Source organism: Arachis hypogaea, chromosome 18 (assembly GCF_003086295.3).
Source record: "Arachis hypogaea cultivar Tifrunner chromosome 18, arahy.Tifrunner.gnm2.J5K5, whole genome shotgun sequence".
Lineage (NCBI taxonomy): Eukaryota > Viridiplantae > Streptophyta > Magnoliopsida > Fabales > Fabaceae > Arachis > Arachis hypogaea.
In genome coordinates this window covers 110,638,669-110,710,757 of record NC_092053.1, presented here as the reverse complement: position 1 = coordinate 110,710,757, position 72,089 = coordinate 110,638,669, and the positions used below count along the sequence as shown (strand labels likewise).

The following is a 72,089-nucleotide window of genomic DNA, read 5'->3' as shown; positions in this document are numbered from 1 at the left end:
ATAAAACACTTAATCCTATCTCATCATTTAACTTCGCCACTATAACTAATAAATTCGTTTTAAATGAAACCTACTAATTTTCATTTATTTGTACCCACTATGGCACGTTTCCCACTATTAATTGTTTCTGTCTCTTCCACTTCGCCTTCTCAAGGAAGTTTCTAATTTCAAATTTTGAAAAATAAAATACGAAATGGCAGCGTACCTCCTTTATTCTCACTTAATAAAATTTTCACCGTTACTCAACGTCAACCTTCTGTCTCCTTAACTTTCACCTTTCTTTTCAAAAACTTTTTACAACCCCTTTCTGAATTCTCTTGTGCAAATTCTCCCTTCCATAACCAAATCAATCATTAAGAATTTCTTTGCATTCCTATCAATGGCTTCTTCTTCTATTCCAAAAACTCTATCTGCCAAAGACAAAGGTAAACACATCACAAATAAAACCTTTGTGCAGTCTGATTTGAAGATATTAAATCAATTTAATGATATTATCATTGAAGATCCCAGAATTTGCCTACTGACAAAAGGATTCTCATCCCTTTCACTGCCGAAGATGAGACTTGCTGTTTTATTGGTCCCTTACAGACTCTGGAGCACACCAAAAAGAATGCCCATTTCTTTCCAAGTGCTGAAAGAGAGGATTTGCTTATCATGCAGGACCTCTTCATTGCTCCCTTCATCGATCACAAAAAACCTTGCAGAAAGAACCCTAAAATTACCTCTCGAAACGCCGATTTCCTTGCCTGGTATCAACACCTCGAACCAGCAAAAGGTAACATTTGGAGAGCACAGGGCATCCATGACCTTCTCCGTCTCTCTCACTTCACACCCACCACTCATCATTGGATGATTGGGGCTGCACTGTATTTCTGAAATAAGACCACCAACAATTTTCACATCCCTTGCAGAATGGTAGGGCCCACACTGTTTGATGTTGTCGCTATTACTGGACTCTCGACAAACTATCCCGAGACAACATTCGACACAAAGGCAACTAAATCTTATAAGGTAGTTCAAAAGAACTTTTACGGTGATTTCATTAATTACCACAGGGGTCATGGAAATGATCCTGTGACTAATGAGGAAAGTGTAACTTTCTTATACTACTAGCTGAATGCTATTTTTTTTGCTGAAGGAGCATCCAAATGGAAAAATTATTTCTCCCATTGGCCGTCTTACTCCATGAAGGTCACAAATTTAACTTGGCCAAGTTAATCTTGGAAAATTTATATGATGAATTGTGGCACTTGGTTGACTGCCTTCGAAATAAATCTTTGATCAGTGTGGGTAGTCCCCTCTAGCTTTTACAAATCTGGTTAAATACTGTTTTTCGAAAAAATTATGAAACAAGACGGGGGGAAACACATCGAAAAAATAACACATTGAAAGTTTTCAATTAGTCTCCTTCCAACTGAACATCAAGGATGCCACTTCGACTGAAGACCTTTTCTGGACTGTGTTCTCAATACGCTATTCATGCAAAAGCATTCAAAATGAAGAATTGATGGTTACTCCTTTTTTGCGTTGAAATTGTGGACCGACTTGATTCGAACACCTCCTTTTTCCCATTGATGATGAAGACAATGACTGGGCTAATGCAATTTGGGCCACCTTTCTTGCTGTTCAGGTATTTTCAATAGGGATACCTCAATACAAGAAAGAGAAATTTAAGGTGACTCTCCACACTCCTCACTACATCGTAAGACAAATGGGCTTCTCCCAAGCTCTTCCAGTACCTATTCCTCTGAAAGACAATGCCCTTTGTCACATCGAGTTCAAATTGAACAAAAATATCCAAATATTTTTCGATGTCAACAATATCCATCGGGGCGATTACTCTCATTTGCCTTATGTTCGTAGTGCATTCGTCACTAAATTTTTCATCGAGTGGTAGAATAATTACTATTCTCGATACAATCGTACCTTGGACGAAATTAAAGAGTCTTGGATTAAAATTCTCCAAGTTGCTGAGGTCTCACCCAGAAAAGTGCAGAAAAGGAAAACCGAAGCTCCTAAAAAATCCAAACAACCAAGACAAAAGGTCCAAAAAATTTCGACCAAAACCTCCAAACCTGCAAAGGTAAGTACTTGGTTGACTTTTCCTATCGAACTTTTATCATCAAATATGTTTTAACAAACTTTGCACTAAATTGTTCGATCTTCAATTCAGAAGCAATCATCAAGTGAAAGCACTTTCGATGAGAGTCAACAACCATCCCAATTGAATATTTTTTCCTTATCCTCCGATGGTTCTGATTCAAATGACTCCTCAGAGGCTTCTTCATTCCCACATCTCCGGCATAGAAAATCTACCCAAGTAAAACTATTCACCAATTTAAACTATTTCTAATCGATTTCGAGTTCTTTTTCTTACGAATACTCCTATCATGACACAGGCTGTGAGGACTGCTCAATCCATTCCTTTCTCACCGATTGCACAAATCAATCTAGAACATCAAAAAAACTAACACAGATCAGAATCTCAGGAACCTCACTCCTTTGTTCAAGCAATCACAGTCATGCCCGATCCTATCTAGATTATTCACCCGTTGATCGTCGAAAAACAAAACCTGGTGGGTCTGAGCCAAGAGAAATCCCCTTCTCCTTAGGTTATGAATAATTCTACTCATTCCTTTCCTATTAATGCCAATCTTATTATCAACTTTCCAATTTCACAAACCCTCAACTCATCTGTTCGAGAGACCAGAAAAACCATACATTCTCCTCAAAATTCTCCAAGTCCAATAGAGCCAACCAAACTAAGTATATTGGAGAGAAACTAAGATTTGAAACATGGATGCATATGACAAGACATGGAATATTTTATTTAAAATAAAATGAAAAGATTCTTTTAGTTCAAGAGTGTGTATGCTACTTGTTACCTTTAGTGCTTTAGTGCTTAAAAAAATTATACAACATACATGCTCTATAATTTTGCTACCTACTTTTGGAGTTGGACATCAAATAAAAAAAAGAAAGATGAGAAGAAAAAGAAAAATGGAAACAAGTTAGAAATAAATATGGAGAAAAAATCGAGGAATATATAATTAGAGTAATGCTAAAAAGATAAACTAAGAAGTACAAAATAATTTAATTTAATATACGTAACATCTATAATTTTATATTTACATATAAAATTATTTATTTATTCTAATAATAATTAAGAAGTACAAAACAAAAGAATTATAGACTATTTTTAGATTAATTTTTATTATTTCTTAAATATTTTTATATAATTAATAATTAGAGCAAATAATAAATAAATAAAATCGGTCCTACCAACTACTAACTTGCTAATGGCCAATCCTTAACCTTAGGATACCACAAAATTGTAATAAGCTTAAAAGTTAAAACAAAAGAAATAACAATTTTCCATCTTCTTCTTTTGCTCTTCCACTCTCTACCCGATTTGGTCCACTTTCAACTTTCTAATACATTTCTCTCTAATCTCCTGCTAATTAGCAGACAATTCCAGGTACTCTCCACAGTTCCTTGTTTTGTGACCAATATAGCCACAAAAATCACAATAGATCCCAATTTTTTATAGTTCAACATAATTTCAATAACTGTATTATCTGGACTAGCTACTTTTATTGTTTGACGTATTATCTTGGTCACATCCAGATTACCCTTTATTTTCATAATCCGATCCTCTTTACCTCTCATGGAAAGTGTATCAACCTCCATCACCTCCCTACTTTCTGGCCTATCCCTCGAACCGCCATTTTTGTTTTTCGAAAATCTAGCATTTCCCATATTTGGATCCATACTAGGATTCGAGTAAAGTCCTGCTATTCGATTTTCATACCTATCTACCAACTTCTGAGATGAAATATATTTTCTCCATACACTTGATTTCTAAATCCATTAGGTTGATTCCAGATCTCCCCTAAGCCTTGCTCCATTGTCCTTCCACCAAATCCTCTATCCACCATTAGCCTCCCTATTAAGTTTTTAGAGCACATTTCGACTCCTTCCTTTACATCCTCTACCTCCAAGGCTACAATTTTTCCCTCTTCTACTCCAAGTAAATTTGGATTCTTGCATAGCTCTAACCTCATGTGATGCCATAAGGAGTATAGAAGGTAATTATGGTATTAAATTTAGATTTTTTATTTAAATTATTTAAATACTTTATTTATTAAAATGTGCAACATCTAAAATATTTATATTTTTATATTGTTATTATACATCTTGGGTACAGAGGATAAGAGATAAATAAGCACAAAGATTGGGTATTGTACATCCGAGATATGTAACACCTTAAAAAAATTATTCAGAGTACACCTGGGATATATTACATCTATGTAGATATACATATAAGACAAAAAAATTCAGCCCAATGTATCCGAGATATACTACGATTTAATTTGATTTTATTTTTTTATTTCATCTAATATTATTCAAATAATTTAAAAGTTAGATAGATATAATTAAAAATAACGACTTAATTTTTTTGGATTCTAAATTAAGGACTTAATTTAATCTAATACAAACAAACATACTTGTATTATTGTATTCGTATGGTTAATCATGTTTATATATTCAATTTAAAAGAAATTAACATTACTTATATATAAACTAACCTAAAAATCTCAAACAAAAGAATAATTCTTTCAAGGTGCTTTTGAAGACAAACTGATAGATTAAATTAAATAGACATATTACAAGAGAAATATTCAAAAGGGTTAATTGATTAATGAACAATTGTAATCTAAGGTTAAATAGATAATTTAGAATTTCAGATACAACAAAAATAGGAGGAATAAAATGGTCATTCAATATTAAGGCTCATATATTTCTATATGGAAAATATTTGTGTATTTTTTTTTTTTGGAAATGGATTTTTTTTGTGTGTATATACAAGTGGGTGAGCGTTGCAAGTAGGGCAGGCCCAACATGCAGGGCACATGCTGAGTCAGCACGTAGGAAGTGTGTTAAGATAAGGGACAACACGTAACCTGCAAGGTGGGTCCTCTGCCTATAAAAATCGAAATTCATTACTATTTTACATCATTGCGAGAGAGGTATTTTTGTGCATTGTTGGTGTGATAGAAGGCACTGCAAATATAGTTGCTTACCACAACGATGAGAATCTATTTTTGTTTGTGGTTCCATGTACTATGACATTCGTGAAACTATAGTATGGTTATTGTATTTGGTGGTCTAATACAATTTGAGATTATGCCAATCGTTGAAGAAGTAAGTATTCAGCATATGTTTCAAATTCATGAGCAAACTCAAGTGCAACACCAAAAGATTGAGTTTTATGTTGAGTTTGAACATATTGCTGCGGATGAGATTCAACATGACCCAAACGTGCAAGATGATAGAGCTAAAGTATACAAAGGAATGAACAGTGATAGCGAAGAGGACTTCGAACCTACCTACGAAGCCGGTGACGAGGACGAGGATGGCTAAAACATTGCATAATATTATTGTGGCTGTCATGGTTGTTGTGGTGGTTGTTATGGTGATTGATGAGGTGGTTGCTATGGTGGTTGCTGAGGTAAGATATCCAACAACCTCAGCCACATTCTGAATAAAGTCAAGTACCAACAACAATCAACTGTCGCAACGGTTCGTTTATTCCTGTATCCATCCGGCATATATCCCGCTCCAATTATGGCACTGTACTCCGTGAAGAGTGATACAATGTTGATCGACTAGGATGACTTTTGCAGGCTCAAGGGGGATTATGCATATTCGTACTGGTACATGATTTGGTCAGTAGAGTGCCATTTGACGCACTCGAATAACAACAACAAGCTCGCTGTGTCATACACCTTGAGGTGTTCAAGTAGATCAGTAGGTATGATGAGCCCTTCGTACGGTCGCAGACAAACTGCAACATATTATTAGAAAATTAGATTATTAATATCGTAGATTAATACCCTACTAACATCATCCATGTGGTATATTTCTTGCCCAAAAGACGCTATGCTCCTCGACATCCATGCTCTGTTTTGTGGATGATGACTCCACTTGCAACACATAACATTAAAACACAGTTTACATTATGTATTTCCAATAAAATATAAATAACATACAAGTCAAATTCGATTAAATTATATAATGTTATCTTTGTGCAACCAGTATTTTAGCTAGTACAAGTTGATGTCTTGGAATGGGCGCAAGCTACGTCCAAACAAACAACAGATTAAGCGGATTATTCATCTCTTTAAAATCGTACCATGATGCACGGTACAGTGACCTATAAAGATACGTGAGAGTTGTTGCCCCTAATTGTAATTGTGAATCTACCATCGACTTATCTGCGAAAAGGGTGGTACCCAGCTAACAAAAGATGTGATACCTAACGTATTGCTGAATATACTCCTAAATGTCTAAAAGTTGTTTGTCTTTGATATGACGAATCCAGGACAACTTTATGTAATTTTTGGAGGAATTACTCACAGTGAGTTTGCTGCCAAAAATTGCCAAACTCTGGTTGACCAAGAAGTCATGACTACTATCTGTCCATCCGGTAACAAGATCTCCATCAATCGGTAGACCATATATATGTGCCACGTCTTCGAGTATCACCATAACCTCACCGACCGGCAATACGAAAGTATGAGTCCCTGCCCTCCACCTTTTCACAAGAGCAACTAGCAATGCGGTATGCCTTCTGATCTTTCCAATTCTTGAGATCCGATAGAATCTCGTTGTTCGTAAGGCCTGATCAACCACCGGATGCCACATCTCCGGTGGATCAAGTTAACGGGGCACCAAGTTCTGTTAGTCTGGTACAACCAAAATAAGTTATATTATTTATCAATTTTTATACTATTTATTAATTTTAATAATTACAAAATAAAATAAATTAATAATGTAAAAACAAAAAATAAAAAATAATTACATAAAATTCGAAAAATTATTTTATTGTATTTATATTATTTATTAATTTTAATAATTACAAATTAATATAAAATAATAATATTATAACAAAAATAAAAATAATTATAAAAATTTGAAGAATTTGTTTTATTATATTTATATTATTTATTAATTTTAATAATACAAAAATATAAGATAATAATATTATAATAGAAAATAGAAAATAATTATAGAATATTTGAAAAATATTTTTATTAATAACTAAAAAAATAATAACAGAAAATTAAAAAAATAGTAACAATATTACGATCACAAAAAATCCAAAAAAATGAATCAAATGATTAACTATACTAATATTATTAACAATAATGCTAACCAAAATAATTGCACTCAAGATATTAACCAAATAATAAGCTCTAACTTAGTAAAAATAATAAACTTACGTAATTATGTTGTCCTAAATAGTTGAAAATATGTATTGCTGTCGACATATAATTACGTACCATTTTTACTAAACACGCATTTATAATTTTTTATGTATCAATCTCACACACGATATACTAAATACCCTCTCTAAATACACTGAAAAATCTCTTGTTTAATTTCTCTTCACTCTCTAAACTCCAAAACATCTCTTTGTGTCTCTTCTCTTCACTATCAACTCGTTTGAAGGAAGGAGAGCTTGATTGGGAGAAACTTTTAAAGCCTTTAATCTGTTGTGTCCCGTGTTCCCAAAGTAGGTATGCCTCCTGCGTGCAAACAGGCAGTCAACACGCATGCTACGTGGTGCAGGAAATTTCTGAAAATGAAATATAATCTCTGAAAAGCTTTGAGATTTTCTAAAAAAGCGATGAGAATCTCTATGCCAAAGGTAGCAACACGCGGCCTCCGTGTTGGCCAGACTTTGCCCGTATCCATCTTCCTGTGAAAGTTAGTTCCATTGCTTGAAACACACAGGTGCGTGTTGACGGGGCTCGCCACGCGTCCTCCTTCTCTGCAAAAGTTGGCTCTACAGTTTAAAACATGTTGGTCGCATGTTGATGTGGGCTCGCCACGCGTCATCCATTTCTACAAAAGCTAGTTCCACCAAAAGTAACACACAGGTAGTGTGTTGGTTCAGAGTTGTTGCAGGTCTACATTCCTACATAGGGGTAAGCATGGATTGGGATGATTCGGGTTCAGGATAAAATTAGAACTGAACCAATTGAATTATAATTGGTTTGGTTTGGTTTGAATTTACGTTTTTTGTGTATGTATCCGAACCAAACCAAACCGATTAGGAACGGATTGGTTTGATTCGAGTAATTAGGTTCCCGATAAAACAGAAATTCATAAAAAAAAATGAAATTTTTATCTTAAAAATTTTGTAAGTACAATAAACGTGTAAAATCAATAGAAATAATCCAAACATGTTAAACACCAAATACATTAAAAACTAAACACATTAAAATCTAAACATATTAAACACTAAAAACATTAAAATGCAAACATATTAAAAGACATATATATGTTTTAAATTTTTATTTTTTTATTTAATTAATACATGATCGGGTCTACAAGTTAGTTCGGGTTCTGCATCCCCAAACCCATTATCCGGATCAATTACTAGAGAGAGTCATTGGTTTAGTTTAGATCGGACTCAATTACCCGTTGATTGCAAAACCAATTTAATTAGTTCGGTTCAGATTCAAACAGATAATCGAATACCCTTTACCTGTGCTCACTCCTATCCCTGCATAACATAAGGAAATATAGATGTATAACACTCAAATATTTTTTATATTAAAAATAATTTTTGCAATATTAATGATCAAGAATAAAATAGTCGCCTTAACATAAATGTGTAAGTTCTACTTTTTAGTGAAGTTTTAAAAAACAATTGAGAAAAAATACTTTACTGAATATCCCCATGAAAGTGTGGTTTCCCATACTTATTGGAGAGCACCCTTGATTTACAAGTGTATAATATTTATGTTTTGTTCCTTAAGATAGTATTTTGTTGATGTCTATGTTTCAATGAGACATGAACATAGTAATACATATCTGTTATTTAATTTGGTAAGATATAGATTTTTAAAGGATATGGGAGGACATAAATAGATACGAAAACATTAAATTTGTGTATCTCTAATTTGATAAGACGCTAAAATATAATTTATGAAACACTAATTTTTTACTCTTTTACTCTTATTCAATTTTAAATTTTTAAAATTTGTCTTTTTATCTCTCCAAACTTTTTTTTGAATAAAAGGTAATTCAGTCTTTTTCAAATATTTGTGTCTTGTTTATTATTTTTGCCAAACACAATACATATACACAAATATTTTATGTCTATGTTTTTAATATCTGTATTTTTTGTATCTATGTCTCATCCTATACATCAACCAAACGGACTCTAACGGTGGTACAAAAAATTGTGGTATCGTTTAGCCCCTGCGTGCCTTTGTTCTTTAGTGACGGCGAGGAAGGAGTAGACTAAGTCTTGGTTTGGTAAAGCTTTTTCAAAGAGGTGCTTGTGCTTTTTAAAGGCTCAAACTCTTCATTTTGGGTTTGGTAAATCAAAAAGACCATGTGCTTGTACTTGTAGTTTTTAAAAGATTGGGTGCTTTTGAAAGCACTTAAGATAGAGCTTTTCAAAGTTGGCTTGTACTTTTTAAAATTTAAAAGTCTAATATAACCTTATATGTTAACTAATTTTCAAATTTAATACTTACATTTATGTCTATTATAGTATTTTTAAATTTTAAAAGCTATTTTACCAAACACAATTGTTGTTGCTTGTGTTTATTGAAAGCTATTTTTAATTTGATTTACCAAACATAAATGTTACAACTTTAAAAAACGATTTTTTAAAAATTAGCTTGTATAAGCTACTTTTGAAGAGTAAAAGTTTTACTAAACTAAGACTTGGTTTGGTAAAGCTTTTAGAAGAGTTGATTGTGCTTTTTAAAATGTTAAATTTCTCATTTTGTATTTGGTAAATTAAAAAGACCATATACTTGTGCTTACAGCTTTTAAAAGATCAGGATACTTTTAAAAGTATCTAAAATAGAGCTTTTCAAAGTTGGTTTGTACTTTTCAAAATTTAAAAATCTAATATAACCATATATGTTAACTTATTTTCAAATTTAATACTTACATTTATGTCTATTATAGAATTTTTAAATTTTAAAAGCTATTTTATCAAATGCAATTATTGTTGATTATGTTTATTAAAAATTATTTTTAATTGATTTACTAAATATAAATATTATAATTTTTAAAAATTATCTTTTAAAAATTAATTTTTATAAACTATTTTTAAAAAATGAAACCTTTACCAAATTAAGCCTAAGCCTAAATCTCCATAAATTCACTCAGTAAGTTTTTTTCTTTCGAAATCCAACTCAATTTGAAAGGGAGAAGACATTGGGCTTTCCTTATCAACCTGGTTTGGGTTTTCCTTAGTGTTGGTAGCTTTAACAAGCGCATTCTGATTTGTGTGGACCATCACAGCAAGGCTTATATTAAAAGATTTAGATTCTTTAAATTTTAAATTTTACTTTAAAGAGTAAAGTTTGATCTCTCATCATTGAATGATTTTTCTCTTATATTTTCTCTTGGTCTCACCTATAAAATAAATAGTGAGAGATCAAACTTTACTCTTTAAAATAAAATTCAAAATTTAAAAGATCCAAATCTTATATTAAAACTCTAAAATACATAATCAAATTGGATTTGTTTAATGGTTAATTTATTAGTGCTCTTAAATAAGTGTGGATGCTTGAAATCTTGACTTGTGTATATAATAACTAATTGACCAACAATAAATCTTTAATTAAAACTTTGATTTGTGATGAATTAATTATTGACTTATTAAATTGGAGAATACTGTGAAAAAAAAAACCCTCCAAAATACATAATAAATTTGAGAAGGATTTAAATTTCACTTTATATATAGAATAATTTATTGACTAATAATAGACCCTTGTATAGAGTTTAAAACTGTGACAAATTAATCCTTTACTGTTGGACTAAAAAATATTGTATAAAACAAAAAAAAATTCACAATAATTTCACCAAAAAAGGTCCAATATCAAAGTAGCAATACAATTAATGTAATTGGGACCAGCATTTAATTTGTTGAAGTGACCAATAAACTTCAATCAAGATAATTGATTAATCCCTTACAACCACAATAAAATATTATATAATAGATATTAAGTCGTTAAAATGGATTCTTAAATTTTAAATTTTATTTTAGAGTATAAAATATTATCTTTCACTATTTATTTTATAAGTGAAATTAAAAAAATATATAAAAAAATTATTTAAAAATAAAAAAATCATACTTTATTCTCTAAAATAAAAATTTAAAATTTAAAAAATTCAAATTATTTTTTAGAGACTTAGACAAATCAAATTTAAATGAATCGGAATAGCCATATAACTGCAACCCTTATATTAAAGCTCCAAAATAAAAATAGCAATAAAACTAATGTATATTACATTTGTTTGCATTGGGAACATTTAATATGATGAATTGACCAATAAATTTCAATTAATATAAGTGATTAATCCTATACAACCACAATAAAATATCTTGTGATGGATATCATTTACAATCTCAATAAACAATTTTTGGTTAATCATTTATTATCAATATCAGACGTCCAAAAATATAAATAGTATCATTGACTAAATATTATTTCTCATCTCAAAAATTTAAATGTTAATAAAATCCACTGCAAAAAAAAACTAAATTAATATTATATCCATAAAAAATAAATTGTGTTTGATAAAAAATTCAATAATAGTAATTTTTTTTAACTCTATTACAAGATATATTAAATTTTTAAATTACCTCTACCATCTTGATTTTTAATCTCTTGAAATTTTAATTTTTTCTAACAATATCTAAAAAAGGAGTGCTAGGGATCAATAAATTTTATAATTTATAGCCATTAATTAATTATCATTAATATTTTTAACGATATGAAATTATACCTAATGATATAAGATTATTTATTTTCCTTTTACTAATTAAGTGGTAACCAAATTTTAATAAAAATACTACGCATAGAGTTTCTCTATCTAAAAAATAAAACTCATCTTTGAGCCTGTCTTCAATAACAAAAACTCACACGATATGACTTCATCTCTGAACTCTATTATTTTCATCTTATCTTATGTAGACGACATCATCATCGTTCAGTGATCCAGTTCAAATCAAATCCAATGCTCAGTCCAATGATTTCTTCTTTAAAATTTTGAAGATCCAAAGTTGTATCGTTGTATGTGTTGTTGGCACACTGCAGTATTTGATGATAACAAGGCCTAATTTATCCTTTATAATTAGCAAAATGTGGCAGTTTATGCACTGGAAAACTATATATAAAATGTATCCTTCAATATTTAAAGGGAAAGAAAGGAGCATGGTTTAATCTGTGTCTAGATTGTGTGTTTATTACCGTGGTCTTGCAGAAAGTATAGTGAGAATTTGTTACAACAAGTTGTAACTTAGCATTCTGATATCTAGAGTCAGTTATAGTCTGATTTAGGTAGTTATGGATATTAGTGGCTGATGATATGCAAGTGTACGTGTATATATAGTAGATTAGTTCACAAGAATCAATACACTATTCTTTGCTTCTCTGTTTCTCTTTCTCAACAACACAGTTTCTTCCAACCCAAAATTATTTCTCATCTTCTCAGGAACTCCATTATGTATAACCCTAAGCTAAGTCTTTATTATTTTTGAAACAAGCAAATTATATATATCTTTTTATGATATTATTATTTGGGTGTCGTTAAATTAATAAAAAAATAATTTTTTAATAAAGAAAGGTTATTTTTTTTACGTATTTAATAAATTTATAGTAGTAAAAATAAAAATATTAAAAAAATATTTTTTAAAAAATTATAATTTATATTTTTTTAAAATATATTTTTAAAAAATATATTTTTTATATAATAAATAAATAAAAAATATTTTTATATTATTATACTAAAAAATATAATTAATAAATAAAAAAATATTTATGTATGAAATATTTAAACATAAAATTATTTTTATTTTTTTTATAAAATAATTCAAAAAAGGGTCTTTTATTAGAAGTTGACCCATACAAACTTATGTAAAGCAAGTAATATACAACAAGAACTTAATTAATCATTAGAACTTGGGAATCCAAATGGTTCAAGAAAGGAAATTAGGTCATCACTTGACCAAGAACATCTTCAGCCAATAAGCAGAATATTTGAGATATCTTCGCAAATTGTTCCTGAAATCCACATAAATGAGGCCAAATCGAAAAGTGTACCCAGCATCCCATTCAAAATCGTCAAGAAATGACCATGCATAATAGCCTTTCACGTTAACCCCATCTCTGCGTACAAATTAGAGTGAAACAAAAAAAAAATAGTTAATGCAAAAATCTTCAATTGTTAAACTATATATATATATATATATATATATATATATATATATATATATATATATATATATATATATATATTGAACAAAGTAACAATATTAATAATAAAAAATTTTTGAAGTATTTTAATAAATACAATGGAAAGAAAACATTATCAACTTTTTATCTTTTTAATATAAAATATACATTTTCATTTTCATTTAATTTAAAACAAATTAAATTCCACTTTGTTTTGATTCTCACTTTATTGCCTGAAGAAGAGATTTGAGATGACCATCATGGTATCTAATCCTGATACTATCTTTCAAGGCCTCTTTGATTGGCTTTGAAGCATTATTTGCTTCAGCTACACCTGTAAAATAATTTTGATACCAAAATAATATTAATATTGTTAATAATTATAATTTTTGGAAAATAAGAATTGAATGGCTTGAACCTAAGTTCGGTAACAAGTGAGTTAGGTTCGTTTGTAGTTGTTTATTTATTTATTTTTTCTTTTGAAAAAAAACACAAAAACATGGACAGATAAAAAGACTATTCCAAAAATAGTGCATGCATCGCCTCATTAAAATATTCTCTAGCTACCACCTAGCAAGAAATTTATTGAACAAAAAAAAAAAAAACTAAAAATGAAGTTAGGAATTAGCATCCTTAGCCTGCAATGAAGGACTAAATTCATATAGGTATTTTAATTTAAAACACAATATTTGTCTACAATGAAGAATTGTTTAGTGTTTATATAAATTTTAATTTATCAATCCTTTGACTGCCCTTAATGATACAAATTTTACACAACAAACTAAACTTATTTCATGAGTGGAAATAAGCATCGAGAGTTGTGAAAATTAAGTTTCATCATGATATTAAATATGTAGTTATGGACGTCTAAGTTGTCTATAATAGAATTCTAGATAAATTATAATTAATTGCCAAGACAAATTTAAAACTGAATGATAAAAATGTACCATTTTCCGTAATGTAAATCGTTGGATTCTTATAGTTGTCCTTTATGTATAACAAAAGATGGTGAAGTCCCTTTGGATAAATGAATAGCCAGTTCAAAGCGGTCTGCACAATCATGAAAATTTTGGTAATGTTATTTAGAAACTTTGTCCAGCAACAACTTTTTCTGGTTTTGTTTTCTTTGGTAACAACCTTTTTTTTTTAACTCTTGATAATCATTTTGAAAATAATAGTATAAAGAAACATAAAAAATGGAAAAAAGTGTGAGCAAAAGAATTGTTACATGATAAAGGCTCCATAGTGCAGCAGTGATATCAGATAACAAGGATTAGCTAGTAAAACTGAAGTTAGTTAGGTTGTTAGTGTGCTATGCAATTGGTAATCGATGCAGCAAATCAATTATAAAGATTAGTTAGAAATTGTATATAAATCTAGTGTTATAGCTAGTTGAGAGTTAGATTTTTTTAGATTAATTTTGTATGAAATGAAATTAGATTCTTTCTTCTCTCCCTTTCTTTTCTCTCTGATAGTTGATCATTCTTCTTGTTCTTTAATTTTTTCTTGTTTCGTTTCTTTTTTTTCTCTTCTCTTCACACTTGAACTCACTTCACAAAGTTGATGAAAGTTGCTCAGCTTCATCTATGGCTGTTTTAACATGGTGCAGTGAGTGTGGACTGAAGTAGAAGCTCCGATCACGAGATCAAGTGTGGAAGGTCCTGATTTGAAGAATCGTGTAACTATAGAAGGATCTTGAATAAGGAAGCTCGGGATCTGGCGGTAGAATTTGACAGTTCTCAGAAATTAAAGTTTTTTTTTTGGGAAATTGAGAAATTGAAGTTTTTCCTTTTGTTCGACATTCACCAGAAATGGTAGAACAAGTGCCGCAGAGCATTGACATTCAAGTTCTTGCAAACCTGTTGGATCATGTTAATCAACTACAATTAGCTACAAGCCGAGTGAACGTGAATCCGATCATGGATCCGGTGAGTCCTTATTTTCTGCATCTTGGAGAAAGTCCAGGAATGCCTTTAGTTTCAGTAATTCTTGGTGCGAACAATTATCATACATGAGAGAGAGTTATGTGGAGAGCGTTGAAGTCAAAGAATAAATTAAAGTTTGTTGATGGTTCCATTACTAAGCCAACACAAGAAGACTCTTTGTTTGAGGCATGGGATAGGTGCAACACCTATATTGTGTCTTGGTTGAACCTTTTTTTGAGTCAAAAAATAGCGTAAAGTGTCATCTGGATGAACAATGCCGCTGACATTTGAAATGCGCTGAAACACAGATATTATCAGGGTGACTTGTTTCGAATTGCGAAATTTCAAGAATAGTTGTTTGCAATCAAACATGGTGATTTGAGCATCACTGCATATTTCAACAAATTAAAGGGGCTTTGGAAGGAATTAAACAATTTTTCTCCTATACCAGTTTGCAAGTCTTGTGTTAGAGAGTGTGACTGTGGTCTTGATGTTGTGAGAAAACACAAAGAAAACATGTATGTGGTTAGGATGCTAAGAGGCCTCAATAATCAATATGTTGTTGTGAGATCACAAGTAATGCTCATGAAGCCACTTCCTGACGTTGATGCTGTGTTTTCATTACTTCTGTAGCAAGAATGACAAAATATGGAATCACTTGATGTAGAACCTTGATGGCCAACTCAGATACAAAGTCGAATTTTGCCATGAACCCCCAAGCAAGCTCAAACATGAGAGGGGGAAGAGGCTTCAAAGGTAGAGGCGGTAGAACTACTTATGGAAGAGGCGGCCGAACTCAAAGTTACAAGCAGTGCATTTTCTATGGAAAGAGTGGCCACACTAAGGACACATGTTACAGAAAACATGGTTTTCCATCCCATTTGAGAGCCGAAAATGGAGGAAGCATAATCAACAACATAATTGCTGATGAGCATGATGAAAAAGTCAGCAATGCATCTCAGGAAGTTCAACATGACTCCAAGATCTCATTTTTTGCAGATTAAAAGTTGGCATTATTGGCACTTCTAGAAAAGCAAAAACCACAATAGCAAAGTCATAATCAAACCACTACACTACCATCTAGCCAATGTATTGCATTCATCATGTCATTAGCTACTTTTAGTCATTGCTCTTGTGTCATTGACTCAGGAGCCATTGGCCATGTCTCATATTCAATTAGTGCATTTAAAAGCTTATACCACATTAAATTTGTACATATAAACCTACCTGATGGAACACAAACTATCACAGATATAGCTGATACCATAGATTTTACTGCCCAACTTCAATTAGTACATGCATTGTTTGTCCCAAAATTTAAGTTCAATTTGATATCAGTATCGAAATTGACTAACGATATGAAATACAAGTTCATTTTTTATGATTCCAATTGTGAGATACATGTTCCAATTTCCAAAAAGAGGATTAGAGTAGCTGAACAAAGAAGGAGATTATATGCATTTGAGAATTTAAGACCAATCACAACAACAAATATCACATCAGCATTGTCATCTATGGCCTTGCCCTACAATTCCGGTAAAGATGATTCAAAAGTAATTTGGCATATTAGACTAGGCCACATACCATCTCAGAAAATAAATGTGATGCATAAATCATATAGTTTTTTGAAAAATAAAGGTTACATTGGACCCTATGGCTATGACTCCTGTCAGTATGCTAAATAGAAACGACTTTCTTTTTCTTCTAGCATGTCTAAGTCTGTGAATTTATTTGAGTTAGTACACATGGATATATGGGGATCTATTGGAACAGTTTTCATTGGAGAACACAAATATTTCTTGACTGTATAATTGATAACAAAAGTCAATATACTTGGATTTTTTTCATGAAATCAAAGGCTGAGATAGCTTCCCTTGTGTAAAATTTTATAAATCTTGCTCAAACAAAATTCAATGTTTCTATGAAAAAGATCAAAACTGATAATGTCCTTGAATTCAAGTTAAACTCTTTTTATAATTCCAAAGCCATAATACATCAAACAACGTGTACTGAGACTCATCAATCAAATGAAATTGTAGAAAGGAGGCATCAACACATTTTAGAAATAACTAAAGCATTAATGTTTCAAGCAAACATGCCAAAAGGGTTTCTGGACATATGCAGCAGCACAAGCTATTCATATTCTTAATCACATACCTAGAATTCTATTACAAAATGTTTCTCCCTATGAAATTTTAAAAGGAAAATTACCTGAGATTGACTATATCAGGGTGTTTGGTTGCTTGGCATATGTTGCAGCCTTACTGCTCATGGAAAGAAACTTGACAAAAGGTCCCGAAAATGTGTATATCTTGGACATAAACCAAGGACCAAGGGCTATTTGCTATTTGATCTATCAACTATGGATATTTTTCTCTCCAAAAATGTTGTTTTCTATGAAAATATTATGCCTTTTGCATCAGATGCATTCTCTGATCCTGGTCAAGCACAAAATCACATACCAACTAATATGCTTACTACATTCACAGATCCATTTGACATCACTTACAATACATCTTTTAAGAATCCATTGCATAACATTGTCACATGTTCACCTGCATCACAAACAGATGTTCTAGATACCATATTGCATAATCATGCATCCCATCCTGATTACATTGCTTCTGATTCAAGTGAGTTTCTAGAGCAATTAGCTCTAATTATTACTCATGATCATGCTTCCTTAGATGTATTTCTCAGAGGCTCAAAATTTGAAGCCTCAGGGATAGTTCATCAAGATCACACTGGTCTTAGAAGATCAAATAGGACAAGAAGGCCTCCAACATACCTGAAGAATTTTTATTGTTTGATGTCTTCTGCAACAGAATCAGCTAATCCTAATTCTTTCTTATAGTATCCTACTTCACAAGTAATTATCTCACTAAAGACAGACCCTTTAGCTAAACCCATGCATGTAGAACCTAGGAATTATGATGATGCTATTACAGATACTAATTGGAAGTCATCCATTGATAATTAACTTCTTGACTAAAGAATAATAAAACCTAGACTTTGACTAAACTCTCTGATGGTAAAAAAGCAGTAGTGAATTGTAGATGGGTCTTCAAACTCAAACTTAACCCGGATGGCTCCATAGAGAGGTATAAGGGGCGGCTTGTGGCCCAGGGTTTCTCTCAAACTCGTGGAGTGGACTACAAGGACACTTCAGTCCAGTGGTAAAAATGAATACATTTAGACTTGTGATGGCTATTTTGGCTATAAAGCAGTGGCATTTACACCAATTGGATGTGAACACAGTGTTCCTTCATGGTGATTTAAATGAAACAGTTTTCATGAAGCCTCCACCAGGATTACAACTTTCAAAAATAGGCTTGATTTGCAGATTGGACCGCTCTCTCTGTGGATTGAATCAGGCGAGTAGACAGTAGAACACTAAGTTTGCAACATCCCTCATCAATTTGGGCTATGTACAATCCAAACATGATTACATCATGTTTACCAAAATTAATTCAAAACATATTACTGTGATTTTGGTGTATGTTGATGACCTTGTGCTAGCAGGTGATGATCTTAAGAAAATCAACCATATCAAACAGTACTTCCATGGCCTCTTCAAGATCAAATACCTTGGTGAACTCACCTATTTTCTTGGCATGGAGATTTCCAAAGTCCAAAGGGGAATTGCTATTTGCCAACAAAAATACTGCATTGATCTTCTTAAGGATTATGGCATGCTGAATGCCAACTCAGTTTCAATGCCTATGGACTACACCACACATTTATCGAAGAGCTCAGGCACTGCCCTTGAATCAACTTCAGAGTATGGAAGACTTATAGGGTGACTGCTCTACCTTACCAACACTCGACCAGAGCTCTGCTATGTAGTGAAAAAACTCTGTCAGTTCCTTGATTGTGCGACAGACAAACACTTTGAGACAGCTTTGGGGATCCTCAGGTATCTCAGGAGCGCACCAGTCATGAGTCTATTCTTCTCAGCTAACATAGATTTACTCCCATCAAGGTTCTCTGACAGTAATTAGGGGACATGTTCTAATTCACGAAGATCAATTACAGGGTATTGTTTTTATCTAGGTACTTGAATCATTTCCTGGAAAAGCAAGAAACAAGATACAGTTGCTACATCATCGTGTGAAGCAAAATATAGGGCCCTTGTAGCAACAATCAAGGAGGCACAGTGGCTAAGGTTCATACTAGAAGAGTTGAAGGTAGACCAGGGGAGACTGATAACAATCTATTGCGATAGTCAGTCAGCTCTGCACATAGCCGCTAATCCCATCTTCCACGAACGGACAAAGCACATTAAGGTTGATTACCATGTCGTGTAGGATAAATGGCAAGAGGGAGTGACGAAATTGCTCCCAATTTCTAGCACTGAACAAACAGCTAATATCTTGACAGAAGCCCTTGCACCCAATCCATTTTGAGCTTGTCACGCCAAACTTAAATTAATCGAGATCTCCAATTCAAGTTTGAGAGGGGGTGTTACATGATAAAGACTCCATAGTGCAACAGTTATATTAGATAAAAAAGATTAGCTAGTGAACTGAAGTTAGTTAGGTTGTTAGTGTGCTATGCAATTGGTAACCGGTGCAGCAAGTCAATTATAAAGTTTAGTTAGAAACTATATATATATATATATATATATATATATATATATATATATATATATATATATATATATATATATATAGTTGAGGGTTAGATTCTTCTAGATCAATTTTGTATGAAATGAAATCAGATTCTTTCTTTTCTCCCTTTCTTTTCTCTATGATAGTTGATCCTTCTTTTTATTCTTTATTTTTCTATTGCTCCGTTCCCCTTTTTTCTCTTCTCTTCACACTTGAACTCACTTCACAGAATTGATGAGAGTTGCTCTATTTCATCCCTTTATTTTCAAATATTGTTCAACATTAAAATTTTTTGGTTATGAATTATTTTATAGTTATTAGAAAAATTTAATATAATCAAATTTGTTAGTAGCTTTTCTTTTTCAAAAAGATTATAAATAAATAAATAATAGCGCATAATAAAATATGGAAAAAAAATTATCATACTGGAATTCCAACAGCTACGCCACGCCTCACCGCTGTAAAAGAAAAAAAATCTGCTTTAGTTGATAGTTCACATCTCAAAATGCAATCCAATAAAGTAATTAATGCAATTTATGTTGTTTGAAATAGGCCAAAGGAGGTCTTGTAATTAGTGGCGGAGCTTCAGAAAATTTTTTGGGAGGCCAAACATGTTTTTTAACACAAAATGTATAATAATAGTCAAATTAAACTAAAATTTGGTTAAAAATATTTATGGACCTTTTTTATCCAATAAATATATTAATTTCTTTTTAATTCTTTAACAAAAAACTTTTTTTTTTAGAAAATTTATAAGCATGAACATATTTATGAATCAAATTCATCATATTATTAACATATTACAAGCTAAGATAAATTTTAATAGACAATATTAATGTAAAAAATTAATTTTAAAGATATGAAATATATAGAGGTTTTTTTATATTTAAATTAAATAAATTTAATATTTATCAAAATATGTAATTCGTAAAATATTTACTAATTTAAAAACAGTTACACATCTTAAGTAATGAGACAAAGATTATAAAAAACACAATCTGATGACTCACTATCCGAAATAAGTAACAGTGTTTGAAAATAAATAAATCGATTGCATCCGAGATACATACAAACTGCACATTTGTTCATAAATCGGATACGCAGTACCCTAAATTCGTATTATAGTATTTGTATTATTGTACTCGTATAATTACTTACTAACGCATCTAAGGTACTAAGTACTCAATTTATGAATAAATGTGCAGTTTATATGTATCCCGGGTGTAATTGATTTATTTATTTTTAAATATTGTTACTTATCCTGGGTATTGAGTCACCAGGTTGTGTTTTTTATGATCTTTGTGTTTCTGTACTCGAGATATATAATCCTATTTAAATTAGTAAATATCCTATAGATTACACATTTCGATAAATATTAAATTTATTTAATTTAAATATGAAAAAGACAATATATAAGATATCTCAATATTATTTCATGTTTTTTTTATATTACTAAATTAGCACAACAAATGTTCTAAAAAAAAAACAAAGAATGATTTTTTACTTTCTTTAAAAAAATTGTGAAAAAACTAAGAAAAGAAGAGGAGAATATAAAACACTATTTGAGCATTGTTAGAAATAAAATTTGAACCCATAATCCCATAAAAAAAAAATAATTTTATTAAGATAGCCAAATCAACCATAAAAGATTTTATATTATCATATGTATAATTACTAGTTTGTAAATATTTTGGGGATATGAGTCTCCATTGTCAATACTAAGATTCTCTTCTACCTGTGATAATCAGATAATTTTTTTTGTTTTAAATAAGTAAAAGACACTTGAAAATAAAAAAGTAGAAAGAAACATATGGCAGTGTTTTGCCACATTTACTTACTAGAGAGAACAGTATGCATATCGGTTAAGAAACTCTGGTTGACAGTGTTTGTCGACAATGCATTTTCTGCAAAATTGGTGGTGTAATAATTAACACCAAGAAAATCAAATGAGCCCTTTACATATTCTGATTCATGTTTCTTGAACTTGGGGAGTCTGCTGCCCACTAAAGATCTCATACTCTCTGGATAGTCACCATATGTAATTGGATGAGCAAACCTGAAATTTTTTTTTTAATTAATACTTTTCAAATAATGTTCAATTACAATTGTTTGAGTTATAAAAACAAGGTTAAAAGTTAAGTAAACTACATAGGCTTCCAAAATAATATATCAAGGGAATTAATTATTTACTTGTTGAGATTTTCTCTATCTTTTTTATTTTATTTTGAGTAAATTTCAAAATAACGAATCCTGATAAATTTAATTATGAATAAACTAAACTAACTCTATATTTATAAAAGATGATTTATGTGTGATAAATTAAAAATATTCAAATATTAATTTTGTTTATAGACAAATTTATTAATATTCTAAATTTTTATGAGGAAAAACTGATAAATTTTCATCTTCTATAGGTATAAAATTAATGTTTGTTATTCATGAATCAATTTGTTAATATTCTAAATTTTTATGAATAAAAATAATAATTTATTCTTTTATTTTAATATAAGTAATATAATTAATACCATCCAAACCAAAAGTCCAGAGCCCGTTTAGCAGCTTTGCGATCAGCAGCACTATTTGATTTTGGTTCCATCCAATGAGTCACTAAGGTGATTCCAATTTGTCCTTCTTGATAAGCCTGTTTATATAAGTATAACCATTCAATTAAATTTCTTAAAGTATACAACAATTAATAACAAACAAGTAAAAAATATAGAGAATATGGCTTTTCGTTTAATTAAAAAATGCTTTAATTAAAAGACTTTTTTAAATTTATATAACTCAATCTGATATAGGATAAAGTCATAATTCAGTTTATCTGTTTTAATATTGTCATGAAATTATTTTTTCTAAAAATTTATATATACAAAAAAATATATAAATAATTATATTTTAATATATCACTTTAAATTTTTTTTTTTAAATTTGTTTAAATTTTATATAAATATTTTTTCTTTATTAATTTTACCATTTTTTTAGTTCTAACTAATTTTGGAAGGAAAAAGTATCTAACTCCTGCTATAACTGTCACTTCTTGATTCTTGATTTCTTATTTAACACTACCCTTTGTCACAATTAGGTGTATCATTATAAATAGAAGAGTAATTATCCAAATTAAATCGATCCTAAAAATTTTAAAAACGAACATTTTAATTTTCAAGAAAAATTAACACATAAATCAATCTTTAAGGTTTTACTCTAACAGGTAAATTAGTTTTCAGTTTATTTTTTGGCAGAATAATTACCTACATCAGTTCCTAAAAATTTTAAAAGCAGATATCTTAATTCTCAAGAAAAATTAATACAATCTACAACGTTTCTCTTTTAGACATAATAGCCCCGTCCATTTTACTTTTACTATTTATCGACCTTTATTATTAACTTAGTTTTGTGCATGTGGACGATGATACTAGCATATTAATACACTCTTTTCGTTAGAAACAAGTAAGGTGAATAATGATTTTTTTGAAATCCAAACTAAAATATTTTCTTTTAATACAAACATATTTTTTAAAATAGGACATCTTTTAATTATATTAAATAAAAAAATATCAAATGATTTCAATCTTGAATTTCTTGTAGAATAATCTCTAATAATAATTTATTTTACTTTTTTTAGACAGAGAATTGTTATGTCTGACGAAAAAAAATGTTGGGGATTGATCTGTGAATTAATTTTTCTTGGAGACTAAAATGTCTGCTTTTAAAATTCTTGGGGGCTGATCTGGGTAATTACTGCCAAAAAATGAACCGAGGACTGATTTATTTGTTAGAGTAAAACTTTGGGGATTGATCTGTGTATTAACTTTTGTTGGGGACTAAAATGTCCGCCTTTAAAATCCTTGGGGACTGATTTGGTAATTTCTCTAAATAGAATAAACTCCCAAAATGATACCCGATAATTTATATCACTGACAAAAAGAACTCCCAAAAATGCTGACGATAAATAAGGTTACGAAAGATTTGAAAATGCGACAAAAAGAACTATATATTAAATATATATTCTAAAAAAAAGACTTTAAAGATCAGGTTTTGATGCAAATTTTTGCAATCATTATTAGAAAAATAAGATATTTTTATCCTTAAAATTTGTTAATTTTATGTCAAGTGAATTATTTTTAAAAGTTTTTTTTATTGTGAATTACCATCTTTTTTTGAAAAATAAAAAGAAAAGTCTAGAGATCAAATTTCGTTCTGAATTTTTTATTGTACCTTCTAAATATTTATTCAAATGTTGGCACAAAAATTCAAATCAAATAGATAAACCGTTTGCTGAATACAAAAATTTTTTTGTCACTTACAAAAAGTATAATAATTATTAGTTATTTTTGTTGCATTTTCAAATCATTCAAAGGCTATTTTGTCAATAACATCTTTTAGAGACTTTTTTTGTCAGTGGTTGAATCTTTCGGGTACTAAATTGGTAGTTAACCTTTATATCATTTAATTCGCTATTCTGATCATGAATGAGGCGATGATTCTCAAATTGGGCCATGCAGAATCAAGTCCAAGTGAGGATGTGTCAGCATCAATTCCTTTAGAGGAGTTAGTTACAAATGATGGACACGTGGTAGTGGATCCGATTGATCAGGAACCAAAAAGGGGGCGTAAGAATGAGAGTTATTAATAAGCGGTTAGGAGGCTATGATTGATAGCACATAGTGGTATAATTCCTCTCTAACAAATTCAGTTTCCTTTCCCTGAATTTCAGCTACTAATCTTCTTTCTTCTTTCTGATCATTAGGTCTTTCAAACACTAGCAAAACCAAATGACTGATGCTTAATTTCTCTTGTCAATTCCTTCTACTATACTCTTTCCTTATTTTTTGTTAATTTTTACTATTTCTGCTGCTACACTATTATTACATTGGGTTAATTCCCTCTGATATTGTACCACTTCCTATTATACATATCAAATATATAACATTCATCTTTTCACCCTCATATTTGGTGCTTTCGTTTCGTCATGGTTGTTGCTAATAACACATGCATGAGGAGTTTGGAGGAAAACATTAAATGCTTGTTCAAGATGATTGAAGAGGTAACCAATGAAAATCGCGCTGAGCATGCCAGAGCTATTGGGGTGACTAATCTAAAATTTGATGCAATCCAATCCTCTCTGAACTAACTGATTCAGGATTGATCTCAGAATAGATCTCCATCACAGGAGCAAACCTATGTTTTGAGCTTAGGACACAACCCACCTTCTCATCTCGCACAATATCAGAGGGTAAATTTTGACTTACTGAAATTTGATGGCAAGAACAGTTTAGGATAGATTTTCTCATTGGATCAGTACTTTGATTTTTTCAAAGTGCCAGAGGAGGAAAGAATCGCAATTGCCACTATTCACATGTTGGCTATCGCTACCTAGTTCTAGATGTCGCAACATACATCCCAATTCCGCTCTTGGACGCAATTGAAGTGAGCTATTGAATTGGAATTTGGACTGTTCTTATTTGAATATCCACGAGAGGTATTATTCAAGTTGCAACAAACTACCTCGGCTAGTGACTATTATGCTAAATTTGTTGCATTATCTAATCGTACTAGCATTGTTTCCCCTGATGCCTTGTGAGATTGTTTCATTAGTAGCTTGAGATAGGACATTAGGAGGAAGCTTGAAGCTCAGTACCCCCATCCCTAATGAAGGCTCTAACCTTGGATCATTTATATGAAGATAAGTTTACTTCAGCACCTAGAACCCAGTATGGCCCTTCAAATTACAAATCACCAACGACCACCGTGTCGCTCACTTATTCAGTACGCACCCCAAATTGTAGCAACTTGCCTCCACTTCTACCAATGTCACAACAACGTCCTTTCCTTGCACCTAACAAACCCCCAATTCAAAGATTAAGCCCAACAAAAATCCCAAGCAAACATGAGAAGAGATTATGCTACTGGTGCGATGAAAAATTTTTAGCCTCTCATAAATGTTCCAATCGCCAATTCATGTTGTTACAACTCAAAAGTGAGAATGATTTGGCTCTTGAAGGGGTTGGCACTGGCAATCAACTAGTGGATGACAGTGATAACATAATGCGGCAGCTAGAACAACAAGTACTAGAGCATCATCTTTTATACAATGCCATGCTTGATACTAATGGTCCCGCAACATTTCACATGACAGCTTCAATTGGTAGCTTAGAAATGCTAGTGCTATCACAAGGAGGCAGCTCGGATAGCTTCATCCAACCACAAGTTGCTAGATTTGTGAATCTCCCTTTGGAACCAACCTCGGATTTTAAAGTTATAGTGGGTAATTTCGATGTCTTGACAGTTGAAAGTTGAGTTCCCTCTCTGGATGTGAATTTTCAGGGGTTCAAAGTGACAATTCCGAATGTCTATGTATTGAATGTGGCTGGTAGGGATTTGGTTTTGGGCACTACATGCCTTAAGAAGCTTCATATGCCCATATTATGGACTACAATGCTGGATTCATCAAATTCATACATGAGGGGAAATTTATCATCGTTTTTGGATAACACAATCCTCCACCACTCCCAGCTCAATATAATCATATTCAGAAATTGGTGACTACAAACTCTACTGCTGAAGCATTCACACTGGAACTGCAACCAACTCTCAAGGATGAGTTACTTGTCCTATAGCTCCCAGAGAACTTACAACAAGAATTGGTAGTGTTGCTTCACACTTATGCATCCGTGTTCGCTTAGCCATCAGGTCTACCACCTCAACGTTCCCATAATCATAGCATCCTTTTAGTGCAAAGGGCTGACCTAGTGAAGCTAAGGTCGTACCGATACCCTCATAGTCAGAAATCTCAAATAGATCCTATGGTCCAAGATATGTTATAGCAAGGCATCACCCAACTTAATAAGAGTCAATTTTCTTCCCAAATTTTTCTAGTGAGAAGGATAGTTCATGGTGCCTTTGCACTAATTATCACACCTTGAAGAATGTTACTATTAAGGAAAGATTTTTCAAACCCACGATAGATGAGTTACTGAATGAATTATTTGGTGCCACTGTGTTTTCTAAGCTTGATCTGCATTTGAGTTATGACCAAATTCTAGTTTGACCTAAAGATCGTTTCAAAATAGCCTTCGAACACATCAAGGGCTCTATGAGTGGTTAATTATGCCGTTTGACTTAACTTATGTGCCTGCCACAATCCAAAGTCTCATGAACAATGTCTTTCAGTCGTATTTAAGGAAGTTCATTTTGGTCTTCTTTGATGATATACTTATGTATAGCCCCTCTTGGCATGAGCATCTTAGTCACCTGAAAAAGGTATTAAAAGTTGTTGTAACAAGAGTATCTATTTGCTAAACATTTCTAGTCTCTTTTCGGGTTAGCAATGATAGATTATTTAGGCCACACGATTTTCAAAAAACGGTGTGCACATGGAGTCGGATAAAGTGAGTGCTGTGATGGTGTGGCCACAGCCTTCTAATCTAGGAAGCTCTGGGTTTACTTATCCTCACCAATTAGGCACTTTATTAAAGGGTATGCGTTATTAGCAGTTCGCTTGACGAATTTGAAGATGCTTTCGCTTTGAACGATTAGGTCGCAACTAGCTTTGACCTTAAACTTGCCAATTAATCCCGACTAATTTTAGCCTAGCCTAACTTTGACTTACCCTTCAAGTTAGAGACCGATGCTTTTGGTATGGGTATAGGGGCTGTGCTGTCCCAAGGCAACCAACCTATAGCTTTTTTTTCTCTCCCAAAAGCTCTCTCCATTGATGTAGAGCTGGTCAGCTTATATTCACAAATTCTATGCTATTACCAAGGACGTGGCCAAATTCAGACACTACTTAATTGGTAAGAAGTTTATTATTCAAACATGTCATAAGAGTCTCAAGTCTTTATTAGAGAAAGATTTGCATACTCCAGAACAATATCGTTGGTTGCATAAGTTTTTGGGCTATGATTTTGATATATAGTATGAACCAGATCTTGAGAATGTTCTAGCTGATGCACTTTTTTGTTGCTATTTGGCTGCTTCGTCTAGCCCAAAATTAGATTGGTTGGACAGACTGAAGAACGACATCGAGCTGGATGAGAATCTAAAGGCCATTCGTGTACAATGCAGCAATAATTTGTTGGAGGATCCAAATTATAGATGCAAGAATGATATTTCACTGTGGCGTAGTTAAGTTGTCATTCCAACCCAGAATAGCCTTATCAAGTTAATTTTACAAGAGTATCATGATAGTGCTGTTGGCAGTCATGTTGCGCTTACTAAAACAGTGGAGCGAATATGCTCTTCCTTTTATTGGCCAAATAGATATTCGCCTTTATGTCCTTTCTTGTTCCATTTGTCAAAAGGCAAAAGTGGAGACTAAGCTGCCCGCTGGATTGTTATACCCATTATCAATTCAGTCTCTGGTGTGAGATGATATTTGTATGGATATTTTATCGTGGTCGTGATTGATCGGTTGACCAAATTTTTCCACTTCATCCCCCTTAAACATGACTTTAATAGCAAAATGGCTGGCAAAGCTTTTGTAAAGAATGTTGTTAAGCTTCATGGGTTTCCACAGTCAATTGTTTCTAACAGTGATAAGGTGTTTGTATGTAAATTTTAGCAGCAATTATTCAAACTCCAAGGAACAAGGTTGACGATGAGCTTCGCATATCACCCTCAATCAGATAGTCAAAGTAAAACCTTGAACAAGTCTCTCAAAATGTATTTGAAATATTTTTGTTTTGAGCATCTAAAGAAATGGTTAGAAATGCTTTAATGGGATGGATTTTGGTGTAACACGTCGTTTCATGGCAGCATTTGGATGACTCCATTCAAGACCTTGTATGGAAGAGAACCACCTACTGTGGTGCGCTATGAATTTTCCGCTGCTAATGAGCCATCGTTGTAAGAGATGCTATTATAGTGGGATAAGCTCTTAGAAACCTTGGAACAGAACCTCACTCGAGCTCAACAATTTATGAAAGCTTTCGCTGATAGACATCGCTGACAAGTTGAATTGTACGAGGGCGACCTGCTTTTGGTGAAATTACAACCTTATCGGTAGCATTCGATTGCTTTAAAGAAAAACCAAAAGCATAGCGTGCATTATTTTTGTCCATTTAGGATAAAGCAGAAAATCAATCCAGTGGCTTACAAACTGGAGTTGTCTGCGAATGCCAAAATCTATTATGCATTCTATATTTCTACTTTGAATAAGTATAGGGTGACAATGTCACTCATTACTTACCATTGTCACTGTGTACTACTACAATGAACCAATTTTACACCCTCATAAGGTGCTGAATCAGCATACCATTATTTAGGATGGCAAAGAAGTTAAGGAGATCTTATTGAGAGCTGGCTGAATAGTCTAGCAGTACATTATCACTCTTCAACTTTGAGGACAAAGTTATTTTTAATGGGGAGGGTGATGTTATGTGAATGAATGAGGTGATAATTCCCAAATTGGGCCATGCACAGCCAAGGCCAAGTGAGGACGTGTCAGCAAAAATTCCTTTAGATGAGTTAGTTATAAATGATGGACATGTCACACATAACAGCGGATCCAATTGATTAGAGACCAAAAAGAGGCTTAAGAAGGAGCTACCAATAAGCGGTTAGGATGCTATGATTGGTAGTTATAGTGGTACAATTCCTCTCTAATAAATTTTGTTTCTCTTCCCTAAATTTTTTCTTCTTCTTTTTGATCAGGTCCTTCAAGCACTAGTAAGACCAGATGACTGATGCTTGATATCTCTTCTGGTCAATTTCTTCTACTATATTCTTTTCTTATTTTTTTTGTTAATTTTTACTATTTCTACTATTACACTATTGTTACATTGGGTTAATTTTTCCTGATATTATATCACTTCCTATTATACACATCAATATATATATAACATTTAACTTTTCACCCTCACACATTTTCATATGCTTTTTATTAAACTTCAATCATAATTATTATTAAAAAGTTTTTGACAAACAAAATTCTTCAATTGAATTATAATTTAAAATCACCAGTCACCACCAAAATTTTTGTTAAAATACAAGAAAATTTTTACATCAAGATTTTAATAGTAAAAATTTAATTTATTGATATTGAAGTTCTCATTTTTTACATGTATTTTGGTTATTGAAGCTTACTTTCTCACATACTACATAAAAATGTTCTAATTTTATTTTTATTATTTTTAAGGAGTATTCTTTGAGTATTTGTTAGCTAGCTAAGCTAATGTTTTAAATAAGGTGAATTCTATCAAATCTTTCTAATTTTAAAGGATAATTTATCCTTTGTTACATGTCATAATATTAGTAGTTGAATTAGATTGGTTTATCATGGTTAAATTTAAATTTTTATTTAATATAAGTTTTGATAACCCAACTAACTAGGGGCGTAAGTTACTGAACTGGACCAAAAATTACCATAAAACCGAATCGAAATTTATAACAATCAAAGTAAAAAACTCGTTTTTTTTTTGTTTTTTCTTTAAACCAATCAGTTCGGTTCAGTTTTCGGTTGGATCAATAAAAATCAAACCAAACACTAGCCTATAGCAATGGTTCATTTACCAATTTGCCCTTTAACCTAGTAACAATTAACAAAATCCTTAACCCTCTGCGCAGTCACGCAGTACGCCTCCCTCCCTCTGAGTATGTTATCCATCCTCCTCTTCGATCACTCTAGAGAGTGAGAGACTGAGCTTACTAAGCCTGCATCTTCTAAGTCTTTGTTCCTCAACCTCCATTGTAACTAGATCCTCTCCTCTCTGCGGTTCAAGTCACTTAGTCATCATGACACTCAAACGCGCCTCGAGCAGTCAGAGCCATCATCGTCGCTCTCAAGCACGCCATCGCAAGTCGCAACTGCAGTAGTCTTCGTCGCAGGAGTAGCACAGACAGAGAGCCAGAGAGCGCCATCGTCCAGTCCTTTCCGTCGTTGATCAACCCTTTCCATCATCGAGCAACCACATTCAGAGTCATCACAGTAGTCTGCGAAGATGTAGCAATCATCACCGATCAGCCCTCTTTTCCCCGAGCAACAGCATCACGAGCCTTCTCTTGCAGCTCAACAATGTCTTCTTCGGAGGTTAGTATATTCACAATTTTTGGATTAAAATTTGTTGTTGTTGCTGGTCTATTGATGATCAGGTTGATGAGGTTGCTTAGAGTCATCATTATATTGTGTGTTATGAGTTTTTTGAATTGTTGATATTTTTACATAGAACAGTTAATGGTCTTAATTTTTGTTTTCAGTAAAATTTGTTGTTACTAGTCCTAATTTGTTGTTGTTGCTGGTCCTAATTTTTTGTTGAATAAAATTTGTTGTTGTTTGATGAACAGATAATTTATACGCTTTTTGGCATTGTTTTTAGGTAGTTTTTAGTATATTTTATTTATTTTTTATTATATTTTTATTAGTTTTTATTCAAAATTCACATTTCTGGACTTTACTATGAGTTTGTGTGTTTTTTTTGTGATTTCAGGTATTTTCTGGCTGAAATTGAGGGACCTGAGCAAAAATCTGATTTAGAGGCTGAAAAAGGACTGCAGATGCTGTTGGATTCTGACCTCCCTGCACTCGAAATAGATTTTCTGGAGCTACAGAAGCCCAATTGGCACGCTCTCAATTGCGTTGGAAAGTAGACATCCTGGGCTTTCCAGCAATATATAATAGTCCATACTTTGCCCGAGTTGAGATCACGCAAACTGGCGTTTAACGCCAACTTTCTACCTTATTCTAGCGTTAAACGCCAGAACTGGCATAAAAACTGGAGTTAAACGCCAGAAACAGGCAGCAACCTAGCGTTTAACTCCAAGAAAAGTCTCTACACATGGAAGCTTCAATGCTCAGCCCAAGCACACACCGAGTGGGCCCTAGAAGTGGATTTATGCACTATCTATCTTAGTTTACCCATTTTCTGTAAACCTAGGTCAATAGTTTAGTATAAAAACTACTTTTAGAGACTTACTATGTACCTGATGACATTTTACATCTGAATTTTGTATCTTCTACGGCATGAGTCTCTAAACTCCATGGTTGGGGGTGAGGAGCTCTGCTGTGTCTCGATGGATTAATGCAATTACTACTATTTTCCATTCAATCATGCTTGTTTCTATTCTAAGATATTCACTCGCACTTCAACATGATGAATGTGATGATCCGTGACACTCATCACCATTCTCAACCTATGAACGAGTGCCTGACAACCATTTCCGTTCTACCTTAGATTGAGTGTGTATCTCTTTGGTTCCTGGTTCACGAGTTTGATTGCCTCTCCTGACAACAGAGCATTCAAATCTGTGAGATCAGAATTTTCGTGGTATAAGCTAGAATCAATTGGCAGCATTCTTGAGATCTGGAAAGTCTAAACCTTGTCTGTGGTATTCCGAGAAGGATCCGGGAAGGGATGACTGTGACGAGCTTCAAACTCACAAATGTTGGACGCAGTGACAGTGTGCAAAAGGATAAATGGATCTTATTCCAACACTAGTGAGAACCGACAGATGATTAGCCCTATGAAACCCGTAGCTGGTCCATTTTCACTGCGAAGACGGATGGTAGCCATTGACAACGGTGATCCACCAACATATAGCTTGCCATGGAAGGAGCCTTGCGTGCGTGAAGAAGAAGACAGTAGGAAAGCAGAAATTCAGAAGACAGAGCATCTCCAAAACCTCAACCTGTTCTCCATTACTGCATAACAAGTATTATTTAATCCATGTTCTTTTACTCATTCCAATTAAAACTGAGAATTATTATTGATATCCTGACTAAGAGTTACAAGATAACCATATCTTGCTTCAAGCCGACAATCTCCGTGGGATCAACCCTTACTCACGTAAGGTATTACTTGGATGACCCAGTGCACTTGCTGGTTAGTTGTGCGAAATTGCAAAAGTGTGATTGTGATTTCGTGCACCATTGTTGCTAGTCCTAATGATTTATTTGAGAATAATTTGTTGCTGGTCCTAATTTTTTGTTTTGTTTACTTGTATATTGAAAATTTTTTAGTATGATTTATTGTTGTTTGAGAACAAACTTGGAATAGAGCACTGATAAAGTAATAGTTGTATCTGAATTTTTGTTGATTTATTGTGTTTGTATATAAATAGATTTTGGCTTGATAGTTGTTAACTTGTTATGTACTGTATCGTTGTTAATTTGTTATTTGATCTTGATGTATCTTTGTTGTTCATTTATGTTTGTATATATGCCAGCAAGCAATGAACAGCCCAATAATCCAGACTTGAAGTTGAAGTTGAAAATGTTAAACTTGACAAATGTGTTTGTTTTATGTTTAGTTGTTGGAATGAGTTAAAATTGTATTAAATTTGAATGTAATGTAATGTTATTTCAGTTTGTTGATTGTTTTGAACTTTATTTTAGGATGATTAATTTTCTGTTAGTTAGAATTTAAAAATAAAAAAAGTTGACTGAACCAAACCACTTTTGATTTGGTTCAGTTGTTGCACAAACAGCAAATCGATTGGTTGGTGTTTTGAAAAAACCGAACAAATTAGTTTGGTTGGTTTTTGGTCCAAAACCAAATCAAACCAAACCAATAATACCCCTACAACTAACTAACTATGGTATAATTCTTTTTGCAATTATAAAAATCATTAAAAAATTTTATTTTGTAATTTATTTTTTCTCAAACCACATTTATTAATCATTCTCAACAAAAAAATTCTCAAAAAATAAAATAAAAGAAATATAAAAAATTATTTATTAATCATTTGTAATTTTTTTCTCAAATCACATATTTATTTATCATTTTCAATAAAAAATCTCAAAACATAAAATAAATAAATAAATAAATTCAAAAGACATAAAAAAAATTCTCGTAACGCTATCACTTGATAATTCTGTCTTACTTGCTTCATATTAGTAAAAAAAAATTCATCCTTCGTACAAAAATATTTTAGAAAAAAAAGCGGTTAGACTCGAGATTGTTGAAAGTAGGAGGAAAAAAAGGAGAAAAAAAAAACTATGCCATCTTCACCAAATTTGAAATTCAAATTTAATTGAAAGAAATTAAGGGAGTTTTTTTTTTGAAAATATGTTATTATTTCAAGAATCACTACAAGAAAAGAGAGCTATTTTAACATGATTTCTTTTAACAATCATAGTTAAGTGTAAAAATTAATATATATTTTTGATAAATATCACAAATGTCAAATTTTTTATATTTTTTTTATTTATAATTTGATTGTAGAAAATTATTCCTCAATTTTGACACTCATTTATTTTCAACATACTCCATTATTCCTTTTTTCGTTGAGCTCCGTCAATTTTGGCATCACACTGCTCTCAGTTTGGATCATACTACTCATTCTTCATCTTCAAAATCTTAGTTTATTCTTCAATTTCAAGATCTTATCTCATTCTTTGTTAAAAACTTTTTGTTGAGAATTTTTTATGGTCAATAAGTGTCAAAATAAATAGTATTTTTGACGGTTAATAAGTATCACAAAAATATATTCTCAAATTTTATAACAAATTATTTTTGATGGCCAATATTTATCAAAATAAGATTTAAACTTTTTTTACAATTACTTATATGTTAAAAATACTATTTTCGACAAAACTTTTATTAACATATTTTCATAGTTAAAATAATGTCAAAATTTATTTTTTTGACTAATTTTAATTTTTTTTGACACATAATAATCCTTAAAAATAGTCTATATTGTTGTAGTGAATTTCTATAATTTTACGTACTTATATATATCTCAGTTTATTTATTCAGTAAGTTTGTTCAACATACACAGCTCTAATTGAATTGTAATTAAAAATAAATTTTATTATAATGAAAGATTTTTTAGTAAGTATCAAATATACTATATATAAAGAGATTTTTTTAAAAAATATGAAGGAAATTAAACAAGAGAGAATTATCAAGATATAATATTTTGGACATTTTTAATGTCTCTAAAACTTTTTTATATTTGCTTTTTTATCTTTTGAGATTTTTTTGTTGAAAATAATTAATAGATATGTGGTTTGAGAAAAATTAAATTACAAAATAAGATTTTTTTAATAATTTTTATAAATTACAAAAAGAATTATACTATTATTAGTTAATTGGATTATCAAAACTTAAATAAAATAAAAAATTAAATTTAATCATAATAAATTATTTTTTTTTGGTGACTCATAATAAATTAATTTAATTCAACCATTAATATTCTGAATGTAATAAAAAATAAATTCTCTTTTAAAATTCGATAAATTTGATAGAATTTACCTTTAAATAATAGTATAACTTTCTGTTCCTAAGTAAAAATTTTAATGATAAGCTTTTAGTAAAAGTCAGCTTTTGATAATTCTTATACAAGTCCTTATTGTCCCCTCTTCCTCGTGATTCCTTTCGTTAATAATTTATTTAATCTGCGCTCAATACATTATTTCTAGTAGTAAGAGAGTTCAAGAATCACCATTTTATGAGAAAGTGTAAGAAATTAGTAATTTTATTAAAATTTGATTAATAATTAATTAATAAAAAAATTTATATTTTTAAATATAATCTCATACTATTAAAAATATTAATAATAACTAATTAATGACTACAAATTATAAAATTTATTTGGTTTCTATCACTTTTTTTTTTAAATCAACGGGCAAACCCCATAATTCATAAAGTATTACGAACCTAACACTAAATTGACTTAGTAGTTTATTTTGGTTCCCAATAATGTACACTAGAGTGCCACTATAAGTTTCCTAAAAACAATTATGTTTTAAAATATAACTGTCCACTTCTAATACAAGATATATTAGTTTTTCAAAAAAACTATTAATTTGAATGTGTGTTGTTTACTCCTTTAGGGGTAGTTTTGTTTAGGTTAAATTATATAGTCGGTCCCTACATTTTTAGTGAAATTATAAATTGGTTCTTATATATACTTTAAAAGTTTGTAATTGAATTTTTAAAGAGAATTAAAATTTACAATTTAGTCTCTGTTGGTCAAAAAGTGTTGATTTAACAGAATATTCTCAGAATATGCTGAGAATATTCTATTAAAATAGAGAATATACTGAGAATATTCTATTAAATCAAATACTTTTTGAACGACGGGGACTAAATTACAAATTTTAATTATCTTTAGAGACCCAATTATAAACTTTTAAAGTATAAAAACCAATTTACAATTTCACTGAAAGTGTAGAGACCAACTGTCTAATTTAACCTTTTGTTTACTTGCTAGCTCTCATATACATTAAAATATTATTATTAATGTTACCAGGCCATTCCTTTCTTTACAAAAATAACTATTCTAAATAAAATTTCACATATAGAAAGTAAAATCTGATTTTGATAATGTTTAATCTTATATAAATAAACAAAACTATTTTTAAATAAATAAACACATATATTATTATTATATCTATCATTATAATTAGGGTTAAGTACGATTTTAGTCTCTAACGTAGAGACTGAAAATTTATTTCGTCTCCGCCTTTTTTTTTTTTTATACAAAATGGTCCTAAAGGTTTTAATTTATTTTAAAATCGTCTTTTTTACCAATTTTATTTTTTATTACTAGATTACCCCTCATTAAAAAAATTATAAAAAAAAAGAGTAAAGTATCGTTTTTGTCCATAACGTTTGAGTTAAGTTCTATTTGTGTCCCTAACGTTTAAATCGTCCTATTTGTATCCTTAACGTTTATAAAAGTGATTTAATATTATCCTACTATCAATTATACTAACAAATCAGATTATATTTTTCAATTATTCTCACTTGAATGTATTCATTCTCAATTAGGTATCACTTGGATGTGGTCGATTTTAATATTATACTCACTATTTGTGTTTAGATTCAATTATGTCCCTAGAAAAATGAATTATGTAAATGTTGTAGGAATTAGTTTCAACATTTGATGAGCTATTTTTCGGAGTAGATCATCGATTCTATCCCAAACATTTGTATTCTAACTTCAAGAAGGGATTTTTAAAACTCAAACTAAAGCACTCATTATGTGTAATTGACGGCAGGATAACATTGAATCACTTTTACAAACGTTAGGGATACAAATAGGACGATTTAAACGTTAGGGACACAATAGGATTTACCCCAAACGTTGAGGACAAAAACGATACTTTACTAAAAAAAAAAAAACAATGAGATAGGAGAAAGAGAATTTGGGGGGGGGGGGAGAAGGAGGGAGGGAAGTCGCACCGCTGCAATACCGCTCTGCTGTCTGTGATCTACCACTATTCTGCTCACTGTTTTGCCGTTTCTACTTCTGTTTTGGCTTCAGCTTTCGATTTTGGTTCTGCATCTGCATTTGGATATGCTTCTTCTTCTATATCTACATCTGTATCTGGATCTGCTTCTTTTTCTGCTTCTGCTTTGTTTTTGCTTTGTTTCAACTTCTGATTCTGCTTTTAATTCTTATTTTGATTTGTTATTTTTCTGATTTCATTGTTGTTGTGTGTTAATTTTGTTGTTGAATTTAATGTTGTTAATTTTTGCATTTGAATAATCTTTAATATGATTATTGGAATTTAATGGGAGTAAGGGTGGTCGTGGTTTTGCTTCCGGTGGATTTTGAGGAAGGGTATTTTCGTCCGAAAGACGATTTTAAAACAAACTGAAATATTTGAGATCATTTTGTAGCGAAAAAAAGACCGGACGAAATAAATTTTCAGCCTCTACGTTAGGGACTAAAATCGTACTTAACCCTTATAATTAAATTAAATTAAATTAAAAGTTCTATCTTAATATTAATTAGAAACATATAATAATGATTGAATTCCACTTTCTCAAAATTTATATAGCACACACTCATAGAAAATAATAATATATACTTTAACGTATCAAGCACGAACACAATTTTAATGTTTGCAAGACATAGGAATATAAAACATATCAAAATATAAATTAATATTTAAAATTTTTAATGTCTTTTATTAAATAAAGTATCTAAATTAATTTTTGATTAATAAATAATAATATATATTATTTAAAAACTTATTTTAAAAGTATAAATTAAAAATAAAATTAAACATACTGTCATGTAATTTTATTTAGATATATATAAATATAAAAGACATATGTGTGATGTGTCAGACAATGAATGTTAAATAAATATTATATCTAAAATGAATTAATTTAACAAAATGTTTGTGTTTCATAGATTTTAATTAATTTTAAGGCGTACCTGATAATTGGTCTTGTACAAAGAGACAGCTGCTGCATGAGAAAGGATCAAATGGTGTGCAACGATGTAAGGCTCAGTGGCTGAGTTTCCAGCACTGCAATTTCCAACGTAGTTAGAGCATCTTCCGGGTGCAAATGTTCCACCATTGTAGCCATTCATGCTGAATGACAATGGTTCATTCAATGTCACCCAATGCTTCACTCGGTCACCAAATGTCTTGAAGCAGAATTCAGCATAGTTTCCGAAATCCACCCTGATTAATAATTAATTAATTCCGCTATATTATCAACAAGAATTTTATTAATTTCTGCCCACTCTTATTTATGACTGTATTTAATAAAAATATTTTTGTAAACGTGTCTAATAAAAATGTCTTTTTTATGAATGTATTTAATAAAAATATTTTTATAAATGTATCTTCTCGATGTATCATCTTATATATATATTTAAAATATAATAATTAATTATATTGACAATAAATTAATAGAGAGTATATTAGTACCCTATACTTTTTTATAATTAATTATTCATTGTCATTAAAGTTAATGCGTGTACAATACAAAAATCTCTATTTAGTATTTAATACATCTTTTTTATATATTTTTTACATTAAGTATATAAATATGTGTATTTTTTGTGTTTAAAGAATTGTGTATTCAAGTATAAAAATGAGCATCTGAATTTTTGTGTGTTAATAAAAAAATTATATATTTTAAAAAACAAAACTGTTGTATTTGAAAGTGTGCAATTTTTTTAAAAAAAAAAACAGCATATTTGTGTTAAAAATATCCGTATAATTATGTTTAAAATGTTTATGTATTTATTACATTTATATGTTGAATTTTATTGGTAGATACTGAATACTTTTCCATCGTATATGTAGTATTACTCAAATTAAATTAAATTAAAATAAGTATAAAAAAATAATTTTTAATTAGTTAATATTAGTTTTTTTTTAATTCTAATTTTTTTTAAAATTAAAAATTTAAAATTAAAAATAAAAAATTTTATCTTTTAGAATCTAAAATATAAAATAAATAAAATAATTTAAAAAAAAGTAAAAGATATTCATTAAAAAAAATTGACTCCCTCTCATTACTCATATTTGGCCATTTGATTGAATTAGCTTACACTATTTGAGAACCAAGAAATCCTCCGTACTCATCTTCAAGAGCTTGTGGTAGGTCCCAATGAAAGAGAGTAACAAATGGAATTAAGCCTGCCCCAAAGAAGAATTAGCATAAGAAAAGTAGAAAACTGATTGATGAACTGTAATGATATAAGATTTTTTTTTTAAAAATATTTAAAGAAATTTCTATAATTTATTAAATAAAAGTTAGATAATTTTAAATTGTAATGATAATGCGTTCTTTCCTTTGGAATATCATTTAGAAACAAAATATTCATAAAAAATTAATTATGTATAGATAGAATTATCCTTAAAAAGATAATTTTATTTGGTATCTCCAAGAAAAAATAATTTAGAGGTTAAATATATTCAAAAGGTTGAATTTTTTTTTGAAATTTCTATAGTATATTTATATGCAAACTAAATCTTTGAGTATCAAATAAATTTTTTTAAGCGGATAAAGTATTGTTTTAGTTCATCTAGTTTAAATTAAATTTCAATTTCGTTCCTCATATTTGAGGTGTCTTAATTTTATCTAAAATATTTTATTTTATCTTATTTTAATCTTTTGGTTAAAATTAATTTGTTTTTTCAAAACACAAAACTACCATTCTTGTGTATCTCACCCCTACATAGTTACATGGCTGTTTTCATACTAATCACCATTAGCATTATCATATAATAAAAAATAAACGCGTGTATCTGTTAGGTCTAGTTAAAATGATTAATTATGTCTAATGATGGAAGAATTAATTAGTGAAATAGTCAGAGGTTGACCATTTGAGAGGATCTCATCAATGAGATCATTGTAGAATTTAACTCCCAAGGCATTGACTTTTCCTTTGCCCTCTGCAAGAAATCACTTTCCCCATTATGTCACATGAAAGGAATGCCAACAATAATATTAATAGTTTAATTTCCACTTATTGGATAATCTTACCAGGAAATATTCTTGGCCATGAGATGGAGAACCTTATGGAATCCAAGCCAATTTCTTTAGCAAATTTAATGTCACTCTGTTAAATTAAGTAACTGGCTTAGTCCTCTAATTAACTCGAGAGATATTTAATTTTTCCTTAGAGAATTATATATCAATTATTCCATGGTGTTTGATAACCAAGTTAGTGAAATTTGTTAGTAAGTATACCTTGTAACGATGATAAAAATCGTCAGCTACATCACCATTGCTATGATCCGCAATCTTTTCTGTACATATAAAAAGGAGGAAGAAAAAAGAAAAGAAAGAAAGAAATACTGAAATTAAGATATCTCCCTCTCATAAATGTAGCTAGCCATACACAATTACACATACATCTATATATATGATTGATGTTCGTTTTAAAGGGTGGTTTGTAACTGTAATTATTGCAGTTGTAATAATACTGTGTTGCAACAATTACTATACTGCAATATATTGGATCATCTTTGTAGTGCAATGCTAGTTTATATAATCTAAATCACATTAGAACACATCAACGGGCCACAACAAATATGCGAGAAAATGTAATAGGCCACAACCATTGCAATAGACACAGTTTTCTTTTTTTTTTTTTCTCTATTTTTGTGTGTTTTTGTCATGATATCTGCTAGCAGTGTGATACAGTTAAGAACTAATCTATTTCAGATTGGAATTTTATTTGTAGGTTAATTTATTACTATCAATAAATCACTGTATGCATAAGACAGAATTCGAACTCTTACATTTTCTTAAACGAACAATGAACTAATTAATCACTCGACCAATCTAAGTTTGTTATTATAGACACAAAGTTGAGTTGTAATTAAAATAAATAATAAATAAATTGAACCGCGATGGCCACTATATCCATTATTATTATTATTATTATTATCACAATATGATTTAAAACCCTTTACAATGTTATTGGTTCTAGTTTAAATGGATCAACTGATGAGAGAGATCAGAGACCTAGAAAGAACAACCTGGATTTTGTTTGGTGAATGTATCCCATATGCTTGCTCCCCTTCCATCTATATTTGCTGCTCCTTCTGACTGAATAATTAATTTAACATATACAATTGGACAATGATGTTGTCCCAACAATTAATAAACGATAAATAAAACAAGTTATCTCTATTTTTGGTTAATTTTTTTTTTGTTACTAAATATTTTTGATAGCAGTTTATAGTGTTCATAGGTCTAGTTCTTTCTACTAAATCCAGCTAAAAATAAAAAATAAAAAATAAAAAAGGTAAATCTTTAGCTTATTAGGAGCTATTGTTTTTAACCTAGCGGTAATTATTGATGCGGGTACAATTTTTACTGTTATTCATCTGTATAGGCATCAGGGCATCACAACATATAGTAATATTGTAATTGCAATTTACAGTAGTTTCTTAAGACAATTTGAAACCATTGATATACATGCGGTCAGTAAAAGTTAGAAGAAAAATAAAGGAGCTTTAAGTAATTTAAGTGTTTGATATAAATGTGATGGATGATATTGGAACCTGATAAGCAGCAGAACCTGCACCAAATACAAAATCAACAGGGAAAAGACTTCTATTGAAAGATGCGGTGTAGTGACTTGGTGGTGTAGTTGGAGAAGATGCACTTTGAGAGCCATTAGCTAAAAGAAGAGTAGCTACGGAGAGGAGGGAAATGAAGCAAGAACATTTAACTCTCATGATTACTTTGCTTTTGTGTGATATCTAAAACTTTGATTTTTTCATGCTACATATTTAAAAGCTCGAGGTTGGAAGTATGTGTTACCAACAACAATACCCATAGCCATAGGCTCACTACAAGAAATCATAGTATGCATAACAATAATTATTTTGTATTAAAATTTCAGGGTAAACTTTTTTATCTTTATTGTTTTTAAAAAATTTTAAAATTATCTCAAACATTTAATATAATTTAATTTTATCCATAAAATTTAAAATAAATTTTAATTTTCTCCATTTCATTTAAATATATTAAATTATTAATACTCTAATTTTTTCAATTGTGCTCCATCAATCTTCCTCTTTCTCTTCTCCTTTTTTACTATCTCTTTTACCCACCAATCTATCATCAATAGGAATGACAAAAAATATGTGACGGGAAGCAAAATAAAAACCCGCAAAATCCTTATCCGTCCCACGAATAAATGAGAACGGTACGGAGATTGAGGTACCCGCTATAGAGACTCGCTAAATCTTTGTTAATATGAAATTATTAAAATATTCTCTTTATATATATACACAAGCTAAGTTAATGTGAAACTACACCTCTATATGTTTAATTTTTTTATTTAGAAACAAATTAATGATATGCATAATATATAAATTTGTACGAATTAATTATTCAAATTTGTATTATCACCGAGCTATGATCGTCGATCAAAATTTGTTAATGTTATTATGTTAAAAATTTTCTATTTTGTTTTATTTTAATTTATATGTGGAAGATTTTGAGTTTGTATTATTATGTTGAATGTATTTAAATTGTCTTTTATTTAATATATATATTTTAGTTGAATTATATAAAATTTTATCGTAGTTTTATTTTTTTTTATTTTTTAAATTTAATATCCACCCTTCTCCTCGCACGGAAGAAAATAAATAGAATCCGTGACAGAACGAAAATGAAAACGAAAACGGAAAGCAATTTCCTAAAAGGGGACGAAAGCAAGGGAGAGTCCTTGCCCCCGTGAATACCAATTGCCATCCCTAATCATCAACAGCATTAACACCACCATTCATCTTCCTTTTCTGACATATATCACCACTATCACTCTTTCGCTTCCTTTCGTTTCCATCTTTGCTTCATTGTTGACATTGTTGTTACTATTGTCTCTTCGTCCCTCCATCCCTGCCTCGTTGTTGCTCTCGTTTCTCCTCCTCATTCCAAATTTTACGTCACGAAATATTATCCTCTGTCACTCTCATCTCTCTACCCCTTAACATCTGTCTCACCATTGTCATTGTCATTGTCATACTCTTTCCATCGCTTTCGTTCCTTTACTTTTGCCTTGATGTCGTTGCATTACTACAAGAAAAGAGTTATTTCAACCCTCTTTTTTTTAACAGCCACAGTTAAATGTAAAACTTAATATATATTTTTGACAAAGTATTACAAATGTCAAAATTTTCTATTTTTTTATGAATGATTTGATTGTGAAAAATTATTCTTTAATTTTGACAGTAATTTTTTTTAACTTACTCCATTATTTCTCTTCTTTCCTTAACTCTGTCAAGTTTGGTTTAAAATCGATCATCCACTACTTCATTTTTCATATTCAAAATCTCAGTTTATTCTCTAGTTTCAAGACCTCATCTCATTCTTTAACTTCAAAATCAACGTCGTCCTGTTAGCTCACTACAACAGACGCGGCGGATGCCTGCGCCGAACTTCCTGCGGTGTCACAAACCGCAGCAACTTAGGGTGGATTGCTGCGGTTCATCTCCAAATTAGCCTTCCGACGTCGAATCGATTTGCTTTTATGTCGAACCCACCAAGCCCGCCGCTAACCCCAAACCATCTACTGATATTATAATCCAACTTCGCCTCATTATACCCAAAATTAAGGATCTGAGAAACCCGCCAAAGGAGAGTGCAGAGCGCGTGAAATGCTTCCCTACTCTACCGTGTCCCAATCTGTGACCGTGGAGTCTCGTGGTTGTTGATCCATCCTTCTCCCTCTTGCCATCGACCCTTTCCAGAATCAGATCCGTAGCTCAGATTCTTCATCGCGCGAACTCATAAGGGGCAGAGGCGCGAAACACATCTCCCGGCGCCCATCCTTGCCGCCGTTCTCCTTCGGACACCACTACCAGCTGCATCGTGCTTCCCGTTGCCGGTGGATCCATCGTCAACCAGCTTCGTAGTTTACAATACTGGTATGTATGAAACCCCTCTTTTTTAGTAAGGTTCTAGCCTGTTCTTCGTTTGTTAGCTCTGTCTCGCATATGAATTTTTCCTTTTTTTTTTCACTAAAATTAACTGGTATCTGAAAGGGTAGATCAAAGGTTTGTGAGGTAATTTTTCAACAATTTTGCTTGAAACCATAAGCCATAGAAATAAATTGGAAGTGACAACTCCTTTCCATGTAGCAGAACCTACCACCCAATTTTGAAGTGTGTAAGTTAATGAATTTGATGATCCCTCAAACTAGAAGCAGATAATTTGTATCAATTATATCTAGAATTATATTCCAAAATAATGAATCCTATTATCAAATATCAATGAAATAAAATACTTGTTTGAATTTGAATACTATATCTATCCAAAGCTCTCAGTTTTTTCATCTAACTCATAAGAGATGTGATAAGAACTTGGAGTGCTGATAAATGGCAAAGCAGTACAAAGTTGCATTTTCAATGACTTGGACATGTAAGAGTTTATCTCATGGTGGTGGTGGCTAATACTGGCAATGTCAGATTGCATGAACGTTGAGACTGGAATGGCTGGATGAGCAATAGCTGCATATGTAATGGAATGGTCAAGTTTAGACCAATAAGAAACACAAGCTGGTTGCCAAATATCCCGATCAAGAATCAAGAAGCAAGAATTCTGTTTAGTGTTAATATAACAACAGTTATCCATTATATAAACTGAAATTAGTAAATGAAGAAGCTCACCAAAGTAATCCAAGCAAGAAGTATGACATGAGTAGGTGCTTAGTAATGGGCGGTCGCGCCTGCCTATAGAAATTACATGGTAAGATGAGGATACCACATATTACAAATGAAGTGAAGTTAAAGTTTGAGTTCTAAAGTTTGATATGTGTAGGACTGTTATCTGAGCAAAGAAATCAAGTATTATATCATCTATAGCATAGTACACTTTTTAGGATTATTACTCTTGTTTCTCAGTTCCTGTTATCTCATTATTACCTATTTCTCATCCCAATACACTTACCAATTACTCATATATCTACAAACAACACAACTCCTGCTACTATTCACAATCGAAAGGCCTAGGCTACCAAATGAAGTCAATGTTAAGAGTAAAGAAAAATGATGAAAGGACTAAGATGCAACATTGGCCCAGTTAAAAATATTTCTTTTATCCCTTAAATATTTCCTTCTATCCCCTAACTATGTAGAAATATTTTCTATTAATATGCAAGATTATAACCCCCATATTCCTGCTTTAGAATTCTTAGTTACTAAGTTTAGCTTTTGTGTTTTGTTAATCACATTTTTGTTTCCTCTTGCTCTGTTCCAGACCTTAGCACAAAAATCAGTACTCTGTTCAAGACCTTAGTAAGTTTAGCTTTTCTGTTACTTCATTGACCGAGCTTGTTCCCTAAGATTGTGTTGGAGTTCTAGCACTGTTAGTATTTCAAATTAGTTCATGATTACTTCAATTTGTACTATTTTGTTCGCCTTAGTATTAATCTTTGATTTGGTAAAATAATATGACTAGTTGATCTGTTTATGTAGCCTTATATTAAGTTGAAAGTGAGGAAGTTTTGTCTGGTTGGTCTAAACAGAACACATAAAGGTGTATCTTTTTGAGACTCATAGAGGCTTTATTTTGGGGTATACTAATCAATTTGTGTTCACTTTTTATGACCAAGTGTTGTAGTTTTTCTAATGGTGTAGTTGATGATAGTGCAGCGGTATGCTAGTCACAAGTGAAATATTTTACATCAACCTTGTTTGATATTAATATATGAACGATGATATAATAAAGCTACTGATTAGACTTCTTACTATATTTTTATTCACTTGTTATCTATTTGATGATATTAGAAGCTATGGATTGTTCATTCATTGTTTCTTTAACTATAACTTCTTGCTGATATCTATTTGATGAGGTTTTATTATTAATTGATGCAACTTCCTTGTCATTCTTGTTATAATTCTATTTCAAAGAAGATTGGAAGTTATATATAAGGCCATGCTTGTGCCAATGTGGAAGTTATATATATATTATGCCAACTTGTCATGTTTACCAAAGTATCTAATTCCGCATTTGGTATAAAAAGGTCCAAATTGTTGAAGAACAAGTCAGAGCTTCTGTTGAGCACAACCTGGGAGAGCTTATCAGAGCATTACTGCTGGGTTTTTTGACAACAATACAAGGTTCACATAGTACATTCAATGCTGTTAGTTCATCACAGAATTGGAATCAGCTCTGAAATTTTTGTTTGCCTATATGTATTACAGTGTTTAGGACTGAAGAGAACACTTGGAATTCCTCCTGCGTGAGTGCAAGGAAGAGGACGCAGGTACTTGATTACTTGAAAATTACACCATTTTCTGCCTCTGCCTGATACTTCTTGATTCATCTGATAATAAACTGGCTTTAGGATTTGCACTTTCTAGGTTGTACTATAACTTGGTTTGCTTATTGGGAATGAATAGAAATCTTAGCAATATGTGTTTGCGTCATGTCAATGACCAACTCTCCTAAAGTTTTATTCTTGGCAGTATTGCGATATTGTACATGGATTTATTTTGTCTTGGCTGGTGATTATTCTTATCCAACAGAACTGTTGATGAGGTTAATAACTTAGGCTTCATGGTTTATGGTTGTCTATTTTACTGAGATTTTCATTTTCATTAATTAGCCTTTTTTTTCACCTTACTTTTTTCTTGATGAGCATACATGGAACCTAAAAGTATTTAGTATGAGCTTGATTTGTGTCCGTGGTAGGATTCAACAAAATTGTATTTGTCATAACTTCTTTTCTTCGGATGATTCTGTAACATACAACTAGCTTAGGGGTTTGTTATTAGATTTAGTTAGTTCTAATAAAGTAGTGTGAGTTGTGTTCAGGAGGGATCCATAATTTTCCAATTATGCTGTGAATTTAATTAACTATATATTAATTTATATTCCGTAATAGAGAAGGTTGATTAGCCACGGTGTGTTACTAAAAATCTAATAAATAAAAATACCACAAAATGAAAAGGCAATTTAGAAGATGGAAAACAAGGGTTGGAGGTGTTGGAATAAACATGATGTCCACTCGTTTATAACTAACTAATTTGATTTGATTAGTTTAGCTAATGACATTTGAATTAAGGTGATAGTGTAGTATTACAACTCAAAAGCATATTGCTATAATGAGTTCATGTCCGTGGCACGTGCCTCTTTTTGGCATATACCATATCATCATCCCGTTAAGTTATACAAATGAGGTTTTGATCACAAATTCTGAGACACTGCTAAACCATGCAGCTTTGTAACCTATTAAAGATGCTCACCAAAGCATTTTTTAATTTATTTCACTCACGACATGAATAGATTTAAGGCTTTTGTTGTTTTTTTGTGCACTATGATCTGTTATTTATATTTTTGTTTCTTATATTTTTAAACTCTAACTTCTGTCCCCCCTCCCTTTTTTATTTTTTAAAGGAAGCTCTTCTTTTCCATTCCATTTTTTGGCTTTGGAACCAGAAATTCTTTCTTCCAGTAATTTTTTAAAAGTGCAGAATTAGACCATGAGTAAGCAACCTTCCTAATACCATTTATATGCTATCTATTATCTTGGATATAAGTACCTTTATCTCTGTTTCATTTCCAAGTTATTCTCCCATTCTCTCTTTGGGATTACTTATTAAATTAAAATATGTTATTACTCTCCCACTAAATAATTGTGATAAAATTAATATATGCCTTTGGATACTTTGCCCGAATTTTTTTTAAATATTTTCTATTTGTACTTCCTTATTAAAGTTTTATTCATTCGTTTATATGATTTCATTAAAGTAGATATAGATAAGAGTTGGATCTCAAAGCCACGAGGTAGTGTCGAATACAGGGCCGGCTTGAACAAATTTTTGGACTTCGCATTTGCGAATGCATCATCCGATGGGATGATACATTGTCCATGTCCTTCGTGTGGGTTCCAGCTTTTCCAAACTAGAGAGGATGCCTACAATCATCTGTTGATAAAACTGTTTCCTGCTAAGTATACCTTTTGGACACATCACGGGGATAGACGCGTAGGAGAGAGATCTACTGAGACACAAGAAGCTGACCCGTGTAGCGTCTACCGAGATCCAATGCGCGACATGGTTCATAAGGCATTCAACTTTCCAGGTTTTGTTGCCAATGAAGAACACTCAAGCAACGATGATTTTGGGGGGGATGCCGAAGAGTTGCTGTATCTGTACAGCGAACCTAGTCACGTGGCCCATAATTTTGATGAGCTGCTTGAAAATGGAGAGCAGGAATTGTATCCAGAATGCGCAAAATTTTCGAAGCTGGCTTTCTTGGTGAGGCTATATCATATAAAGTGCATGTGCGAAGTGAGCGACAAGGCCTTCGGAATGATACTAGAGCTACTGGGCGAGGCCTTTGAGCATCCAAAGATTCTGGCTTTACTGCACGATGCCAAGAGGATCATACGAAAGCTCGACATTGCGTACAAGAAGATAGATGCATGTCTGAATGACTGCATGCTATATCAGGGCAGCGATCAAGAACTGTCTAGGTGCAAGCGATGTGGGACCTCGAGATGGAAGCAAAAGACTAGGAGGAATTCCATTGTCCGGATCAATATGGTTGTTAAGAAGAATGGGAAGCCGCAGGCAGCGAAGGTTCTTCGTTACTTTCCCTTGTTCCACGACTGCAATGGATGTTCATGTCCAGTAAGACATCTGTTGACATGTTGTGGTACAAAAAAGGTCCTAACTTAGACGGTTTTTTGAGGCATCCAAGGGACGGAGAGGCATGAAAGGCATTTGATAGAGGATATACTGACTTTAGTGGCGATCCGCGCAGCATTCGCTTAGCCTTAGCTAGCGATGGCTTTAATCCCTTCAGAAATCTCAGCTTAAGGTACTCGATTTGGCCCGTGATTCTCATCTCCTACAACCTACCCCCATGGAGTTGTATGAAACCCAGCTCTTTCTTGCTGTCTATGATTATTCCCGGTCCCAAGATGCCTGGTAATGACATAGATGTCTACCTACAGCCCTTGATAGAAGAGATGAAGCAGCTGTGGGGTGGTGTTGATACGTATGACGTTAGTGAGAAAAAATATTCAAGATGCATGCTGTGTTGATGTGGACAATCAGCAATTTCCAGGGTTGGGCAATGACGTTAGGATTTTTTCCAGTAAAGAATTTTATAAAAATAGTCGCGTTGTAGATATAGTCTCTAAACCAATAGAAATCCCTTCGTACAAACGTTTGGTTGTCACAAGTAACAAACCCCTAAATAAATTGATAACCGAAGTATTCAAACCTCGGGTTGTCTTCTCAAGGAACTGCAGGGAAGTATGTTCTTATTATTGGTTATAGAGATTGTAAATTGGGGTTTTGAGAATGAGGAGCGAATGGTTTAATTAGCAATTAAAGTAAATGAAGAACAAGTAATTTAAATGGCAAGTAAAATAAATAAATAACTGTAAATAAACTTTTGGCAAGGTATGAGAAATTAGAGGTCCTATCCTAGTTATCCTTATCAATGATGATGAGAATTGAATCTTAATTCTACTTTGTTAACCTTTACTAAGATAAAGGAAGGTCAAGGGATTAATTGGTTTGATCTTCAAATCCTATTTATTTCCTAAGAAAAGATTGGGATTATTGAAGTTCAATTTAATTAGCAAAGATAACAATTATCATTCATGTTTGAGTTTGATAACTCTTGAGTTACTGATTTCTTAACCAAGACCAAAAGGAGGAAAGTAAATCTACTGGAATAAAAATGTCTTCAGATGGGAGTAACAATAATGTAAATAAAATAAAGCAAGATTAAACTGAAATACCTCAAATAACATTAATTCAAAGATGTAATCTGTAACATGGAAGAATTCATAAATTAAATTGCAAAAGTAAATAAAAGAGAATATTGAACCTGATAAAGAGATAATCCGGAAAGCGAATAAAATCCTAATTCTAAATCCTAATCCTAAAGAGAGAAGAGAGAGGAGAGAACCTCTCTCTAAACTAAATCTAAATCATGAAAACTAACTAAAGTGGAGACTCTCCTTGAATGGATGCATTCCATCACTTCATAACCTCTGGTCTATGCCTTCTGGACTTGGATTTGGGCCAAAAAGGGCTTCAGAATTCGCTATGAGCGTTTTCTGCAATTTCTGGTGCGTAGCCTCTGTCACACGTCCGCGTGGGTCACGTGGTCGCGTCAGTCATGCGACCGCGTCATATGTGTTCTGCTTAAGGCGCGCGGTCGCGTCAGTCATGTGGCCGCGTCGCTGCTTCTTCGCACTTGGCATGCGGCCGCGTCGCCCATGCGATCGCGTGGCTGCCATTTTCTTCAAAAACTCCGTTTTATGCTTTCCTTCCATTTTTGTATGTTTTCTTTCCATCCTTTGAGTCATTCCTGCCTTAGAAGATCTGAAACTACTCAACACACTAATCACGACATCGAATGAAAATAAAGATAATTAAAATAATTAATTTTAAAGCATAGGAAACATGTTTTTCACATACATCACATAATAAGGAAGGGAAAGTAAAACCATGCAATTAATATGAATAAGTGGGTGAAGGATTGAATAAATCACTCAGATTAAGCACAAAATATATCATAAAATATGGGTTTATCAGGCAACTTATTTGGCTGGAATACGTATGGTGGGAGAGCTTGTCCTACTTGCAACTTGGATGATGAGTCTAACCGACTCACCTTCAGTCAGAAATGGTGTTTCATGGGTCATCGACGCTTTCTGAATCAAGGCCACAGATTTCAGCAGGACCGGGTCAGATTTGATGGCAGGGTAGAGGTCAGGGGTCCCCCTGTAACATTATCGGGTGGAGATATTTTGAGACAGTTGGATAATGTGCATGTCAAACTTGGCAAGGTGCAAACGGTTGCTGGTAAAAGAGCACGCGGACAACAGGTTGCATTACAGGATGAGTCTCCTTGGAAAAAGAGGAGTATATTCTTTGAACTCCCATATTGGCAGCACAATTTATTGCGTCACAATCTGGACGTGATGCACATAGAGACAAATGTGTGCGACAACATAATCTACACGATACTGAATGACAGTGGTGAATCCAAGGACAACATCAAAGCTCGAAAAGACCTACAACTGATGAGAATTAGGCGTGAACTCTGGCCACGGGAAGATGGAAAGTATCCTACTGCAATTTTCTCCATGTCGAATTCACAGAAGGATGTCTTTCTTAGGAATTTAAAGAATGTGGTCTTTTCAGATGGTCATTCGAGCAACATATCTCGTTGTGTTGACCTACAGCAGCAAAAACTATCCGGCTTGAAAAGTCACGACAACCACACTCTAATGGAACATCTTCTCCCAATTGCATAGAGGAATGTATTGGAAGCCCCAGTGGCAGTCGTCCTGGCTGATTTCTCAACTTTCTTTCAACGACTATGTAGTAAATCTATTGACCCTCAACAATTTCCTCTCCTATAGGAACATGTGGTCCTCACTCTTTGTAATATGGAGATAATTTTTCCACCATCTTTCTTCACAGTCATGGTACACCTAACCGTGCATCTGGTCGAGGAGGTACGCCTAGGGGCCCGGTGCATTATAGGTGGATATACCCAATCGAAAGGAAACTATAGGTCTAATTTACATTGCTATTATTTTGATAGCTAACAATCTAACACACATATCATGCTCGTAAAGGTACCTATGTCGTCTCAAGCAGTACGTGCGTAATAGCGCAGCACTGGAAGGATCAATTGCCAAGGGCTACTTATCCGATGAGATTCTCACTTTTTGTTCAAGATACCTTGATAATGTTGAGAGCAGGATCAATCGACCATTGCGTGTTGATGATCGACCGAGCGAAGATCTGACTAATAACGTGACAAGCATGTTCCCACTGATTGGTGAAGCCTTAACTGCCTTCTCCATACTTTACTCCTAACTTATTTACTTGCTCTTTTAATATTCTTTATATTGTTTAATGTTTTTTGAACACCAAAAACTTGATGCAGAATTTATAACCACAAACTAACCGGCAAGTGCACTAGGTCGTACCAAGTAATACCTCAGGTGAGTGAGGGTCGATCCCACGAGGATTGACGGACTAAGCAACAATGATTGAGTGATTGGCTTAGTTAGACAAACAGAAAATAGTGTTTTGGTGTTCAAAAGACATTAAACAATATAAAGAATATTAAAAGAGCAAGTAAATAAGTTGGGAGTAAAGTATGGAGAAGGCAGTTAAGGCTTCAGAGTTATCTATTTTCCGGATTGATTTTTCTTATTAATTTATTTTAATCATGCAAGATTTAATTCATGGCAAACTATATGTGACTAGACCCTAATTCCTTAGACCTTCCTAGTCTCCTTTAAAATTCATCAACTGCGAATTCCTTGGTCAATTAATTCCAATTAGAGGGTGAAGCTTAATTCTAGTTTATATGCCACAGAAATCCTAATTACCCAAATATAAAAGGATTATATGTCACGTATCCCGTTAAATCCAAATAATTAAAATTTAGGAGAATTTGTTTTCAAGCTGTTGTTCAAGTAAAGAGCTTTTCTAAGTTATTCAATAACTCAATTAGAACATGGGTCATACTTTCGTTCCACCCAAGTTCATAAAATAAAGAATGAAAACAATTCTTGAAACATAAATCAATACATGAATTAAAATAGAAAAGCAATAAAATCAATCCATACAATAGACAGAGCTCATAACCTTAACAGTGGAGGTTTAGTTGCTCATGGCAATCAGGAAATAAGGATTCTGATAAAATGTATTTTGGTAGTCTGGAATGCAATGGGATCCCCTCCAGCTCAGGTAGAATGAAAAGTGAACTAATTCTCCCTTTTATATCTAATCCTAATTAATTTAAAATCTATCTTCTTAACCTAAAATAATATCTTTTCCTATTTTATAATAAAAATTAAAGTTTAAATCAGAATTAATTAAAGCAATCAGTATGTCTTTAATTGATGGATGGGGACCACTTGCTTCATAGGGTCCACGCTTAACTTTGAGTGGGCATAACCATTATTGTGTGAATCTCCCTTGAGTCTCTGCTATCCCCTGGCTCTAGTCTATGTTTCTGGGCGGAAAACTGGGTCGAAACTCGGCCTGAAATCGCCCCCAGCGTTTTCTGCGAATTCTGCATGTCGCGCATGTCACGCATACGCGTCAGGTACGCGCACGCGTTGCCATGGAAAGCTCCAAATCACGCGTATGCATCAGGCACATGCACGCGTTGCTCCTCGCTGGTCAGCTCCTTGTTTTCTTCTCTTTCTCTGCAGAAACTTCAACAAATTCATCCGAATGCTACCTAAAATAAACAGAATTGTACAAGACTCAAAGTAGCATCCATAGTGGCTAAAAGATAATTAATTCTTGATAAAACTTAAAAAATTAAATGCAAATTCACTAGGAAAAGATAGGAAAGATGCTCACGCATCACAACATCAAACTTGAATTGTTGCTTGTCCTCAAGCAATCAAACTAATATAACCTTAGGATGTAAATTTGTTTGAGAATGAGAGTTCGATTAAGCTCATGTCTCTTCTTATAGTGGGGTTTACAACTATAATCCTGAATAGTTTTGGCATCTCACTCTCCTTTGAATCAGAAGGATGTCAATGTCATTCGGAATTAGAATCCAGATAATATTATGAATTCTCTAATCTTTTGTAACTCAATTTAACCCTTGAACACAGTAATTTTTCTTTTCCTTGGTGCTTTGCACCTTGAGCCTAGCCGTGACTTTAAATGTTTTGCCTCAAATTTTACTTGACACAGAAACACCATAAGCACTTAACTGGGGAACTCTTTTGAAGTTCTAATTTTTCTTTCAGTTACTCCCAAACAGTGGTGCTCAAAGCCTTTGGCATACTCTTGTTGATTGCAATTGATCTCGACTCTACATGTTTTGTCTCAAGGATTACTTGACACAAGAACACCACAAGCATGTAACTAGGGAAACAACTCTTTGAGCTTTTAATCATGTCTGACCTCCCTAGTCATTGATACTCAGAGCCTTGGACCTTGCTCTTTTTTTTTCAATGCTGTTTCTTTTGCTTCAAGGATTAAATTTTTGTTTATTTCAGAGAAGTCATAATAATTCTCTAAATTCATGTTCCTTGTACATCAACATTCTTTGATTCAAATTTAAATATGCACTGTTCATGTCATGCATTTAGAGTCACAGAAATACCACCACATTTAAGTGAATAAGACTATTCTTCAATATAAACTCAATTTCTCATGCAATATATCACTTCTTTTTCTTTTTCTTTTTAGATTCAAGTTCAGTGAGCGATACATGAGACAAATAACAGAATGAAACTAATTCTAAGAACTAAAAGTACTAAAGACCATGCAGGCAATCAAAGCAACAGAAAACAGAAAATAACACAAATAAGAACGGAAGAGAAATATAATGAAAGAAAATCAACCACCTCAGTTATGCTAGTGGCCATCTCATTCCTCCATGAAGAACATTCATCTCCCTTTGGTGCTTTAAAATTAAGCAAAAAAGCCATAAGCGTAATGACAACACCAAACTTAAAGGTTTGCATGTCCTCAAGCAAAGAAGAACTGAAAACAAAAACATATAGTATGATGAAAGAATAATAAAAGGATAAAAGAACAAGAGAGAATTAGGATTGGAGGGTGGATGATTTAAAATCAGGCGCTGAATTGGTTTAATTGGGTGTCGCATGCGACGCGTATGCGTGGACGGCAAGGATGGGAAAATAATGCGCACGTGTCAAGGACGCGTCCGCGTGGTGGGGCTTGTGCACCCAGCACAGTTCCAGCCCCACACCATCATAACTCTCTGGCGAAATACCTTTTATGCTGATTTTACTCATCCACGCGTGTGCGTGCTTGACGCGTACGCATGGAGTGCCAAAATCGCAAATGACACGCACGCGTACGCGTGAACATATTTGTGCACAAGGCACACTTCCTGCGCCACTCCCGCGCAACTCTCTGTTCACTTTTATTTTTCACGCACACACATATGACGCGTACGTGTCAGCGACGCTTGCACGTCGTGTGCTTGTTTTTTTTTGAAGTGTTCAATTCCTGTTCTAAAATAGCTGCATGATCAGAAAACAGTAAAAACTCAATAAAAGTCAAATAAGTAAGAAAACTACTACTACGAAAAATAACTAAGGATACGAAATCATCGGGTTGCCTCCCGACAAGCGCTTCTTTAATGTCATTAGCTTGACACTTGATTATTAAATTTTCTTCCTCTTCTTTCAGTTGGTTAAAAAAATGTCTCCAAGGGGGAAGAGGTGAAAATTAGTGCCCCCTGATATAATTTCCTCCGAACAAGCCTTCTTTTATTGTGATTAACTTGATCCACCTTGCTTGTTGGTGTAGAGGTTGGATTGTTTTTTTCTGACCTTCTCTTTTTCATAGATATTTTCTTCTGTTTCTTGGTCACAATCCCCTTTTCAGTGCTTTTCTTAGTTTCCTACACTTCTTTGATTTCACAATTTGGGTGTTGTGTGATGGTTAGAGTGTACCCTTCATCAAGAACTTCTTGAATTGGTGGTTCAATAAACTCACTATCTATGCCAGTCTTTACTTCATTGGAGTGTAGATTCCCATCATTATTTTTGTCCCTTACAACCTCCTTTGTTTGTGCATCTTCCTCCTTTGTTTTTGCATCTTCCTCTTCTTCCATGTGTGAGGGTGAAAAGTTCTCTAATTCATTGGAGTATAAACTCCTTTGATTGATTTCCTCACTTTCTTCTATAGGATATTGCATTATATCTCTTGGGAAGGAATTTGCTTGTTCCTCTTCCTGGGACTTAATAATCGACTGCACATGTTTCTCTATATTTTTGACACTCGTCCTTATATCATGTATGAATTCTTTCATGAGAAGCTCAATATCTGATGGTATTTGAGATGAATAAGGAGATGGTGGCTCTTGATATGAATAAGAAGGAGATGATGATTCTTGATAAGAGTAAAAAGATGATGGTTCTTGGTATGAATAGGGAGATAGTGGCTCTTGATATGGGTAGAAAGATGATGATTCTTGATATGGATATCGAGATGGTGGTTCTTGGTATGAATATCGAGATGGTGGTTCTTGATAGTTAGAACATGAAACACTGAAGTTTCTTTGGTTTTGACTTTGCCAACCAAAATTTGGGTAGTTTCCCCGTTCATAATAATATGAATCACTCCTTGGGTGTGAGTAATAACCCATGTGATCTCTCTCCATTATTTTTCTTAGCACAAAACACCAAACAGAATTAAATGCACCATTTGGTAAACATGCAAGTAAATAAGAAAGAACATAAAGGAAATTTAAACTCAATAAATAAAATAACTAGGAAGAATAAAACAACTAAGAGGACACCAAACTTAATTTCAGAAATTAAGAAAAATATTAGTGCTATTTAATTTATTAATTTTTTTTCGAAAATACTAAGAAAAAATAAAAAAAATTAAAACTAAAACGCCTAATCTAAGAAATTAAACAACTGATAGTAGTTAATCACTATCAATTCCTGGTAACGGCGCCAAAAACTTGGTGCGGAAATTTATAACCACAAACTAACTGGCAAGTGCACTAAGTCGTACCAAGTAATACCTCAAGTGAGTGAGGGTCGATCCCACGAGGATTGACGGACTAAGCAACAATGATTGAGTGATTGGCTTAGTTAGACAAACAGAAAATAGTGTTTTGGTGTTCAAAAGACATTAAACAATATAAAGAATATTAAAAGAGCAAGTAAATAAGTTGGGAGTAAAGTATGGAGAAGGCAGTTAAGGCTTCAGAGTTATCTATTTTCCGGATTGATTTTTCTTATTAATTTATTTTAATCATGCAAGATTTAATTCATGGCAAACTATATGTGACTAGACCCTAATTCCTTAGACCTTCCTAGTCTCCTCTAAAATTCATCAACTGCCAATTCCTTGGTTAATTAATTCCAACTAGAGGGTGAAGCTTAATTCTAGTTTATATGCCACAAAAATTCTAATTACCCAAATATAAAAGGATTATATGTTACGTATCCCGTTAAATCCAAATAATTAAAATTTAAGAGAATTTGTTTTCAAGCTGTTGTTCAAGTAAAGAGCTTTTCCAAGTTATACATGAACTCAATTATAACATGGGTCATACTTCCGTTCCACCTAAGTTCATAAAATAAAGAACGAAAACAACTCTTGAAACATAAATCAATACATGAATTAAAATAGAAAAGCAATAAAATCAATCCATACAATAAACAGAGCTCCTAACCTTAACAGTGGAGGTTTAGTTGCTCATGGCAATCAGGAAATAAGGATTCTGATAAAATGTATTTTGGTAGTCTAGAATGGAATGAGATCCCCTCCAGGTCAGATGGAATGAAAAGTGAACTAATTCCCCTTTTTATATCTAATCCTAATTAATTTAAAATCTATCTTCTTAAACTAAAATAATATCTTTTTCTATTTTATAATAAAAATTAAAGTTTAAATCAGAATTAATTAAAGCAATCAGTATGTCTTCAATTGATGGATGGGGACCACTTGCTTCGTAGGGTCCACGCTTAACTTTGAGTGGGCATAACCATTATTGTGTAAATCTCCCTTGAGTCTCTGCTATCTCCTGGCTCTAGTCTATATTTCTGGGCCGAAAACTGGGTCGAAACTCGGCCTGAAATTGCCCCCAGCGTTTTCTGCGAATTCTGCATGTCGCGCATGTCACGCATACGCGTCAGGTACGCGCACGTGTCGCCATGGAAAGCTCCAAATCACGCGTACGTGTCAGGCACGTGCACGCGTCGCTCCTCGCTGGTCAGCTCCTTGTTTTCTTCTCTTTCTCTGCAGAAACTTCATCAAATTCATCCGAATGCTACCTAAAATAAACATAATTGTAGAAGACTCAAAGTAGCATCCATAGTGGCTAAAAGTTAATTAATTCTTGATAAAACTTAACAAATTAAATGCAAATTTACTAGAAAAAGATAGGAAAGATGCTCACGCATCAATTGGCAAAGCGATAGGGGCTGCAGCATTTTTGAATCTCTCACCAACCGAGAGACTTCAAGCACATCGTCACGTATTGGTCAATTGCACAGTTGTGGATAATTTCTTAGAGTAAGTGCAGTTATTTCAGCTAGGTTCATGATGTACCCGGGTGTAATATTTGTTAAAACCTTTGTGAATAAATCCACCTGGTATGCCCAGGGATTTTAGGGCTAGGAGAAAAAGACAGCTACGAAGTATTGGAAAAAGAAACGAAGCCTACATTGACAAGGTTGTCCAGGTTGTCCATAGAGAATTTGCCAAGTGATTCAAGCATGAGGTGAATCTTTTGTATGGCTCTTCCATTTATACTTTCGATAATATCTTGCTTTCTGTTTCTCAACTGTGAAAACGTATATTTCATTGGTAGATACCACTGGGAAATACTTTACACTTGAGAGAACTGCAGTGGCTCGCATGTGGCCCCAATATTCAGGCAAGGCGCTTTAAGGCGTACAATGTCAATGGATTCAGGTTTAGAACCCTATCAATAGAGGATGGAATGAGGACCCAGAATAGCGGGGTTTGTGTCACTTCCGACTCTAAAATTTATGCAAGCGCTCGTGACAGCAACATGGCTGTTGGTGGCGTCTCGTATTATGGAAGATTGGTAGATATCATTGAGCTGAATTACAGTGGTCAATTTACCGTGGCCTTGTTTAGATGCATCTGGGCAAACACCACGTCTGGTAGAGGTATAAAGCAAGACAATTTGGGCCACACCTATGTCAACTTTAGTAATTCGATTCACATTGGTGATCGTGAAGATGACGATTCGTACATTCTTGCATCCGAGGCTCGCCTTGTATACTATGTGGACGATGAAGTCAATAAGGACTGGAGTGTAGTAGTCCGTGTGAAGCCGAGAGATTTGTTTTGACATGGGTGAATACAATGAACACTGTGAAGTCGAACTTTCCCTCCAACCAAGTCTGACTGATTTGTCTAAGCATGATGTTAAAGGTATTTCGTTGACAAGGGATGACGACTTAGAAGAACCCACGCCTGACGCCATCGATACCAGAGAAGAGGCTGCTAATTTATAGATTTATTTGGCTCACAATATATGACATGCACACCAATACCCTATGCATAGTATATTTGATTATTATACACTTGCAATTTTATTTATAGTGAACTAGGATAATGATAGAAATCAGTCATCTGGTTCAACTTTGAAGTTATTTAATTTCGTTTTTTTTAAGTGTCTATACCTTGAGCATTAATATGGTTGATCTGTATACTTGGAGTTCTCTTGCTCGCCCTTTTAGCTGTTGGGACTTAGCAGGGAAATTGGAAGAGAACGACCTCTTTATCTGTGCCAGCAGCTTTTTTTTTCATCCGCGCGATGCAAGAGGCATCTCTGTTCTCTTCCCTTGAGCACACAACTTCATTCACTCGAGACTTATGGTTCAACAATTCGCCTATTAGAGCATGGTTGGATGCATTCTCCGCACACAGGCACATAGGGGATGCTATTAGTAGGGCGCCTACTGAACTAATATCGGTACGTGGTTGATAAACCCCCTATTTTATGATTCATCTTGTGCTCAAATTGAATGTTTATATCAATTCTTCACCCACTTATTCATATGAATTACATGGTTTTACTTTCCCTTCCTTATTTTATGATATATGTGAAAAACTTGTTTCCTATGCTTTAAAAATATTAAATTTAATTATCCTTAATTACCATTCGTTGTCGTGATTTGTGTGTTAAGTATTTTCAGGCTTCAAAGGGCTGGAATGGCTTAGAGGACAGAAAAAAAAACATACAAAAATGGAAGGAAAGCACAAAAATGGAGTTTTGAAGAAAAGGCAGTGACGCGTACGCATGGACGACGCAGACGCGTGCCTAGCGCAAAACACAAGCGACGCGGACGCGTGGACAACGCGGACGCGTGCCTTGAGCAGAACGCAAATGATGCGGATGCATGACTGACGCGTTCGCGTGACAAGGAAAAACTCCAGACCACGCGAATGCGTGACCCACGCGCACGCGTGACAGACGCCACGTGTAGGAATCTACAGAAAACACCCTCAGCAATTTCTGGGCCCCTCCTTGGCCTAGATCCAAGCCAGAAACACAGAATATAAGCCAGAGAATGGAGGAATCAAAAGAAGAGACGAGGAGAACAATCAATCATACATTCAATTTTAGGTTTTAGATGTAGCTTTTAGAGAGAGAGACTCTCTCCTCTCTCTCAAGTTTTAGGATTAGGATTCCTTTTATTTTATGATTATTACTTCAATGTCAGGTTCAATAATTCTTTTACTTTATGTTTCTCTTCTACTTTTAGATACTCTAATGCTTTTATTTGTTAATTACTTATGTTGCCAAATTAGCTTATGAACCTTTTCATGTTAAGATTTGAATATTCTATTTAAAATAATTCGAGGTATTTCAGATTAATGATTGTTTTATTCTATTATGATGCTTTCAATTTAAATTATGATTCATTTTCCCTTTTGGTTTTGGTTAAGTAATTGGTAATACTTAAGTTATCAAACTCAGCAGTTGATTGGAAATTAGGATTGCGGATTGATTTGGACCCCTCTAAATCTAGTCTTTCTATAGGAGTTGACTAGGACTGAGAAATCAAGTTAATTAATCCACTTGACTTACCTTTATTTAGTAAGGGTTAATTAAGTGGGAGCAAAATCCAATTCTCATCACACCTGATAAGGATAACTAGGATAGGATTCCCAATTCTCATACCTTGCCAAGAGATTTTCTAATTATTAATTTATTTTTCTTGCCATTTAAATTACTTGTTCATTATTCCAAAAACCCAAAAATATACAATTTTCCATAACCAATAATAAATCATACTGCCCTGCAATTCCTTGAGAAGACGACCCGATGTTTGAATACTTCGGTTATAAATTTTATTGGGTTTTGTTACTTGTGACAACCAAAGTTTTTGTACGAAAGGATTCTCTGTTGGTTTAGAAACTATACTTACAACGCGATTTCTTTTATAAAAATTCTTTACCGACAGAAAACCTGTTCGTCAAAAAATGGCGCCGTTGCCGGGGAATTGCAACTGTGTGCCTTATTATTGGTTATTGTAAATATTTTCTTTTACCTGTTGGTATGCGAAATTGTTACTGAGGTTGTGAATTATTGTTCGAAACATATCTTCACAACTTCGCATAACTAACCAGCAAGTGCACAGGGTCGTCCAAGTAATACCTTACGTGAGTAAGGGTCGAATCCCACGGAGATTGTTGGTATGAAGCAAGCTATGGTCACCTTGTAAATCTCAGTCAGGCGGATATAAAATAGTTATGTAGTTTTCGAAATGTAGTAATAAAAGAAGGATAGAAATACTTATGTAAATCATTGGTGAGAATTTCAGATAAGCGTATGGAGATGCATTCGTTCCTCTGAACCTCCGCTTTCCTGCTGTCTTCATCCAATCAGTCTCACTCCTTTCCATGGCTGGCTTTATGCAAGGGCATCACCGTTGTCAGTGGCTACATCCCCTCCTCTTGTGAAAATGGTCCAAGATGCCCTGTCACGGCACGGCCAATCATCTGAGGTTCCCGATCATGCTGGAATAGGATTCACCCTCTTTTTGCGTCTGTCACTACGCCCAGCACTCGCGAGTTTGAAGCTCGTCACAGTCATTCAATCATTGAATCCTACTCGGAATACCACAGACAAGGTTTAGACTTTCCGGATTCTCTTGAATGCCGCCATCAATCTAGCTTACACCACGAAGATTCCGATTAAGAGATCTAAGAGATACTCATTCAATCTAAGGTAGAACGGAAGTGGTTGTCAGGCACGCGTTCATAGGGAATGATGATGATTGTCACGTTCATCACATTCAGGTTGAAGTGTGAATGAATATCTTAGAAGCGAAATAAGATGAATTGAATAGAAAACAGTAGTACTTTGCATTAATCTTTAAGGAACAGCAGAGCTCCACACCTTAATCTATGGAGTGTAGAAACTCTACCGTTAAAATTACATAAGTGATAGGTCCAGGCATGGCCGAATGGCCAGCCCCTCTGATCTAAGAACTAGGCGTCCAAAGATAAAACTCCGGATCTCTAATACAATAGTAAAACGTCCTATTTATAATAAACTAGCTACTAGGGTTTACAGAAGTAAGTAATTGATGCATAAATCCACTTCCGGGGCCCACTTGGTGTGTGCTTGGGCTGAGCTTGAATGTTACACGTGCAGAGGCTCTTTCTGGAGTTGAATGCCAGGTTGTAACGTATTTCTGGCGTTCAACTCTGGTTAGTGACTTGTTTCTGGCGTTTAACTCCAGACAGCAGCGTAGAACTGGCGTTCAACGCCCTTTTATGTCATCTAAACGCAGCCAAAGTATGGACTATTATACATTGCTGGAAAGCCCTGGATGTCTACTTTCCAACGCAATTGGAAGCGCGCCATTTTGAGTTCTGTAGCTCCAGAAAATCCACTTTGAGTGCAGGGAGATCAGAATCCAATAGCATCAGCAGTCCTTCTTCAACCTCTGAATCTGATTTTTGCTCAAGTCCCTCAATTTCAGCCAGAAAATACCTGAAATCACAGAAAAACACACAAACTCATAGTAAAGTCCAGAAATGTGAATTTAACATAAAAACTAATGAAAACATCCCTAAAAGTAACTAGATCCTACTAAAAACATACTAAAAACAATGCCAAAAAGCGTACAAATTATCCGCTCATCACAACACCAAACTTAAATTGTTGCTTGTCCCCAAGCAACTGAAAATCAAATAGGATAAAAAGAAGAGAATGTACTATAAATTCCAAACTATCAATGAAACATAGCTTCAATCATATGAGCGGGACTTATAGCTTTTTGCCTCTTGAATAGTTTTGGCATCTCACTTTATCCATTGAAGTTCAGAATGATTGGCTTCTATAGGAACTCAGAGTTCAGATAGTGTTATTGATTCTCCTAGTTCAGCATGATGATTCTTGAACACAGCTATTTTATGAGTCTTGGCCGTGGCCCTAAGCACTTTGTTTTCCAGTATTACCACCGGATACCTAAATGCCACAGACACATAATTGGGTGAACCTTTTCAGATTGTGACTCAGCTTTGCTAAAGTCCCCAATTAGAGGTGTCCAGGGTTCTTAAGCACACTCTTCTTTTGCTTTGGACCTTGACTTTAACCGCTCAGTCTCAAGTTTTCACTTGACACCTTCACGCCACAAGCACATGGTTAGGGACAGCTTGGTTTAGCCGCTTAGACCAGGATTTTATTCCTTTAGGCCCTCCTATCCACTGATGCTCAAAGCCTTGGGATCCTTTTTATTTGCCCTTGCCTTTTGGTTTTAAGGGTTATTGGCTTTTTACTCTTGCCTATTGGTTTTAAGAGCTTTTGGCTTTTTCTGCTTGCTTTTTCTTTTTTTCTTTCTATTTTTTTCGCCTATTTTTTCTTCTTTTTTTTTCTTCTGCAAGCTTTGTTCTATGCTGCTTTTTCTTGCTTCAAGAATCATTTTTATGATTTTTCAGATTATCAAATAACATGTCTCCTTATCATCATTCTTTCAAGAGCCAACATATTTAACATTCTTAAACAACAACTTCAAAAGACATATGCACTGTTCAAGCATACATTCAGAAAACAAGAAGCATTGTCACCACATCAATATAATTAAACCAAGTTCAAGGATAAATTCGAAACTCATGTACTTCTTGTTCTTTTGAATTAAAACATTTTTCATTTAAGAGACGTGATGGATTCATAGGACATTCATAACTTTTAAGACATGGTTACTAACTACTAATGATCATGTAATGAAGACACAAACATGGATAAGCACTTAACATAGAAAACAAAAAACAGAAAATAAGAACAAGGAATGAGTCCACCTTAGTGATGGTGGCGTTTCCTTCTTGAGGAACCAATGATGTCCTTGAGCTCTTCTATGTCTTTTCCTTGTCTTTGTTGCTCCTCCCTCATTGCTTTTTGATCTTCTCTTATTTCATGAAGGATGATGGAGTGCTGTTGATGTTCCACCCTTAATTGTCCCATGTTGGAGCTTAGTTCTCCTAGGGAGGTGTTGATTTGCTCCCAATAGTTTTGTGGAGGAAAATGCATTTGAGGCATCTCTGGGATCTCATGGTGATGAGCTTCATGCGCCTCTTGAGCTCCATGAATGGGCTCTCTTTCTTGCTCCATCTTTTTCTTAGTGATGGGCTTGTCCTCTTTAATGAGGATATCTCCCTCTATGTCAATCCCAGCCGAATTGCATAGGTGGCAGATGAGGTGAGGAAAGGCTAACCTTGCCATAGTGGAGGACTTGTCAGCTACCTTGTAGAGTTCTTGAGGTATAATCTCATGAACTTCCACCTCTTCTCCAATCATGATGCTATGGATCATGATGGCCCGGTCTATAGTAACTTCAGACCGGTTGCTAGTGGGAATGATTGAGCATTGAATGAACTCCAACCATCCTCTAGCTACAGGCTTAAGGTCCAGTCTTCTTAGTTGAACCGGTTTGCCTTTTGAGTCAATCTTCCATTGAGCTCCTTCTACACATATGTCCATGAGGACTTGGTCCAACCTTTGATCAAAGTTGACTCTCCTTGTGTAGGGGCGTGCGTTCTCTTCCATGTTTGGCAAGTTGAACGCCAACCTCACATTTTCTGGACTAAAATCTAAGTATTTCCCCCGAACCATGGTGAGATAATTCTTTGGGTTCGGGTTCTTACTTTGATCATGGTTCCTAGTGATCCATGCATTAGCATAGAACTCTTGAACCATTAGGATGCCGACTTGTTGGATGGGGTTTGTTAGAACTTCCCAACCTCTTCTTTGAATTTCATGTCGGATCTCTGGATACTCATTTCTTTTGAGTTTGAAAGGGACCTCGGGGATCACCTTCTTCTTGGCCACACATCATAGAAGTGGTCTTGATGGGCTTTGGAGATGGACCTTTCCATCTCTCATGACTCGGAGGTGGAAGCTTTTGTCTTTCCTTTCCCTTTTCTAGAGGATTCTCCGGTCTTAGGTGCCATCAATGGTAATGGAAAAACAAAAAGCTTATGCTTTTACCACACCAAACTTAGAATTTTGCTCGCCCTCGAGCAAGAGAAGAAAGAATAGATGAAGAAGAAGAAGAAATGGAGGAGAGGGAGAAGGGGTTGTGTTTCGGCCAAGAAGAGAAGAGAGGGTTGTGTTGTGTGAAAATGAGGAAGAATGGAGGGTTATATATAGGGATGGGAGGGGGGTGAAGGTTCGGCCATTTAGGGTGGGTTTGGGTGGGAAATTGATTTTGAATTTTGAAGGTAGGTGGAGTTTATGAGGTAGGTTTATGGGGAAGAGTGGATGGATGTGAGTGGTGAAGAGGTGATGGGGAAGAGAGATTGAGGTGATTGGTGAAGGGTTTTGGGGAAGAGTGTTTATGGGATTGTGTGAAAGAGGGGTGAGAAGAAGTGAGTGGAGGTAGGTGGGGATCCTGTGGGGTCCACAGATCCTGAGGTGATCCTGTGGGGTCCACAGATCCTGAGGTGTTCAAGGATTTACAACCTTGCACCAAATTAGGCATGTAAAATGCCCTTGCACACAACTCTGGGCGTTCAGCGCCAGATTGGTGCTTGTTCTGGGCGTTGAACGCCCATTTGTAGCCTATTTCTGGCGTTGAACGCTAGAACCATGCTTGTTCTGGGCGTTCAGCGCCAGCTCTCCTCCAGAGTGCATTTTTGGCGTTCAAACGCCCAGATGCTGCCCATTTCTGGCGTTCAGCGCCAGAACCATGCTCTGTTCTGGCGTTGAACACCCAAAACATGCTTCTTACTGGCGTTTAAACGCCAGTAAGGTCTTCCTCCAGGGTGTGATTTTTCTTCTGCTGTTTTTGATTCCGTTTTCAATTTTTATATTTATTTTGTGACTCCACATGATCATGAACCTATAAAGACATATAACTAAGAAAAATATAGTTAGATAAATAAAAATTGGGTTGCCTCCCAACAAGCGCTTCTTTAATGTCAATAGCTTGACAGTGGGCTCTCATGGAGCCTCACAGATGTGCAGAGCTTTGTTGAAACCTCCCAACACCAAACTTAGAGTTTGGATATGGGGGTTTGACACCAAACTTAGAGTTTGGTTGTGGCCTCCCAACACCAAACTTAGAGTTTGACTGTGGGGGCTTTGTTTGACTCTGCTTTGAGAGAAGCTTTTTATGCTTCCCCTCCATGGATGCAGAGAGAGATCCTTGAGTTGTAAACACAAGGTTGTCCTCATTTAATTGAAGGATCAATTCTCCTCTGTCCACATCAATCACAGCTCTTGCTGTGGTTAGGAAAGGTCTTCCTAGGATGATGGATTCATCCTCTTCCTTTCCAGTATCCAGGACTATGAAATCAGCAGGGATGTAAAGGCCTTCAACCTTTACTAACACGTCCTCTACTTGTCCATAAGCCTGTTTTCTTGAATTGTCTGCCATCTCTAATGAGATTTTAGCACCTTGCACCCCATAGATTCCCAGTTTCTCTATTACAGAGAGGGGCATGAGGTTTATCCCTGAACCAAGGTCACACAGAGCCTTAAAGATCATGGTGCCTATGGTACAAGATATTATGAACTTTCCAGGATCCTGTCTCTTCTGAGGCAATGTCAGTTGATCCAGATCACTTAGTTCATTGGTGAACAAGGGAGGTTCATCTTCCCAAGTATCAATGCCAAATAATTTGGCATTTGACTTCATGATTGCACCAAGGAACTTGGGCTTGCTCTTCAGTAACATCCTCATTCTCTTCAGAAGAGGAATACTCATCAGAGCTCATGAATGGCATAAGGAGGTTCAATGGAGTCTCTATGGTCTCTAGATGAGTCTCTGATTCCTTTGGTTCCTCAGAGGGAAGCTCCTTATTGATCACTGGACGTCCCAGGAGGTCTTCTTCCTTGGGATTCACGTCCTTCTCCTCTCTTGTGGGTTCGGCCATGGTAATTAATTCAATGGCCTTGCACTCTCCTTTTGGATTCTCTTCTGTATTGCTTGGGAGAGTACTAGGAGGGATTTCAGTGATCCTTTTACTCAGCTGGCCCACTTGTGCTTCCAAATTTCTGATGGAAGACCTTGTTTCATTCATGAAACTCACAGTGGCCTTAGATAGATCAGAGACTAAATTTGCTAAGCTAGATGGATTCTTCTCAGAATTCTCTGTCTGTTGCTGAGTGGATGATGGAAAAGGCTTGCTATTGCTAAACCTGTTTCTTCCACCATTATTAAAGCCTTGTTGAGGCTTTTGATCCTTCCATGAGAGATTTGGATGATTTCTTCATGATAGATTGTAGGTGTTTCCATAAGGTTCACCCATGTAATTTACCTCTGCTATTGCAGGATTCTCAGGATCATAAGCTTCTTCTTCATAAGAAGCCTCTTGAGTATTGTTGGATGCAGCTTGCATTCCATTCAGACTCTGAGAAATCATATTGACTTGCTGAGTCAATATTTTGTTCTGAGCCAATATGGCATTTAGAGTATTAACTTCAAGAACTCCTTTCTTCTGAGGCGTCCCATTACTCACAGGATTCCTCTCAGAAGTGTACATGAACTGGTTATTAGCAACCATGTCAATGAGTTCTTGAGCTTCTGCAGGCGTTTTCTTTAGGTGAATGGATCCACCTGTAGAAGTATCCAATGACATCTTTGATAGCTCAGATAAACCATCATAGAATATATCCAGGATGGTCCATTCTGAAAGCATGTCAGAAGGACAGTTTTTGGTCAGCTGTTTGTATCTTTCCCAAGCTTCATAGAAGGATTCACCTTCTTTTTATCTGAAGGTTTGAACATCAGCTCTAAGCTTGCTCAGCTTTTGAGGAGGAAAGAACTTGGCTAAGAAAGCCGTGACCAGCTTATCCCAAGAGTTCAGGCTGTCTTTGGGTTGAGAATCCAACCATATTCTAGCTCTGTCTCTTACAGCAAAAGGGAAAAGCATGAGCCTGTAGACTTCAGGATCTACTCCATTAGTCTTAACAGTATCACAGATCTGCAAGAATTCAGTTAAGAACTGAAAAGGATCTTCAGATGGAAGTCCATGAAACTTGCAGTTTTGCTGCATCAGAGAAACTAGCTGAGGTTTCAGCTCAAAGTTGTTTGCTCCAATGGTAGGAATGGAGATGCTTCTTCCATGTAAATTGGAATTAGGTGCAGTAAAGTCACCAAGCATTCTCCTTGTATTATTGTTGTTGGGTTCGGCTGCCATCTCCTTTACTTGTTCGAAATTTTCAATAAGGTTGTCTCTGGATTGTTGTAATTTAGCTTCTCTTAGTTTTCTCTTCAGAGTCCTTTCAGGTTCTGGATCAGCTTCAACAAGAATGCCTTTTTCTTTGTCCCTGCTCATAAGAAAGAGAAGAGAAAAAGAAAAGAAGAGGAATCCTCTATGTCACAGTAAAGAGGTTCCTTATTGTTAGTAGAAGAAGAAAAGAAGAAAAAATTCGAACACAGATAGAAGAGGGGGTTCGAATTTGGTGAGTGATGTGAGGAAGAGATGTTAGTAGATGAATAAATAAATAGAATAAGATGAGAGAGGGAGAGGATTTTCGAAAATGATTTTTAAAAAAGAGTTGGTGATTTTCGAAAATGGTTTTTTTTTTTTTGAAAAAGGTTAGTAATTTTCGAAAATTAAGATTTAAAATTGAAATAATTAGTTAATTAAAAAGAAATTTTGAAAAAGAGGGAAGATATTTTCGAAAATTAGAGAGAGAGAGTTAGTTAGGTAGTTTTGAAAAAGATAAGAAACAAACAACAAGTTAGTTAGTTAGTTGAAACAAATTTGAAAATCAATTTTTGAAAAGCTAAGAAGATAAGAAGTTAGAAAGGTTATTTTAAAATCAAATTTTGAAAAAGATAAGATAAAGAGATATTTTTGAAAAGATATGATTGAAATTAGTTTTGAAAAAGATTTGAATTTTAAAATCACAATTAATGACTTGATTCACAAGAAATCATGAGATATAATTCTAGAACTCAAAGTTTGAATCTTTCTTAACAAGCAAGTAACAAACTTGAAATTTTTGAATCAAAACATTAATTGTTATTGTTATTTTCGAAAATATGATGTAAAATTAAAAAAAGATTTTTGAAAAATATTTTTGAAATTTTCGAAAATAACTAAAAAAAATGAAAAAGATTTGATTTTTGAAAAAGATTTTGAAAAAGATGATATTTTTAAATTGAAAATTTGATTTGACTCATAAAAACAACTAGATTTTAAAAATTTTTGAAAAAGTCAAATCTAATTTTCGAAATTTTAAGAGAGAAAAAAGGGGAAAGATATTTTTTTTTATTTTTGAATTTTTAATGATGAGAGAGAAAAACATAAAAATTATGCAATGCATGAGAATTTTAGATCAAAACATGTGATGCATGCAAGAATGCTATGAATGTCAAGATGAACACCAAGAACACTATGAAGATCATGATGAACATCAAGAACATATTTTTGAAAAATTTTTAATGCAAAGAAAACATGCAAGACACCAAAATTAGAAATCTTTAATGTTTAGGCACTAAGAATTCAAGAATGCATATGAAAAACAAGAAAAGACACAAAACATGCAAATGCAAAGATCAAACAAGAAGATTTACCAAGAACAACTTGAAGATCATGAAGAACACTATGAATGCATGAATTTTTTTCGAAAAATGCAAGATGAACATGCAATTGACACCAAACTTATAACATGACTCAAGATTCAAACAAGAAACACAAAAGTATTTTTTTGATTTTTATGATTTAAAAAATTTTTTTTTTGGATTTTCTTTTAATTTTTTTCGAAAATCATTTAAAAAAAAAAATAAGGATTCCAAAATTTTTAATATGAATTCCAGGAATCTTATGCTCTTTAGTCTAAAGCTCCAATCAAAGGGTCAGGCATGGCTTAATAGCCAGCCAAGCTTTAGAATGGAATTACATCCATTGAGGTGATTAGTTGAAGACCAATCCCAAAGGTGTTTGGATATGGCTTTACAGCCAGCCAGGCTTCAACATGCTTCATGAAATACTAGAATTCATTCTTAAAAATTCTAAAGAAAAATATATTTTTGAAAATATTTTTATTTTAAAAAAAAAAATTTTTTCGAAAACAAAGGAACAATTTTTTGAAAGATTTTTGAAAATTTTTTGAAAAGAAAACAAAAAGAAAGTTACCTAATCTGAGCAACAAGATGAACCGTCAGTTGTCCAAACTCGAACAATCCCCGGCAACGGTGCCAAAAACTTGGTATGCGAAATTGTTACTCAGGTTGTGAATTATTGTTCGAAACATATCTTCACAACTTCGCATAACTAACCAGCAAGTGCACTGGGTCATCCAAGTAATACCTTACGTGAGTAAGGGTCGAATCCCACGGAGATTGTTGGTATGAAGCAAGCTATGGTCACCTTGTAAATCTCAGTCAGGCGGATATAAAATAGTTATGTAGTTTTCGAAATGTAGTAATAAAAGAAGGATAGAAATACTTATGTAAATCATTGGTGAGAATTTCAGATAAGCGTATGGAGATGCATTCGTTCCTCTGAACCTCCGCTTTCCTGCTGTCTTCATCCAATCAGTGTCACTCCTTTCCATGGCTGGTTTTATGCAAGGGCATCACCATTGTCAGTGGCTACATCCCCTCCTCTTGTGAAAATGGTCCAAGATGCCCTGTCACGGCACGGCCAATCATCTGAGGTTCCCGATCATGCTGGAATAGGATTCACCCTCCTTTTGCGTCTGTCACTACGCCCAGTACTCGCGAGTTTGAAGCTCGTCACAATCATTCAATCATTGAATCCTACTCGGAATACCACAGACAAGGTTTAGACTTTCCGGATTCTCTTGAATGCCGCCATCAATCTAGCTTACACCACGAAGATTCCGATTAAGAGATCTAAGAGATACTCATTCAATCTAAGGTAGAACGGAAGTGGTTGTTAGGCACGCGTTCATAGGGAATGATGATGATTGTCACGTTCATCACATTCAGGTTGAAGTGCGAATGAATATCTTAGAAGCGAAATAAGATGAATTGAATAGAAAACAGTAGTACTTTGCATTAATCTTTAAGGAACAGCAGAGCTCCACACCTTAATCTATGGAGTGTAAAAACTCTACCGTTAAATTACATAAGTGATAGGTCCAGGCATGGCTGAATGGCCAGCCCCTCTGATCTAAGAACTAGGCGTCGAAAGATAAAACTCCGGATCTCTAATACAATAGTAAAAAGTCCTATTTATAATAAACTAGCTACTAGGGTTTACAGAAGTAAGTAATTGATGCATAAATCCACTTCCGGGGCCCACTTGGTGTGTACTTGGGCTGAGCTTGAATGTTACACGTGCAGAGGCTCTTTCTGGAGTTGAACGCCAGGTTGTAACGTATTTCTGGCGTTCAACTCTGGTTAGTGACTTGTTTCTGGCGTTTAACTCCAGACAGCAGCGTAGAACTGGCGTTCAACGCCCTTTTACATCGTCTAAACGCGGCCAAAGTATGGACTATTATGCATTTCTGGAAAGCCCTGGATGTCTACTTTCCAACGCAATTGGAAGCGTACTATTTTGAGTTCTGTAGCTCCAGAAAATCCACTTTGAGTGCAGGGAGGTCAGAATCCAACAGCATCAGCAGTCCTTCTTCAACCTCTGAATCTGATTTTTGCTCAAGTCCCTCAATTTCAGCCAAAAAATACCTGAAATCACAGAAAAACACACAAACTCATAGTAAAGTCTAGAAATGTGAATTTAACATAAAAACTAATGAAAACATCCCTAAAAGTAACTAGATCCTACTAAAAACATACTAAAAACAATGCCAAAAAGCGTACAAATTATCCGCTCATCACCTGTTTATTTGCTTTTATTTTCATTTTTAATTTTTATTAGTTGCTATGAGTTCTCACCCCCATCGCTTTGAGTTTGGTTCTAATATTGTTGAAAGGAATGGAAGCTATAACAGGAACATGCATCAAGGTCAAAACAATCAGAGATGGACGGAGCCACGAGGATCTGATCAACCCTTTAGGCAACAACACCTTCCAACGTACCATGGACGATGACCATTCAACAATGCATGTCGAGACAATAGTTATGGTGGACCCTTTTGTGACGACCAACACCCACCAAATTACTATGGTCAAGAGCCATTCCGAGGTGCATACCAAGATGATAGATATGGTGGACCCCCTCGTAGTTACCAACAAGCACC

The 72,089-nt window shown here is 33.7% G+C and overlaps 1 protein-coding gene across 1 annotated transcript; it reads right to left on the bottom strand.

Moving 5' to 3' along the window:
* Positions 1-12,860: 12,860 nt before the first annotated feature.
* LOC112772861 (vicianin hydrolase) lies at positions 12,861-41,847 on the bottom strand. The gene is made up of 13 exons (XM_025817863.3): positions 41,519-41,847; positions 40,991-41,060; positions 40,197-40,255; positions 39,990-40,065; positions 39,827-39,898; positions 39,052-39,139; positions 37,921-38,173; positions 22,338-22,453; positions 21,651-21,868; positions 20,239-20,270; positions 14,225-14,327; positions 13,503-13,611; positions 12,861-13,211 (listed from the first exon to the last, which is right to left on the bottom strand). Exons 1-13 carry the CDS (start codon positions 41,693-41,695, stop codon positions 13,043-13,045), a joined length of 1,542 nt encoding a protein of 513 aa, XP_025673648.1. The 5' UTR covers positions 41,696-41,847; the 3' UTR covers positions 12,861-13,042.
* Between the last annotated feature and the right edge of the window lie 30,242 nt (positions 41,848-72,089).

Excerpts from the sequence above, each read along its gene's own strand:
- LOC112772861 (XM_025817863.3), bottom strand. The coding sequence starts at position 41,695 with ATGAGAGTTAAATGTTCTTGCTTCATTTCCCTCCTCTCCGTAGCTACT. Across the intron at positions 40,256-40,990 it reads ATTCACCAAACAAAATCCAG|AAAAGATTGCGGATCATAGC; the intron begins GTTGTTCTTTCT and ends TTATATGTACAG. Across the intron at positions 13,612-14,224 it reads GATTTACATTACGGAAAATG|GTGTAGCTGAAGCAAATAAT; the intron begins GTACATTTTTAT and ends ATTATTTTACAG.